The following is a 60,948-nucleotide window of genomic DNA, read 5'->3' on the forward strand; positions in this document are numbered from 1 at the left end:
CTTTCTTTCTTTCTTTCTTACTGTTCAGCTCTTTCTTTCTTTCTTTCTTTCTTTCTTTCTTTCTTTCTTTCTTTCTTTCTTTCTTTTTTTCTTTCTTACTGTTCAGCTCTTTCTTTCTTTCTTTCTTTCTTTCTTTTCAGCTCTCACTCTCTTTCTGTCTTTCTTTCTTTTTTCTTTCTTTCTTTTCAGCTCTCTCTCAGCTCTTTCTTTCTTTCTTTCTTTCTTTCTTTCTTTCTTTCTTTCTTTCTTTCTTTCTTTCTTTCCAGCTCTTTCTTTCTTTCTTACTGTTCAGTTCTTTCTTTCTTTCTTTCTTTCTTTCTTTCTTTCTTTCTTTCTTTCTTTCTTTCTTTCTTTCTTTCTCCTCCATAGATGCCTGGTCTGTAGGTGTGTACAGCATGTTGTTGTCATGTTTTTTTTTTTATAGTTTTCCCCTCCAGCTCATCTGTGAACAGTCTTCTCTGTATTTTCGGGAACACGTGTATTATATTAGAACCGAGAAAAGCGCCGCTCTCACTTCTGTCAGTAATTGCAATTTGATTATGTACGATCTAACGTAATTAAAGGGGAGTGACTGGGAGGTGAAACGCTGTCCTGCGATGTGGCCTTCACCGTACAACAATTCCTGTGCTTTTTCTTTTTCTACAAACCAGAAATCTTGTATGCTTTTAGTCAGCGGATTCTTAAACCCGTGCTCTTGTCGTGCTCTTGTCTGGCAGAGCTACTTTCACTTTACCTAAAAAAAACAAAAAAAAAAAAAAACAAGCTCACACGCTGACCCTGAACAACCTCCGGACATCCTTTGGCGTGAACGAGGCTTCAGATGGCATCCAGCTGATCTCATTCCTTCCACAAATAGAGCGCGGTAAGAAATGAGAAACACGAATCGGAGCACGCGTTAACCAATTAACCCAATTATGGCTTGTTCTTTATCAAGGACAAGCAGTGTGTTGCTGGAAGTGTTGCTCAGATACAATTCCAGACGGATTTCTCCAGTGCATACTGAGGTTTGTTCTTTATTATCTCAGAGGCACATGGTCTTAGATGCACAGGCATTCCAAGAGAGCCAAGAAGTCACTTGTTGTTCATGTGACTGTTACTGTGTCAGAAAGACACAGAGTTTGTGTAACAGGAAACTTGGGACGTCTCAAAACTCCTATTGAGCTGTTGAATCGCTTACGTCTTTTTCCTGCTGTCTTTCTTTTATCTTTGCATCTGCAGCAGATTATTATTGAACTTTATTAGTATAGAAGTCAGTGTCTGTTATTGTGCTGTACCTTTGGTCTTGCACATGTCTGCTCACATGCACTATTGGTGCTACTGTTACACGTAGTTCTGTCTTCACACATAACATGATGAAATGCAGTGACATTTCAAAGGTTACACGTGCAATTGTCTTACATTACATAATCCGGTTAAATGCCATGCACAGTGTTTGATTTATTACTTGTTTTTCACATCATTTTTTCCACATCGTTTCCACATTATAGTGCACACACACCATGGGCATAACATGACAAACTGCATCTTCATTTTGCAGTTTCTTCCCATTTTTTTATCACTGACATCATCATATGTGAAATGCAGAAGGAAACTAGCTCATCATGAACATTTTGGATATCCGTGTTCTTCCTCTGTGTGCAACAGTTGAAAAGTTGTAAAGAACAAGATAACAAGAGGTAAAATTTACGGAGCAGCGCAGTCCTGGAGGAACGTCGTTTCCTGTCGGTTTGTACTGCGCCAGCTGTATGCGGTTGAAATGACGATAAATTTATGATGATTATGATTGTTTCTATAGTAACAGCTGCTTCGCAGGGATTCGTCGCTCCATGTAAACTGAGCCTGGTAAATAATAAATGGATAAAAAAAAACAATATTCTGTTTATAGCCAGGAGTTAGTTCCTGTTTTTTTAACAGAGGACTTAGTTCCTGTTGTCGATTAGCTTCTAGAAGATATAAACAGACATTAACAGTCTCTCAATTTATTTCTCTTCAAACAGGGTATGTGCACTCAGACTAAAGCTACCAGACCACCACTTTTGGAGACACGTCGACGCTCCAAGTCGTCGAGTCATCAGAATTTGGCAACTTCAAGTACTGACTATATCTCACAACGCTACCGTTATAACACTGTATATGTTCAGAGTGCTGCAGTGAGCAGGGATTTCTCTAGACCGACCCGGAAGCGATCATTACTCTGATTTCTTTCGACCATAAACACCTAGTGTTTCTCCACTGGCATTTTGTATTACCACAGAAAATAAGCTGTGTGTCCAACAAAAGTTGATGGTTCTTATACAATGGTCAAGACGAGCAGAACTTTTATGAATGTTGAAGCTTGAATACAATCAGCAGATGTAAAAACACACACACACACACTGTGCTGTTCTGGCGGATGAGTCTGAATGAATGAAAAGTCGAAGTAGTAGTAGATGTTTAGCCACTTGTTCACATCACAACAACTTTTTTTCAAACCATGAAAAAAATAAAATCAGGTTTGGGGTTTTACTGATGTGTTTTATGTTCTAGAATAAAATGTGGAAATATTTGGAGCTAGGGGGCACGGTGGCTTAGTGGTTAGCATGTTCGCCTCACACCTCCAGGGTTGGGGTTCGATTCCCGCCTCCGCCTTGTGTGTGTGGAGTTTGCATGTTCTCCCCGTGCCTCGGGGGTTTCCTCCGGGTACTCCGGTTTCCTCCCCCGGTCCAAAGACATGCATGGTAGGTTGATTGGCATCTCTGGAAAATTGTCCGTAGTGTGTGAGTGTGTGAGTGAATGAGAGTGTGTGTGTGTGCCCTGTGATGGGTTGGCACTCCATCCAGGGTGTATCCTGCCTTGATTCCCGATGACGCCTGAGATAGGCACAGGCTCCCCGTGACCCGAGGTACTTCGGATAAGCGGTAGAAGATGAATGAATGAATGAATATTTGGAGCTCGTGTTAACCACAGAGCCTATTTCAGTTTTCAGGCATTTCACCAAAAGCCCCAATAAAACAAAAACCCATTTGCTTTGTGACTGTGGGATGGAACCAGAAATGCAAACATTACATAGTATAACATTTATTTCCTGTATTTTTTTATTCATTCCTGCAGCACTTTATATTGATCAGCCTTTCGGTTTGCTAACAGAAGATCGTTTGTGTACTTTAAGAGCGAAACAAAGATCGAATTATCACAAAAGCATGTGTTTGTGTTTTTATTCCTGACGACTGCCAAAGCACAAACTCTTTTCCGAAGTTCAGTTGGCTTCCCCTCAATCTCCCGAGTCCCTACGGAGTGGCCTTCACAATCAGAGTTGTTCCGTTTGGTCACACTTTCCTTCCACAAGAGTTTCCTCACACTCTCTCGTTGCGTACTTCTCAGTAAAGGTTTTCTGTTGCGTTCGTGCTAATGTGGAAGTGGGAATTTGTCTCAATAACGCTGTTTTGGACGTATTATCTCTTCAAACTACAAATTTAATAATAAAAAAAAAAAAAAAAAAAAAAAAAAATTGAAGTGAACTTTTAACGGTGTACTTTATAGTCAATGTTATTATTTAGCAAGTGAATATATTTGTTTTTGGCTCTAAAACAAATAAGCAGCCATGTTGATTTGATGTCTTGGGCTGTTTTGGTTCAGGTAGTCTTCTGTAACCAGGACCATCCAAGAGGGCATTTGACTGACAGGTAAAGCAACCAATCAACGTTTGTTTTGTTCAGAGTCGTGTTTTTGGTGTGAAAATGTAAAATAAAAAAAAAAAATACCAGTTTGCGACCATAGATTTTAAGAGTTGTGTGAATTAATAATTCCGTGAACTTCTGATCCTTGAAAGCTCTAATTGTCACAGGTGTATACATGATGTTTTCATTGACGATTTCCTTCTTGTATGACGGGAAGCAGAGCATCACAACGGCATTGTTTCCAGGAGGACCGTTAAAAAACAAAACGCTACCTTTCTTTCTTTCTTTTCAGCTCTCTCTCTCTCAGCTCTTTCTTTCTTTCTTTTCAGCTCTCACTGTCTTTTTTTCTGTCTTTTTTCTTTCTTTCTTTCTTTTCAGCTCTCTCTCTCTCAGCTCTTTCTTTCTTTCTTTTCAGCTCTCTCTCTCTCAGCTGTTTCTTTCTTTCTTTTCAGCTCTCACTGTCTTTTTTTCTGTCTTTGAAAAAAAGCATGTTGTTGTCATGTTTTTTTTTATAGTTAACTTTCAGCGTTTAGCAGACACCCTTATACAGAGTGACTTATAATTTCTTTTAATTTATACAACCGAGGGTTAAGGGCCTTGCTCTGGGGCTCAGTAGTGGCAGCTTGGTGGACCTGGGATTCGAACTTATGACCTTCTGATTTGTAGTCCAACACCTTAACCACTAGGCTACTAGAGTACTGTACATCCCCACATTTACTTCTCCTGGAAATCCTGTAGAATCCAACTAATCAGATAAAGGCTTCAAGACTCCTGAAGCGTTTCCAGTTTTGTGCGCTGTATGCATTAGACGCTCAGATGACGATTCATTGACATGAATTCTGAGGCTGGGACTTTTTTAAACTGAGTTTCCAAGTAGGAATTTTGAGTTGTGTGGGTGTTTTCTTTGGTTTGTCCAAGTTTGGGAATTTCTGAACTTGAATTTATGTGTGACTTACACTATGTGCGCTCACAGTATTACTGATCATTTATACCAATATATATATAAATATAATCAAATATACCAAAAAATGTATTACAGCATCTGCTGAAAAAGTTATTTTTTGGCATTTTGAGATCTTGTTGCTGTTGCTCCAAACGGTAGAAATTTTTCCAAGACTGCCGTCATGTATTGTGTGTGGAATTTCTTTCGAATGTTGTCCTCCTCTGTGTGGCTCTTTAGGCAGGTGAGAACACAACCATCACGTTTATGAGGTACTCTGGTTCTGCTTTCATGAGATCTCTAGCGCCGTTCTGAATCCACTCGAATCGAACCAAATGCGAGAATCGATTCGATCATCTTGTGATTTGGGCTCCAGCGGTTGTTTTGCTGATGTGAGCTTTTCAACTGCCCCAAAGGACAGAGCTGTAGTGCTGCCCAAATGACGTGCGTTCTGAAGATATGAAATGCACGAAGTAGTCAAAATAGTAAACAGTAGTAAAATTCTATTGCATCGTTATGTAATCGGTAAACAATTCTTCCCTCAGATGTTACGTCGCAGTATTTCTGAGCTGCTTTATAAATACATTTCCAGTCCGAATCCCAAACCGAATACTACCTAAGACTAAAATCTGAATCTCACACTGATTGTGACTTAGCGAAATGACTAATTGGTGTGAAATGACGTGTAAACCTAAAGCCCTGCTTTTAATCCCGAGTTTGACCAAACACATTCCAGCTGTATTCCTGTAATGACCAAACTGTCCCATGAGGCCACAGCAGGTGTGAAGTCCGCCATTAGCTCATGCTGCCTTTCATATAGGCTTTTGGCACGTCCACATGCAACATGTAGATCTTATAAAAAAATACAGAACTGAATGTGAATGTAGGTATCTTTTGATAAATATCTACAAGAGCTTGGCTGGGAACCAAAACCAACAAAACTTTCTGGGCCACAATAGAATCTCTCAGGCTGTGATAAAGGTGCATTTGTGTGTGTGTGTGTGTGTAGAGGGGTTGACACCGTTTGCTCATACACTCCCTGAACGTTAAGATCAAAAGTTTCATGCAAAAGTTTTCGCGCATTGTGTCAAAACTGAAACAACATTCTCGTTTTCTCATGCTAAGGCATCATAAGTATGCTGAGGTCAAGTTGCGGGAGATAACTCGTTACAAAATGGCATTGAGAACGCAGGTGCTTTTAGTTACACACATTGCCTTTGAAACGATGCTGAGACACAGTATGCTTTCTCTCCTTCTGTCTACATGTATTCACTTCGAACTGATGCTTTACCCTGGTGCAGATTATCTACTGAGCATGATCAGAATTTGGGCAGTGTACATTATATGAATGCAGCTGAATAATCTGTTGCGAACGAAATGACTCAGAGCTCTGATATGTTTTGTCGAGTTGCCTGGCAACCGCAGGAAACATTCTCTGCCTTAATTTAACTAGCAATCAATTTTATATCTATCTCTACTTTTGGGTTAGGGTTAAGATTAGGGTTAGGGTTATATATTGCTGTGAGTGTTTGTGTGTGTTTTTGTGTGTGTGTGTGGGGATGGAGAGGATATGTGTTTGACTTTGATGTCGCAGTATTCTTTCACCATCCTGAAATTCTCCTGAACTCATGGCATCTCTGTCTATTTTTAGACTGGGCTACTACTCGAAGAATGCATCGCTTCACTTTTCTTCTCAAGTGCTTGAGTTCCATAAGCAGACAAACATGATCTCATTCGTGCAGAGGAACTAAAGGTGACACCGTTTTCAGCCGGTCATGAGTCGAGTCCGTTGAAATGAGACGAGAGTACTGCGTGACCAAGTGAAATCGGGCGAAGTGTGGGTGTGGTAGTCTAGTGGTTAAAGTGTTGGAAGGTTGTGAGTTCAAACCACAGGTCCACCGATCTACCACACTGCTGGGACCCTGAGCAAAGCCCTTAAACCTCAATTCCTCACTTGTGTAAAATGACATAAAATAGATAAGGCTGTCTGCTAAATTGCCATAAACGTAAACGGACGAGACACACGGGCTCGTGTCGCTTCGTGTCACCTTTCTTTTTTTTTTTCTTTCTCACACCATGTGACGTTTCCTCCTTCCTGTTGTGTCTGAGGATAAAAGAAGAAATTGCTGAGAGCTTTCACCAGATTTATGCTCATAACAACAGCATTCCAGCCAAGATGTCCTCCACCTCCCTAAATAAACCCAAACAAAGTCATAGTCACGGGAGAGTCCTGAGCAGAGGCAATGCTCAGTCCTTATCGACGTCATAACCTCGTCGATTTACTACTTCTTCTTTTTCTTCTTTGGTCAAGAGTTTTAGCAATTCCTCTGAGCGAGTATCCAAATTCAAGTAACTCTTGTTTACAAAACAGCTACTATTACATTTTTTTTCTATTTAATTATTTATTTATTTTGGTCTCACCTCCTCCTTTCTTCTCTCCCTCTCCTCGTCTATCTGTCCCAGCTGTTCCTCAGTGGGCTGTCTGCCTGCTCCGCAGCACTGTTATGGGTTCATTGAGCTGGTATGCGCCAGGAATCTTTGGATCAAGGTAATTTCACACTGTTTGAGATTTTCCCAGGATGTTAAGCTTCCCTTTACCTTTGTGAGCCAGATAGCGTGCAACACATGTTCCAGACCCGCACAGCAGATTCCGGCATAGGAGGCTCTATAGGAAGAGGCAGGGAGAACAAACTTGAAAGATACACATCGTAAATTACACCCCGACACTCAAGTTGGCCCAAAAGGATCAGATTATTGTAGCCTGATCCAGGCGCTGGTACTCGCCCTGTGAATTCATGCGTGCCGGTGTAATCGGGATGAAGTGGAGGAGTTGATTTCTCCGATACTCAGGTTTTAGTTTTGAGGCCTGAATTGCGGGTCCTTTCATTAAGTCTTTTACAACACGAATAAAACTCACGCCGCAATAATCGAGTTCAAATATCTCCGAAAATCCATGGAATATTTTCTAGTGTTCGACAATTTAAGCTTTAAATTTTTCTTATTCTGTTGCTATTTTATGATGCTTCCGTCTTTGAAATAAATGCTTGAAAACATGCCGCTTTTAGACGATTTCATGCTTGAAAGGAGTAAAAAGAGTCCAACAGGTTTAACTGAGCATCTTTTTGCTTTATTAAAATTATATCTTCTCTGTTCAAGATTTTTTCACTTGCTAATGCTGTCATTATTTTTGCAATGACCACTTTAAAAAATGCCTTATATGCTTTGTTTTATCTGCAGTATCATTACATCATTTCCTTCTGCTTATCTACTGTAGTTTTCTCTCTATCTCACTCTCTTCATCCATCCATCCATCCATCCATCCATCCATCCATTTAATCTAATATATCTATCATTATGATCAAATATTGTTTCATTCAAACCTATTACACAGGCCATAATAACAGTTCAAATGAATGAACACTGGAACCGATTCACTTATACACATCTTCTGATTTATTAATTAATTAATTAATTTATTTATTTGCATGCGAAGCATATAGTCTTGTCTTGTCTGCAAAACTGTTGTAAGGAAGGTGAAATTGTAAGTAAAAGAATGGAAGTGCAGGGGTTAGGTGCCTAGCGGCGTTTTCAGGACGTTCACACTGCATGTGTCTATTCCAAGCTTCACATCACCTCGTTAAGTTCAGAAATCCTACAATAGTGTAATGAGTCATTTAAAACAAAACCGGATGTCTCGTGACCATGTCTACAGAAGATGGTGCGACATGGACATCCGATGTGAACAACCTTTTTGTTGTGAGGTAATAGTTGGAAGATACCAACTTATATAGAGGGGGTGGGGGGGGGGGATTTTATCTATGAAATAGAAGCCTTTATTTTTGCCTCATCTACATTCCAGTACAGTGAAATTCTTTCTTTGCATATCCCAACTTTGGAGGCTGAGGTCAGAGCACAGGGTCAGCAATGATACAGTGCCACTGGAGCAGAAGGGGTTAAGGGCCTTGTTTAAGGGTCCAACAGTGGCAGCTTGGCAGTGCTGGGGCTTGAACCCTGATCTTCCAATCAACAACCACCAACAGAGCCACCACTGCCTGCATTATGGCAAACTCACAATTGATTTGTCACATCATTAATGTGACCAAATAAATGACTTCTACATATGTTTTAGTTAATCGTGGTGTCAATATTGAGGAGGTTAGAATTCGTCGCTGTCAGACGGAATCCTCGTATCTCCAAAACCGTTATTTTTCAGGAAATTAAAAAACGCCGTACCTTATCTGCAGTACACAGGGTTTAGTCCGCGTTGCAGTGGATTGTCTTGCGCTAAATTCCTGTCCTCAGACGAGCACCAGAACTAGCGGGGGTCAAGATTTTTTTTTCTTTGAGCCCAGTGTTTTGAAGACATTTACCTCAGAAGACGTGTTGATTCGTTGCGACTCTTCTTGAGGAGAAATATGCCGTGAAGCTCTCCCACGGAGTGAGGAAGAGGTGGACAGTTGAAGTGTCCAATGGAGTTATGAGATTTGCGCTCAAGCTATTTTCAAGACTTTAGATTGGTTAATAACTTGTAAAAATAACAGACCCACGTGGGGACTGACCAATAGCATCGATATGTGAATAAATATGAAATTGACAAAATTTGGACATACAAGGTTTCCGCCCGACAGCGACGAATTGCTAGTTCTGGCTGTTGCTGGGGTTACGCTCCTGTCTGAATACTCACTCACTCTCTCTCACTCATTTTCTACCACTTATACGAACTACCTCGGGTCACGGAGAGCCTGTGCTCTGTGATCTCAGGCGTCATCGGGCATCAAGGCAGCATTCTGAATGCTATAACTAAAAATGACACTGACGTATAAACATGTCACATTCTGTTAGGCTTTGTTAGGAAGTTTACAATTTGATGAGATGTTAGATCTTAGATTAGATTGTCATTTCCTTGCATCTTGAGGCCTCGCTTGATAACAGCTATATCTGGCAATGACTACAGAAGATCTGAAATTCTGAAGACCTTTGAGCGGTTACGACACTTTCTTAATGCAGGTCCATCATTTTCAGGTCTATATTTGGACATTTGTATAGAATGTGGCACCAGAAGGTTATTTTAGTAGTTATTAAATACGTGTTAGATCTTTTTTGGTCCGTGTGTTGGTTGAGAGCTTTTTTGAAGAAAAAATAAAGTAAGACGTACGAGCACCTGATGCATGTAGAACGTGAGAAAGCTGAAATTGTTATAGTAATCTTATGGGCTCATCTCTGCTGAAAGGCCCATCTGCTCCCGTGGGTTCCCCACAGACTATAAAGCAACAACACAATGGGGTAAGCAGCTCAGTCAAGATGCTAACCAAGTGAGATGAAAAAAAAAACGTTCATTTGTGTGTTTAGCAGGTGTAAATGTGGGATTTTTAATCTACAGAGAGGAAGAGAGAGAGAGTGCAAGAGCGAGAGAGGTAGTGGTGATAGTACTGAAGTACAATATAATATTAGCACAGTTTGTTTTTGGCTTACAATAAATGAATTAAATGAATTATCTCCAGATTGCTTGATTGCAACTTCCTTTATTTCACAACCTATTAACCAGTTTATAAAAATAGCGGCTTTATTATGCTCTTGGTGGGCATTTATTTATTGTACAGCTCTAGTTTTGGGTCTGTTTGTACTCTTAAGAAGAAGCGTCATAGCCAAATTGATCAAAAAGCCATACTTCTCACTGGCTACCTTTATTAAACGATGAAAGGTTTACAACCCTGGTGGGCGTGGGCATGGGCGTGTCCAGCATGACCCCGCCCCTTCCCATTCACAGATCTCGAGTGCTCACCGAGTGGTTTAATGAAGATAATAATGTTTATTACATCTGCTGGTTGCTTTTTTCTTCTTCTTCTTCTTCTTCTTCTTCTTCTTCTTCTTCTTCTTTCTTCTTCTTCTTCTTCTTCTTCTTCATCTAATTCTAGTTTAGTTGGTCAATGGAGCTATTTAATATCTCAAATGTGTCACCAATTTTTTTACCTTTACTTTCAAGGAAGCCGCAACTTATATCGTTTCAAAAATTACTTGAGCGCTTGAATCACTGTGATGAGCGACTTCATGTTGATCTTCATAATCTTCTTGGCTCTTAATGAACTTATGATCTTATTAGCACCTTGGACCAAAAAAGCAAGAAACGTCTCAACTGTGAGTCGTGGTATTTCTCTGATAACCTAATTTCCCCTTCAGTCACCAATGTAAAAACCCAAGTATCTCAAAGGATTATTTATATCTTATATTCATGTGTTAGCTTGAGAGAGAGTGAGTCATTAAAATGTTCCTGACTACTGAACTAGAGATCTGATTGAGATGCGGCTTTTTAATCGAGTCACCTTTGTTTTCTTCAGGAAGTTGTGTTTAAATTCCAGCAGACGAGAAGATCGTATGCTCTATTGGCATTAGACTTTTTTTTTTAATTTGCTGTAGTGTACAGTTTATTCTGGATCGATTGACTAACATCCGTTTAAGCTAACTGATATGCCTAGCAGAAACAGTTCCTATAAACAGACAGAACACGTCCTCGCTGCTGAAGGTTGTGGGATTCGGGAAAGATTAGCTGAACCGTGAAAAATATCTGAACTAATTTGCATTTTAACAATCATGAAATGGAAGGTTTTCCATTTCGAAAGTCAGATTGAATTTGTGTTCTTTTTCTTTCCCTGGTCAATGTTATCATGGACTCAAAATCTGCTCATCTTTGCTTATTTGTCCAAACTTGTACTTTTAGGAGGATGATATGAGACGTGATATATCTTAGATGTGATATATCTAAGACGTGATATATCTGAGACGTGATATATCTGAGACGTGATATATCTTAGACGTGATATATCTGAGACGTGATATATCTGAGACGTGATATATCTGAGACGTGATATATCTGAGACGTGATATATCTGAGACGTGATATATCTAAGACGTGATATATCTGAGATGTGATATATCTGAGACGTGATATATCTGAGACGTGATATATCTGAGACGTGATATATCTGAGACGTGATATATCTTAGACGTGATATATCTTAGACGTGATATATCTGAGACGTGATATATCTGAGACGTGATATATCTGAGACGTGATATATCTTAGACGTGATATATCTGAGATGTGATGTATCTGAGACGTGATATGTCTTAGACGTGATATATCTGAGACGTGATATATCTGAGACGTGATATATCTGAGACGTGATATATCTGAGACGTGATATATCTGAGACGTGATATATCTTAGACGTGATATATCTGAGACGTGATATATCTGAGACTTGATATATCTGAGACGTGATATATCTTAGACGTGATATATCTGAGACGTGATATATCTTAGATGTGATATATCTAAGACGTGATATATCTGAGACGTGATATATCTGAGACGTGTTATATCTTAGACGTGATATATCTGAGACGTGATATATCTGAGACGTGATATATCTGAGACGTGATATATCTGAGACGTGATATATCTGAGATGTGATATATCTTAGACGTGATATATCTTAGACGTGATATATCTGAGACGTGATATATCTGAGACGTGATATATCTGAGACGTGATATATCTGAGACGTGATATATCTGAGACGTGATATATCTGAGACGTGATATATCTTAGACGTGATATATCTGAGACGTGATATATCTTAGACGTGATATATCTGAGACGTGATATATCTGAGACGTGATATATCTGAGACGTGATATATCTTAGATGTGATATATCTTAGACGTGATATATCTGAGACGTGATATATCTTAGACGTGATATATCTTAGACGTGATATATCTTAGACGTGATATATCTGAGACGTGATATATCTTAGACGTGATATATCTTAGACGTGATATATCTGAGACGTGATATATCTGAGACGTGATATATCTGAGACGTGATATATCTGAGACGTGATATATCTGAGACGTGATATATCTGAGACGTGATATATCTTAGATGTGATATATCTTAGACGTGATATATCTTAGACGTGATATATCTTAGACGTGATATATCTGAGACGTGATATATCTGAGACGTGATATATCTTAGATGTGATATATCTGAGACGTGATATATCTGAGACGTGATATATCTGAGACGTGATATATCTTAGACGTGATATATCTGAGATGTGATATATCTGAGATGTGATATATCTGAGATGTGATATATCTGAGATGTGATATATCTGAGATGTGATATATCTTAGACGTGATATATCTGAGCAAACTTTACTTCACATTACTAGGAGAAGATGAGTAAACGAGTGTCGTGCTTCAGGTATTCGCTGAATTCGTTCGTCCTTGCTTGGATACAGAGCTTTTAAAAACACTTTCTAAAGACAATCTTCCTGTAAATACAAGTTTGGACAAATCACTCAGATTTTAGTAGATTTTAATTCTGGGATTTTGTGTTCAGGCAACAAGGTAAAGAAATAAATTCAGTATCTGCTGATATAAGATTTATTCATCTTCTCAATAAAATTACTGATTGATTTACTGTCAATAAATGAATTTCCTCCAGGATCAATAAAGTATCTATCTATCTATCTATCTATCTATCTATCTATCTATCTATCTATCTATCTATCTATCTATCTATCTATCTATCTATCTCCCTCTTCCCTCTATCTATCTATCTATCTATCTATCTATCTATCTATCTATCTATCTATCTATCTATCTATCTCACTCTTTCTCTCTGTCTGTCTGTCTGTCTAAATGTCTGTCTGTCTATTTATTTATCTAAAGTTCTTGAAATAAGATTGAGGGTATTTTTCCTCCCATGATGCTGGATAATGAAATCAATATCATTACCATGAATACACAGAACACAATTGCACACACACATCATATTCTCCAGGGACTTTTTTGATATATATTTGATATTTATTACGTGATGTATAGTGTATGTAAAATATAAATATTGCAGGGATCAAACACTTTTGTTATTGTAATTTTAATTATTCTTAATGATTGTCATGAAATTGTTTGAAGGTCATAATCATCTGACACCCGGTGTTATTATGGGATGGTGTTATTATGGGATGGATTAAACTGTTGGTTCTGGTTGAATCAACCTTGAGAATAATAATACAGCGTAACCGGTCAGGCTCAGATCCCCTTGAATTATTGTCTCTTGTTTTCGTGTTTCTGCTCAGATGGCAGCTGCGTCTCAACTGACACTGTTTCTGTTATGACTTTTAACAGAAGTTTATAAAGCTGTTTAAGTGTCATCAGGATGAACCCAAGCGACCCAGCATAAAAACGGAGAGACAAAAATGATCAGTGTTGATGCTCAAAGTGTGTTTGAACTCACTTCCATGTTCAGGTGGAAGTCTTCAGGATTTTCTCTTTCTTTATTTCTTTCTTTCTTTCTTTCTTTCTTTCTTTTTTCTTCCTTCCTTCCTTCCTTCCTTCCTTCCTTCCTTCCTTCCTTCCTTCCTTCCTTCCTTCCTTTCTTTCCTTCCTTCCTTCTCGATCTGTGCCAGGGATCGAGTCAGATCTTTCACACTGACAGATTCCTGAGGGACGCAACCAACCTGTCCCCGAGAAGTCCTTGCATTCTCCAGCAAGGTTCCCTCCCAACAGTGCTTTTGTTTCTCTCCGGGTTTCTTTCGGCACACAAGGATCCCAGACAAGGAGGGAAGGAGGAAAAAGCCACGGATGCTTGGATAGTTGTTGTATCAGACAGCAGCTGTTGTATGAGTGACAAACTCAAGGGCTTGAGATATGAACATGGGAAAAGGAACTGTTCTGGGGTGGTGGTGGTGGGGGGCATGTATAAAGTATCTTCTTCACATGCATTAAATGTTCTACAGAATCCCATATGGTGGTGAGAGGAGTGCAACAGAGAGGCTGATCACACCACTGGACCGAGTCTGAAGAAAACATCCGTCAACATCACACACTGCTACGATTTTAACCAATAAATTTCATCTTCTTAAGACACGTCTTTTGAAGGCAGGGTGAGGGGGTAAATCCATGATGGTTTTTATGTCACGTTTTTGGTAGCATTCCCAAATTCTGCTGTTTGAGGATCATTTTCTACCTCACTGCTTGCTTTTGTTCTCTATTTTCTCCACCTGAACATCTCCAGCATGATTACTATAAGGGTCTCGTCTCTGTGACGTGAGTAAAAACAGGCTTAAATAATAAATAATAAAGATTTGCCTTTTTTTTCTGTAATAAATTTATACAGGTTTTCAGAATGCACTACGTTATTATTTGTCGTAGTAGTAACATGAGGATAAACCTATAAAATAAAATTGTCTTGACACTTAATATAATATAAGAATAAGTATAAAGTAAGAATAAATCTTTTCTGGTACCATGTCAATCACTTGATCCCATGTTTTATATAAAAATAAATGTATTTATTTATTTATTTATTTAATTTTTAAATGTAGTTTTGTTTTTTGCTTTTATCATAATTTAAAAAAAAAAAAAAAAAAATTGTAGATGATATTCTGATTGATACGGGATTAATTTTTGATGCTCATGAGAGAACACATGATGGATGTTTATGTATCTGGAAAGTGTAGCTTGCTGCTCTGCTTACTGTGATAAAACTGGGAGAACTTCATCGCTGAGTTGGTAAGGAAACATCTGCACACCTGAGATTTGATGTGCAAGTAGATGAGGGACAAAACTGCTGAGGTAAACTATTGAAGCATATCACACATTTTTGTTTTGTAAAGGATGGATAAGCTCTTGCTCTTGTTTTTTTTTCTTTAGGAACATCTGCGGCCGAAAAAAAGAAAAAAAAGAAAAAATATATGAGAAAATTGTCTTTGAGTTTTTGAAGAGAACTAAGTGCCTGAAACAGTGGGATTATAAATTTGATGGGTTGTGGATTAGTGTTGTTTTTGAATAAAAAGGATTATTTATGTATTATGATTATGTATTTTTTTGTTTTTATACATTTTTATATTTTTGCAGTGACATTTCAAACAACAAATGATTTTATTTGTTTGATTTGCTCCATTTTATTGCTCCAAAACAATATATACAAAATATACATGAATATATTATTTAATAAAATTCTGGCCAAACGTTTAATTTAAATAACTGTAACAAGGTTTACAATTACAAATCTTTATATAATTGTATTAATATATAATTAATTAAACATCAAACAACATTTTTATTAATAGGAACAACAACAACAACAATAATAATAATGATGATGGTGATAATAATAATAATAATAATAATAATAATAATAATAATAATAATAATAACAATAATAATAATAATAATAATAATAATAATAATAATAATAATAATAATGTATTTATGATCAATGACTGATTAATAATATCAAGAGAAAATGATAATATTTTCAAATCAAAAAAGTTTTGTCCATTACCTTTTTGTCATGTTATTTTTGTCAAGACATCTAGTATGTGTGTGTGTTGTGTGTGTGTGTGTGTTTATCTCATTTCTTTGGCAGCACATTTGTGTACAGACGTGTGTGCAGGTGCTCTTTTGTTTTTATTTTTTATCTCTATTTATAACAGAAAATGATTCTATTTCATTAGTATTTCAGAGGAAATGCCACATCTGTAAGCTGCCAGAACATGTGCTGAATACAATGGCTTGAAAATGAAAGGGGTTATTTTTCTTTTATAAAAATGATCTTAAAAATGTAAACCACAGTTATAAATGATCAACAACAACAACAACAACAATAATAATAGTAATAATAATAATAATAATAATAATAATAATAATAATAATAATAATAATAATAGATGTTTGAGCTCTAACGCACATCTTTACAAACCCAAGAAGAACTTGCGTGTAGTCAGTTGAGGAGTTGTGTGGAGTCAGGTGTGTTAGAGCCCTTCAACACTTCCAGTTTTGCTTTCCAAGGATTCAAACTGAACCCAAATTGCACTTAGTGATGAGTGTTCAGTAGAGCTGCTGAAACGTCAGTGATGTCACTTATGTGCGAGTGTGGGGGTGCGAAAGAGGAGAAGAAGAAGAAGAAGAAGAAGGAGAAGAAAAAACCGCCAACCCATCTGCACGCGCTGCTCTTCCGTCTTGTTCCGTTCTCCTTTTATGGTAACTATACTGTAGTAATCTGTAGTTTGGTGTATATTGGCCACACGTTTCAGAAGGATAGGGCACGCAGTTTGAGGGATACTCAGGGTTTTTTTTTATATGGCTATAAGCAACTTTGAATTTTAAGTCCCGTTTTTTTTTTTTTTTTTTTTTTGGTCATGTCGGGAAGTTCTGATTTTATTTGATCATTTCTTATGCAGCATTTTATCAGTATATTTGATCATTTCCGCAGTGTAGTAATTTAACTAAAATTAATTTTCAGTAGCTACTCATATGCGCATCCTCCAGTCAACGCATCATTATTTCCCCCTGTCCAAGGAGCACATTTTTACGCGACTTGCTTTGACCTACTTATAATTATGATCCTGTGAAGCCAATTGTATGTCCGAGTCGATCCGGAAACTCCACTATTCTGGAGAAAAACCCCTCACTATTCTGACCTTAAATGTTAACATCACTGACAGTTACAGAGTGTCTTATACACAAGATGCTTCAGTGGAGGAAAAAACCCGACTTTCAGCGAATGAGGTTTATTGCGCAATATGCAGCATTTATTAGGGCACATTATGATTAATAACACTCTATTATTTATGCCTTCTTTCTTTTTTAAACCAGTCGAACTTTAGTCTCTTAACAAGAAATTATAATCTCTCTCTCTCTCTCTCTCTCTCTCTCTCTGTATGTGTGTATATCATATCCTTGCTCATATAAAGAATAAAAAGCACAGGCACACTTTTATTTGTGTACTTCTTTTACTGTTATTATTTATTTTGCATGCTTGTTCATTAAATAATGATAATATCTAATGGAATAATTAATGGAGTAATAATGGATTGAGTAGTAATTCAGTACCGAGTGGCTACTACCAGTACTACTACTACTACTACTACTACTACTACTAATAATAATAATAATAATAATAATAATAATAATAATAATAATAATGTACAGAAGGTATTTTATAAAACATTTCCTCTGCGAGTTTTTCTGCTTCTTCTTGAACACTCAGAGGGGTTTTTTAGGGTTGCAGTTGTCTGATTACAAATAAACACAACAAAAAAAAGACACATCATAATCATCATCAAGATCATCATCATCATCATCATCATCATCATCATCATCTTTTTCTTCTTCCTCCACCACTTACTCGTCTTCTTTTTCTTCTTCTTCCTCATTTTCTCTTTCTTCATCGTCGTCAGGTGAAGAGGAATGGAGTGCTGAAAAGTCTGCCCAGTAACACAACGTCGGATTCTATTGGCTGGTTAAATTAAGACAAATAAAAAGGAAGCGAGCTGGCCTCGAAAAGAAAAGCGCTTAAAGAGAAATTCCTGTTGCTCTTAAATATGTGATGCTGATATTCCTCCTGACAAAAAACACCTTGTTTAAAGTGTGTTAGTGGAAGACAAACATGTTTTCATCGTTCTCTTAATTCAGTGAGCACACTCAGTGTTTAATTAAGATCTGCACTGTTGATTTAACTCTTGTTGAATTAGCACGTGTGTGTGTGTGTGTGTGTGTATGTGTGTGTGTGTGTGTGTGTGTGCGGGGGGGGGGGGGGGGGTAATCACACAGCTTGAGTTTATTTAAGACCATGGTGTTAAATACAGTGACTGTGGGTGTTAAAACTCTTGGGGGGTGACGTGGGGTGAGGAGGCGGGGTGACGTGGGGTTTTTCCTATTTCCATGTTAAGTAATGTAAATGTACCACTGGTTTCACTCCATTGTCTGGTAACGCCTTTGTGGAGTAAAGAGACGTGTTATATTTGCTATATAAGTTGTGCTTATCGCCAGTCAGAGAAAATACCCTAAACGACGGAGTGCAGTGGCATCACACATTTATCTGAAGTAACAACCCTCTTACACCCATTTCCTCGAAAGCTATCTCACCACAAGACTAGCAGTAGTCCACTTAAAAGCAAAAAAAGAAAGACAGCTTAAGTTAGACGTTAACTAAAAAAAAAAATAAAAAAATATTCATTTTGATATGAAAGACGTCCTAGCCCTCATTTTGGTCTTATGAGTACTAATATAACTTTTCCTCTTTTGTGCAGTCATGGGACTTACTACTGATGTTTAAACCTTTATTCATTAACTCAATATTAGACGTTATCATATTGCATGTTGTGTATCTTGCGCATGATCAATACAACAATTATTCACACCCAAACTGTCATCTTGCAGTATTATTATATTATTAAAGGGGTCGCTTGTTGCGTCACAGGTAGTCGGAGTAATGCGGAGTATTGCAAACTCATGAATTGTAGTTTCCTATCTTGCTTTTAAACATATGTAGGCTGTAAAAATGGTAGTAAGTTTTGCTATCATAATTTTTCGTGTTTTAATGGTCCAGCAGTCATTTGGCAAGCTGCACTCGGGGTTGGGTCAAAATAAAATGTGGGAGGGTTTGAAATCTGGCAACCCTGGAAGTGAGAAAAGAGCAGAGCAGAGCAGAGCAGTGCAGAGCAACCACCAGGGAAGGAAAAGCCTGAAAGATCTCCAAAGAAGCTGGACATAAGCACAGGATATAGACCCGCACACTCGCTTTACATGCCCTTCGACGAATTGTCCTTCTGCGGCTCCAGTTTTCTGGTGTTTTAGGGTTCCGTGTTTTTAAGATCGGAAAGCACTGTGAACACAGAGAGTAATGGAGCTGTATTGTCTGGAAGTGGACACCGTGGTGCGAGCTCGTCCCGACCCGAACCTTCTCGGCGATGAGAGGGTGCTTCAGAGCCTTCTGACCATCGAAGAGAGGTTTCTGCCTCAGTGCTCCTATTTTAAATGCGTACAGAAAGATATCCAGCCTTTCATGCGCAGGATGGTGGCCACTTGGATGCTGGAGGTTTGTGTGTGTGAACTTCACAGTATTTCCTCAGCACTGAAAAACAGCGTTATATCACCCCCGGTTCACTGTCAACCTGTAGGTCTGACGCCGTGAAAGGAAATAAAAAAAGCCATTTTAACGTTTCCGAATGGACAAGGCCGATTTTAAGGGCGTTTATTTTAAGAGACCGTTTTGGATCGGGTTCACGGTTGTGTCGTAGATTTTTGGAGAGAGCGACATGATTGCAAAGAAGTACGAAAAACGAGTTTGTCTAAGATAATAAAATAGATATAACATATCGTCTGTGCAGAAGAGAGTGTCCTGCATCATCATGCTATTTATTTATTTATTTTTTTGCGATAAATATTTCCATGCACACGTATGCAGTTCAGTGCTTTCCCCTGGTAGCTAGAATCTAAAAACGCCATGTTGTTTTTTTTCCACATTCGGTCCGCTTGTCTTTTTTGTATTTCATGTCTTCAGACGTCACAAAACTTTTTTAATGTCACTGGACAGACGGATGGACGTTTAAAGTGCATGTTTAAATCATGCGAATTATGTTGTGAATAATCTGTATATTTTTTTTCAAATATGTGTTCGCGGAAGGGCGAGGGCCCAATGCTGCTCCCTAAACCCAACACTAATCGAAATCGGTGTAGCATAGGAATTAAGTTAAATTATCCCCAAAATCTGTGGTAAATGTCGCCGATTTTTATCGGAAACGTTAGGCGAAGAGTTGGGCTTTATTTTCATGTATTGAATGTTAACATGAAGCTAACTGGATAATTTATACAATTTTTTCAGTACAATAGTTGGGTGCAAAGGCGACACTCTCGTCAAGCGCTGTCGGATACTTCTGTTAGGAAATTGCGTTTTTCTGACATAAAACATATTTCAGAGTGTTTGACAATTGTCGGGAATAATGTAAAACGCATTGCTGATCATTTATATGCATAAATCGTGTTCGTAGACAATTTATTTATATTTTTAATTATTTAATGAAAATATGACGAATTAAAAAAAAGCAAAAGCTGTTCCGTAGCCTACTGTGCTGCATGGCTGTTTTTTTGGCTCGGGTGATTGTGACTTGAATTCATTTCTTACTGAATGGACCGAAGGAATTCAGTTCTGTTTACAGAGATGTTAGAAAACCATTTTTAGTCTTCATAAAAAATGCATTTATTATTTTTATATTACACTACGTGATCAAGTGTTGTAGACGATCAATTATGTTACTGTAGCCTGCATTTTTAATGATTTCTTTTTACCAAAGAGCAAGATATATTTCCTTCCCACCCCAAAAACACACACACTTGTTTAATTTGTGATCAGATTCTATTTCCTGAGTTATTTCAATTAAGCAAGATGAACCACGTGTTTCTTCGTCCGGTGAACTCATACTCGTCGCTGTCCTGCCTTTTGCAGGTCTGCGAGGAACAAAAGTGCGAGGAGGAAGTTTTCCCACTGGCTATGAACTACTTGGACAGGTTTTTAGCGGTTGTACCCACCAGAAAGTGTAACCTGCAGTTGCTCGGCGCAGTGTGCATGTTTCTGGCGTCCAAACTGAAAGAGACGCGTCCTCTAACTGCAGAAAAGCTATGTATCTACACTGATAACTCCATCCGACCGCAAGAACTCCTGGTAAGCACCTAAATATGCAGTGTAGATATTTGCCTCAGATGGTGATTGAGGGGGAAAAACAAGAATTTATATATATATGTGTGTATATATATATATATATATATATATATATATATATATATATATATATATATATATATATATATATATACACACATATATATATATAAATGATTTCAGATATTTTGTTTAGTATTTTTTAAGGTTTAAGATAAGTCATTTTTAAGTTTATGAAAACATTACGACTTATGAAGGTAGAGTCTAGCTGCTAAGCCTTAATGGTTGTCTCTGTAAAGTGTGTGTGTAGTGATGGAGGGCCGCTGCAGTTTAATTATCCATAGATCTCGATCTCCATCTAGTGGCAAATATGTGAGTCCACTCCATCACTGTGTTGAGATGAAAATTCTCTCTCTCTCTCTCTCTCTCTCTCTCTCTCTCTCTCTCTCTCTCTCACACACACACACACACACACACACACACACACACACACAGATGAACAAATTAGATTAAGCTTCTGCATACTGCACTTATCATCATCATGATCATGATCATCATGATCATCAAAATCTTTAGTTTAAATCCAAATGATCCTGCTGTATCTGTATTTCTGTACAAGTCAGTATGCTTCTACACAAAGCCAAGCATCTGAGAGCAACTATGGCAACTCGAGCAACACAAGCTGGCTAAATCCAAATTTCATAATTCCAGAAACATTCCACAGTGATGTGCCATTCTCCCACAGTGTGGTCAAAAAAATGCAAAATCTAAACAAGACAAGAGTCCTTCTGCTCCAATGGAGGTCGATACAGTGCGTTCGCTGTGTCATCAGAAGTATTTGGATTGGGTTGTTGAAGTGTTGAAGATGTATGCATGCATGCTTCTCACCACAGGCTCATCAGTTTGTTTCTTTTGCAGTGGAAATCAACTGAACTCATTTTATTCTGGTCAAGGATAACACCATTATGCTATGGTCGGCGTAATTATTCTAAGGACCTCTTTTCTTTTTTTTAAACATTTGACACTGGTCTGAAAAGATGCAGGAAACTGGAGCTCGTCTGTAACAGTCACATCTTTAAGTTTTGTCTTTGCTAACTTGTGGCAGCAGCATAAAAAAGAGGAAGTGGGCATGTAAAGTGTGTTGCAAGCATAGTCCGCTTTCAGTTTTGCCTTAGTGCAGTGGCATAAGAAGTTATAGTCGCGAACTCTACTCCTTCTGTTCAGTCAAATGTATTTACTTATTCTAACTTGTTTCGTGTCATTTTACAGGTTAGTAAATGAATTTAACATGACTGTTGGGATACTATATGAATAAAATTACGTTGTTTCTTCTGAAAAATTCTGATCACGAAAGAGAAAGAAAAGAAACAAATTATCCATTTGTTTTGCATTGACACCTTCACTCTGACACAGTATACATCTCTACCTTGATGTGTCTATGTGGCATGTTGTCAGTTTTAATCTTTTTAGTTTAGTTTTATCAAAAGCATAACATCTTAGTATTTACCTAGATCGATTACAGAAATCCAAATGATCTGAATGATTATATAAATAGAAGCTATGGTTTGGATTCAATCCAAAAAAAATTCTGCTTCCTCTCTAAAAAATGTTGAAAAACAAACAAAAAATTAATGTTCGAAAAAAGCAGTGACTAGCAGCCTCTCAGTTCTGTTATCTTGTGTAGCATTTACTTCTTAGCTGTTTGTCAGCCCCTAAAGATCTTAGCTGTTTATTCTTGTGGGTAAGTCGTTCTAGTGCTGAAACCAAGTATGCGGAGATGGCAAGGAAATCATGCATCAGTGATGGCTGGCTGTGATCTCGATGTGTTTGTTCTGAATCCTTCTTCAGTCTGTGTTGTTGTTCATAGTGCAGCATTTTGTTCAACTGCACAGAAACATCACCAGTACTTTGCTGGTCAGGGGATTAAATGGCTAACAGTGCATGACTAAGTGCATGTGGTTCACCAATGAAGAGAAAGCATCTCCGTCAGAATAAGTGCACAGACAGTTTTACCCAATTACTCATTACTTTTCCCACTTTAGACAACAAACTCACTGTTTCCTAGACCAGGTAAAAACTGCCGCTGCTGACATCATTTCAGTGTGAATGAACGAATATTTTAGGATCAGGAATTTTAGTTCAAGTGTTAACTTTGAAATGATGTATTAGTGGTAGTGCCTGTTTGGCATTTGCTTAAATCTGTTGATGCAAAATAGGTCTTTTCTGGCAGTTATTGCCCTGAAGTTATGGATTAATTCATTCATGTTTCCTAAAGGTAATATCTTTTACATGTATGTCGTCTAATAAAAGCTACTAAAGAAGACAAATGATTAGTATGACAATACATTTCAGTTTAGTAGTTTAACTTTGGATATTTTAGGATTAGTAGTTTAGGATTTGAATTTTTTTTTGCATTAACTCACAATTAGGAAGAAAATTAAGTGCTGTGTGTGTGTGTGTGTGTGTGTGTGTGTGTGTGTGTGTGTGTGTGAGAAATAGACAGACTTGCATTCTCAGGAGGAAAGTACCTGATGCTGAACAGACACTGAGGTCACTGCTGTTGCAATTTTCTAATAGAGCTGAGTAGCTTAGATAATTTATTATTAGCTAGGGAGAGTAATGTAGCTGTAGCCTGCCACTACTCTGCTTATGTCTCTCTTGAGTGTAAATACCAGTATGTAGTCCATGGATCATACAAGGTATCCAGACTTAATGCCTGCTAGTGAAGTCCAGAAGCCATGATGAGGCAATAAGTATGAAGCAAATCAATCAGGAGATCAGAAACACACACACACATAATAAAATACAATATACCGGTTTCTCTTTACCTAGAAACTCAAACATGTTTTTCTTCATAAAAGCAGTAGAATGACTAACCATATATTTAAATTTATGTAAAAAGAATGGTTCTGTCCTCTATGCCCTCACTGGGAATAAGATTTAAGGTTGTTCACATTCACTCACAGTGGAAAGGAAAATAGCAGAAATGAAATATGAACCAACTTTGACATTTCCAGAATCCCTTGGGCCAACAGGCTAGAAAGCCAACCAGCATTTCATCAATTCATATTCCACTTCCAGCAGAACTCAAAATACCAAAGATACTTTAGATAGATTCTACATTCAGTCAATACCCCACATGACACTGTTCAAACATACAGAACGTAGGTCATACCTACTTTTACTTAAACATTATGTCAGTATCCAGAACAAATGCTTTCTGTTTTGTAATTGTTTAGATAATACTTTCTCTTCCATGCATCTTTGTGTCCTTTCAGGAATGGGAATTGGTGGTTCTCGGTAAATTGAAGTGGAACCTGGCTGCTGTTACGCCTAACGACTTCATTGAGCACATTGTGAAGAGGCTGCCTCTGCCTGAGGATAAGCTGGACCTGATCCGCAAGCATGTGCAGACTTTCATCGCCCTGTGCGCAACAGGTAATGGGGTTTCCAACGCCCAGAACCCTGCACGAATATGACTGTCTCTGTAGAATGTACTGTCTCTGTAGAATCTGTAGACTAATACTATGCCCTCAAAACAGTTTCACAACTCCCTACTTCATATCATTCCTTTTTATTAAAGTTGATTTCCTTTGGTCAGCATTTTTATTCTCTGTTTCAACATGTCCCAGCTCTTTTCAGTATTTGCTGCCGTAAATCACAGTTGATGGAAGTGCAGGCCCGTTTCATACCTTAGGTATTTTACTCTTTAATTACAAGTTTCTCCAGATGTCACAAGACTTAAAGATTAGAAATCTGAATTGGTGTTTAAAACCAGCAAACAAGTAGGTAAATGATATGGTACTTGGCACATGCTTTGTATTTGTATTCGATTTGTTGTGAAAGTGAGAATGGTAAAAGATCAACTGTCAAGTCTTGTAGGTACTGATATCCTGTGTCAACATGTCCACGACATGTCCATGTTGAAAAATACACTCATCTGCTAATCTCCAAAAAACCTGAAATGGAATTTCATTGGAACAGTAATGATGAAGATAGCATTTGTGTTGTTTTGGCAGGCACGGCACTACAAATTGCCTCATCGTTATATCATCACATGGAAATATGTAGGTTGAAATCATTGTGTCTGATGTCCTGGAAACAGTGGTATGATAAAGGGTGGAGGATGAGTTGAAGGGAATTTCGCTTCAAAGGACAGCTATCTGGTCCAGTCTGTTTCTGTATGCTGGCTACTCTGTGTGAGGACGACTTAAAGTCTTTGTTATTGGCAGGATCAAACATAGAGAAGAGACTGAGGGTGAGAAAAAAGTTAGTGGGAGGGCATTGTCCCAGCGGATCCAAACAGCAAAGCATGTCATGTTTTCATATCTCATCCCCACTTCTCACGCCTCCTAGCTGCTCCAGGGCATGACTGTTTTCCCATGTTCAGGAGTCTTTGTGAGGCTGGTTCTCCCAGCCGACTTTACGCTCCCGCTGCCAAGAGAAGTAATGGGACGTACTCATATTTCCCCTGGGCTCCCATGTCCCTCCCTGGGGTTGCTCATCTCGCCAGGAGAATCCCCCCACACCTCTTCACTGAACGCAGCATAGGAAAGGGCGTAAGAACAGTGGGAGTAACAGGACGAGAAGACAGGTCTTTAAAAATGCCATGTTTGATGTGGGCTCTCTTTTAACTGATTGTGCAATGGATATTGTAGGTATGTTGTGCAACTACTCTGACAGGAGGTATTGATGATATCCTTGGGAACTGGCTTAAATACCATTAAACACCCTTGCTGTTATCCATCACAGTCTCACCTTCCCTTCCTGAGCCACAAGTTTTAAATCCTTTTCTCAATCCTGTTCTGCTGTAATTATCAGACAGGGGTGCACTAGATGATTACTTCTATTTTTCTCTATATCTCTTGACTATTCTTTTGGCAATTTTTTATTCAAGTTCTTCAAAAAGACAGGCAGCATTGGTTTCTTCCATGAAACTTGCTATAATTCTAGGCAAATGTTGGCCTAGTTGCCCACACCCAAAAAAATGGGCATGTGCTTGAAAAGACTTAAGGCTATTGACTAAATTGTGGTATCTTCACACTTTTGATACTCTAGCATGATTCATATCCTTTGTATCTGAACAAGAATAAATACAAGCATTGTATTTGTTAACAGTTCAACTTTAGGATTTGGTTAATATAGTCTATTGTTGGGAAAGGATATAGGGATAATACTCTATCAAACATCCCATAGAGGCCATTTGTACCCGGTAAACTAGTAAAATTTCCTACAGTAAATATGTAAACCAAGAAGGCATGATTCCACTCTCCACTGATTGCCATTTCTTCAGTCAGTTCTGAAAAACGACTGAAAGAACAATAATAATTTTTGACCAATTAGTCATGGCTTCCTATGAGTCTTCTTCCTTTCTATGCTTTGGATAATTTCTTGCGTCCATACAGCAGGAAGAACTTAAAAAAATAAACAAGAAAAAGTGAGTATTCGCTTAAGAATTTCCTTTTCTCTGTGTCATACAAGTTGTCATATATTTAACAATTTTCTGACGCTAATAAAAACCACAGTATCCTGTCTGAGCGCTATTATTAATGCAAAATGTTAATGCAAAGTTCATGTTATTCTAAATGTCCCACCCATGCTTGAATATTTTAACCGTATAGGTGGTGATTTTCTTGTCTGGTCTCATGAGCATTTAATCATAAGGGTATTGAACATGGTTCTTCTTCACTGAAGATGTGTGCTTGTCTTATAGGAGAGGTTCAGCAAAAAATAAAAAGTGTTTTGTGTAGTAAATGGTGCTAGCCTAGAGTGTGTGTGGGTGTGTGTGTGTATGTAGGGAGAGGTCATCATGGTTAAAACATGATTCTGCCAATTTTGTCATTCCTGTTTTTAGAGGCCCTGCTACCTCCCTCGCTGGCCTGTGTACTGTTGCTCAAGCATCTCAGCAATGGTGCAAGACTGAAGCAAGTTATTACAGGATTTCAAAAGTTGACAAGGAATCCTGTTTTCATTTTGTTTGAGTTATGGTATCTTGGCTGCTGAGAAAGTGTAGACGTTTCCTGAGATGCAAAAAATACCAGGACAGTTTGGAGATTTGGTTTGGAGAGTTCCAAATTAGTCTTATTGTTTTGCCCTATCGATTTAGTAAAGACGGTGAACAGGACATGGCGAATTTCACGGTAAGAGTGAGGATGTTCTGAGGCCCTTTGCAATTAGCAGACCCGCTGATTTAACATTCAACAGATGGTGGTAGTGTTATAGAAACATTGGCGTTTAAGTGCCACCAGTGAATCTTAACAGAGACAGACATACAGTAGCAGGTTTAGAACCTACCACATTTTACAAACCCACAAGAGCCCAAGAATTTACTGTCTGTAAGCTCCCTCACCTACACACATAAGTGGCTTATTCCATTTGACTGCAGGCTGTGTTGGGTAAGGAACTGTGATGCCAAATCCAAAAAAGTTGTTTACATTTAACCTTTATCAATCAGGGGAGCCTGGCTGCTCACAATGGGACTTTCTGTAAACGGAGCAGCTAATAAGGTATGCATTTGAATGTAATCCTGGCAGATGATTTATTACCTTTAAAGAAAAAACATCCCTCTATGGCTGTTTCTCAATTTTCCAGATGTTTAATTAATTTGAATTTAAATGCATATGCAGTGCAATGCACCCACCCAAGAGTTGGCTGTGCTGGTATGATACTGGATACACTGTTTGGGCAGGGCAAGAACATGGCTCATTGAGGGAGGTAAGAGGCTGGCAGAGCAGGCCAACCACCTCTTACAAAGAGCCTTCCTTAGCAAGCGCCACTGCTACATAGACTGTGTTTCTCCAAAATATCTATTAGGGTGTGTAAAATACAGTCATTTTTAGTCTGTCTCCCTTTCAGAAACACAGGTAGTTTTCTTTGCTCCTGATTGCTACATCACGTGTGTAAATAAACTACAAGCATACTTATATAGTCATCTCTTTTTCTGTCACTTTTGCAAAAGGACAAGAAACACTGGTTTTTCAAATACAACCCAAAGGAAATTGGAAATATGTAATCCAAATTTCTTTCCTCTTTTCTCTTGGAGCTGGAGCTAAAAATCCGTCACTGTCCCAGAAAGACAAGTGCATTTATTTGTCAATACATCCACAAGATCTGTGGATGGTTCTGAATGTTAAAATGGTAATAAAAGGATAGTTGCCATCAGCCATCAAAGGCCCACCTCATTGAATTTTCTCAAAAAGAATGAAAAAGGAAAAAAAAACACCATCAGTGCCATATTGAGGTTTGCTTTGAATACGGTAACATGGTAATGCAATGGCTGCTGGAGTCCACTTCATGAGCCCAGAGGTGGCCCAGCATCAGAGGAATGGCAGTGGGAGAGAGGGGGGTAGGGTCTTTTCTCCTGCCAAAAACCTCATGAGGGTCTGGAAACAGACTAAAGAATGACGTTCAGCAAAATGCACCAATCCACCCCCCCTCAATTCTCCAGTTAATTCTGGTGGCTCAAATCTGTCACTCCTTCCCCTCCCACCCAACCTCTCCTTCTCACCATCCAACCTTTGTGCAAGCTGTCATTTTGAATTGAAGTCCACAGAGGGGGCTGTATTTTGCGTGTCTGAGGATGAGATGAGGTGTTAACTTTGTTTGGCGAATCCGCACTCACTTACTTGCTGAACTTTGCTCATCTAATAAGTTTAAAGACAGAAGCCTTGAAAGAAACTTACACACACAAAACAAAAAAAAACCCCTAAAAAAACCATCACAAACCTGTGTGACATGGAGTCTGGTAAAACTTGAGAAATTAAAACTGAAAAGTATGAGCAGAGACAAGACTGTAAAAAGTCTGAAGACTGAAAAGGCATAAATCAACTAAGGCTCTTTTATCATTTCATACAATCCTGTTTTTTCTCCCTTGTCCTCGCATTTATTACCCACTTTTGGGTTGCAGCCGCTTTGCAAGCTGTCTTATTTGCATTATGAACGACAGCAAGAGAGCTAACAAGGTTATTGGTCTTTGTTGCACACGCCTATAATCACATGTGGAAGAAGGACCTACAGCTGAGCGCATTTGCAGATCAACGTTGGCTCTTTATTCCTTCCTTTTCAAGGGCTAAGGGGCTTTTTTAAGGGAGCCCGTGATTTACTTAGGAGCTGTTAAAAAAAGGCTGGATTGTGGGGGGTGGGAAGACTAGTTTTGGAGGAGAGGAGGGTGCTTTTCAACTTCTTTTCAAGTCAAACGAACCTTCAAAGTTATTGTGGACAGTCGGAATGCATTCGGTACGATGTAATTTTCCACCTCCATGTGTTTGTGATACAAAGTGAGTGGTAAATCATGGACGCCTCCAAGTTTGACTTTTGTAACAAACAACAAAAGCTTACTCGTAGACTATCCTGCTTTTTGAGTAGTGGAATTCCAACTTGAGAGCACGCTTTTTTGTTTTTCCTAGTCTGGTCAGAATGTCCATGGTTACACATGTTATTAGAATGCAGGAGTAGAAAACTGGAATTGTCTTCCATGGTTATTGATTCATCCCATCCTCTCTAATGCCTTGAAGTGTGTAGTGGTTTTGCATCAGTAGCTAGATGGCTGTTCGAGGTTCTTTTTCATGAAATGAAAGCTGTTAGTTCAATATACATCATAATTTTTTTTTCACAGAATTCAACTTTGCCATGTATCCTCCATCCATGATTGCCACAGGCAGCGTGGGAGCTGCAATCTGTGGACTGCAGCTCAACAACACAAACCATGCACTGTGGGGGGACAACCTTACAGAACTGCTCGCTAAGATCACAAACACAGAAGTCGTGAGTATTGCAACTTTTATCTAAATGTGTAGATATAAATTTATTATCTATAAACACTGGGTCATCTAATGGGATGTGTACCAAATTTACAACACAGTTAAAGGGAGTTTAAGGAATAGTACTGATTTAAATATAATTTATTTTTATAATTTAAGTATTCCATTGTATTATAGTTATATAGAAAGTTTTTCTCTTCTTCTTCTTATTATTATTAAAAGTATGTCATTGTTCCAATCTGGACATGGAGAAGCACAACAATTCTTCTCTATGATCACCCTGAGCTACATATTTGTATCATGTGAAAATTAAGCCACTGGCAAAGCATTAAGCGCTTTTCCCTTCGTTTTTTTTTTTTCTTTTCACAGCTGTCCCCTAATTCCTTCTCTGCCTCTGGCACTCACTTATTTGCCCAAAGAGGTCACATGTGAAATGTGTGTGAAGCTCTGTTAATATGGTGGAACATACACTTGAATAACACAGTTGGTTTTGCAGCAGGAAGGCATCAGTTAGTTTAGCGTTTGCGAGTTCAATGCAGGCAGAACATTACATGCCACACGGAGAGACAGGCCTGCAGTTGCAGGCAGAGAGCTATGTGGCCCCATGGCAGGGTGTACAGTCCAAACACAGCCCAAGCTTCAGCTGCAGCAGCCAGGAGGGGGGCAGGGGTGGACTGGCTTTTGTCAGGGTGGTAACCTGCTTCAAACCAGGCAGGGAGGCTTTTGAAGGGGGCACATTTGGAAGGGTGATCACAGTGTGGTAATATTGGTGTTATTTAAAACCAAGAGCTCTAAGATGAGAAGGTCTGTCTTTTGATTGCTAGCACTGTCCTTGAAAAACATCAATGTGGTTCTGTCGTGTATGCGTGTGGATGAGTTTTAAACCATGGATCTGAGCGAGGAGATTGCGTTTTCCTCCTTATTGGGCTTGCCTCCAACTTCAATTCAATCTGACATTCAGACACTGAATTACTGGAAGTAAAATGAGATTGACCCCAACTGAGAGACTCTGAGGAAAGACTCCAGAGAGCTGGGGTGCAGTGGTAGGGCTTATGTGGCTTCATGCAAATGACTAATAAAGCTTCATGCATACATTGCCATATGAAGGTCACCTTAATGATATCCATTTTCGGGGCACTGAAGTAAAATTTGGTGGAGAGGAGTAGCAAGGAAAAGAAACAGAGAAAGAAGTAAATACGGAATGTAAGATCACCGCACAGATGGACACCTATCTCAAGTCTGCAGTATTCATCACCAGTGGGCAAATGCTTGCTGCGCCAGTGTGTCAAGACGTACCCCAAAGCAGAGGAAAAACAAACAGCCTGTCTGAACAGTGAACGTTCTCAGTGTATGAGGAGTGTGAGGTCTCTGCCAGAAGAAATGACCTGCCCAGTCCATGATCAACTCTTCACATTCCCAGATGCCAGTAAGCCATACATTTGAAAAACAAGCTGGCAAGCTGAAATCCGTCTGGATCTGATGGTGTTTTATGGCCAGGGAGTTTTAAAATGTAACTTGTTGTTATTTTTTTAAAGTGCATTCTTTCAATGTTATTCGGCCATAACAAAGACTTCATCCTGAGTGATGCAGACGACAAGTTCCCACATGTGATGGCTGCCAATCCAGTAGCATGCGTAAACCTGTGAATTTCTAAAGAAAGACTGAGAATACTAGGATTGCTTTTGGCAATTAGATTAGACCTTATCATTTTGCCTGAATTTCCTTTAGGACCTGGTGGTTTTCTTCGGGGTGAGATTACTGTGAATGTTCACCAGCTGCATGACTCTGCCAGCCATCCAGTCAATCGTCCTGCTGATACTTGTGGTGTCCGATGCCTGTGGTTTTCATCCAGACATGTGACACAGCCAACTAGCCCCTTTTAGTCGCTACTGTAGTGTTTGTGTGTGTGCAGCCTGAAGCACATCTGGTACGGTGTGTACAGCAGTGGGCTCCATGTGGCAGGCCAAACCAGGGTGGATGAAATTTGGCTTCAGCAACTCATGCAAACTGTATAGCCTCTCAGAAAGAAGTTAAAACTTTGAATACTCCAGCTGACATTTAGTGTTTACTGTAAATGGTGTTATTGTAGCTAATGTAAACTGTAAATGATGCTTTTTGGCTTGTTGTATATCTCCAGAGACTCACCGGGAGTTTTCATCTAACCAGTAATGTTGATTCCACTGGAATTGAATTAGAGTTTGCATTCAGATATGAATTAGTGGTGTTTCCTGTATGAATTGGTTCAGGGGCATGGCCCCCCACACTGAACACCTTTGCCTGTTTTAAGTGCTGAATGTTGGCTAAATGGACAAGAAGGGGTCACTGGTGAACTTTTCTAGACCTTTTGTAAAATAGATAACATCATAACTATAAAAAAAGAAACAAAAAAGAAAAAAATAGTAATGTGAAATGTCAGTCAAATTGAAGTTTGGCAAGTTCAAGAATGCACATCTGCTTGAAGCCATAACAGCAAATGATGCTAATATGAGTAAAGGTTTTTCGAGGGAGGTGATAACTGCTCATTTTTAGGATATTTTTGGTACGTACAATCATGTGGTAGGACCCTTGGCCTGTTGCACCAAATGTCTGGGACAACATATTAATCCCTTTCATTTCTCAATCCTCTGTTGGCCCTGTTTTGAACCCAGCAGTCGTTTCAATATTCCACAATAAAAAAAAAAATTCTTTCTTTCTCTAATGCTGCCAGTAATGCTGCTTTCTACTATCCATGGTGCTTCTCTTTTTCTGTTGTTTCTACTGTCCTGACTTTGTCATGGTCACATGGTAAACGAGTGAGTTCACCATGACTGCTGATGGTTTTACCGTATAGTAAAACTTAAATTATCACGTTTTTAATTGCTTTTTACCTTTTCTAAATTTGCCCCTCTTTTGACAAGATCACTGCAGTAAAAGAGCATTTTTGAAGCCATTTGGGTCAGCTTCATCCATCTGAGTAGCAACTGAGACTAATTCTATTAACCAGACAGGTGAACAGGTGGTCCACTATGTATCTTTCATTTTTTTATAATCTATCTTGGCCTTCGATTTCAACCCAAAACAATAGCCAACAGTGTAAATTTGGTAGCTAGTAAACTAAATTATTCTATATCGTCGGTTAGCATTCTTTAGCTAGCATCTTCTTTTTCTGCATGCTGTTTCTGTGGGTGCTTTTATGTATGTAAATATAACCGACAATTACACTGCTTTTAAAATATCCCCACTGAAGCCCATTAGCTGTAGTTTGTATATATTTTACTTTACTTTAACTTTAACTACTACCCAACATGCTGTGGTTTACAAAAATATATATCTGCCTCGCTCTCGTGTTTTTAGAATATGCACCAGACCCACCCTCACTTATGATAAAGTAGTTACTGAAGATTTATGAATGAATGAATGAATGAATGAATGAATGAATGAATGTTTGAATACTTGAATACACTTGAGTACACTTGGTACTTAGACGGAAACAATATTTGCTCTGGACTACTTGGTCCAGATAAACTTTCTTTTTTTTTAACCAAGAAACTGTGAGCTGTTAAAAAAATGTGTCAAATGTCAGTACCAAATATTCCAGATGCAAAAAAAAGAAGAATGTACAAAATCTGAGAAATGAAAGACACAGGAGAGAAAGAAAGAAAGAAAGAAAGAGAGAGAGAGAGAGAGAGAGAGAAAGAGAGAGTATTCTTATATACAAAAAAATATTCTTCAATATAATACATCTGCATAGAATAATTGTTTTTTTTTTTAATTTAGTATTTATTTTGTCTGAAACATGAACCAACTGACAAATGTAAAACAAACATTCAATACAATTTTAAACCCTAAAACCCACCACAATGCACAGGCATTCAAACTGCCAACACAGGGATCCACCTCAACACCTAAGATGAAGCCCATATGATGGATGCTACCTCTTTTTAGAACGAGTCACAATCCTACCAGTAGTCACACACTGAAGTCATTAAAGTTGCTTGAATTTAGCCTGTGGGGCTTGGCTCAGGCTTGCCTATGCCTCTATAAAGAGCAGCGGCGCACAGGGGAATTTCTTTTAAGAAGTCTGGCCTGGCATTTTTGCGGTAAGATACAGGCAGTTCCTGTGCATGTTTTATGCCTTAGTTTATTTTCTCAGTGGAATTTATTTCTTATGACTAATAGCAGTATGTCGCAGTGGGAAGCCAGAGAGACATCTTTAGCAGGGTGGCGGTTGCTTTTCTCTAGAGTGATGCAGACACTTCTATGTGCCATCAGGCAGTTCTCTTACCAGAAAAAAAAACTTTTGGACATGTACTTTCTCCCTGACTAGTGTTTTCTCTCATGAAGAAGCTAAAGTGAATTATCAGTTTTTTTTAATAATAGCCATTCGCTCTGATGCTTGGACTAGCTTGAGCTAGTAAAAAATGTGTTTCAGACACGCACTTATATGAATATATATATATATACATACGTGCTTACCTTGTCAGGGAGCCGTAGCTAACACTTTCAAACTTCAGCCCATCAGTTTTTAATTAATAGTCAGTGTCAAAAGAATGCAGTTTTTTCACAATCAACACATTCTCCACAGGCCCTGCCTCTAGGGCTTCTCACAGAAGAACTCCCACAGATGCCTGGTGTGCCTCAGACCCACAGAAAAGCAAAACAGGAAGCTGTAAACAGAACTTTGGCTCCACTAGAGAGTGCTGTTTTTCATCTTTAGTTTAAAAGAAAAAGAAAAAATATGTATTCAGCATTTACAGTTTGAATGCCGTTAGGTGCTCTTGGCATCATTCAGTTTTAACACCTCCCTCTTTTTTAATGTATTTTTAGATTTTTTTTTTTTTTTTGTCAGGGCGAAATTTGCATTTTCTGTGATTTGGTTCTGGACGAATAAGAAACAGGAAACCCGGGTCAACTGTTTGTACTGTATCTGGTGTAAACATATCTCACACACGTCATGCATTTATCATCCCTGATGACTGGGAGCCATATTCATGTCTTATGAATGTGTAGTTCTTTGAAGCTGCAAGGTGGGCTTGGTGGGACCCCCTTGGGCTGCTTACCCTCTTGTTAAAGAAAGAAAAGAAGAAAAGACGCAGTGTCTTTCCACAGGACATGGATGCAATTAACATAGCTTTTGTACAGCCTTTGTTTTCACTGTTGTTGTGGCAACCGGTTCAGTGGGTATGTCAGTGTGTGTGGGTGGGTACACGTGTATGGTTCCCCACCTGGCGCAGTGACATGGTTTAGGTCATCGTATCTTACATATGAGAGGCCTTATTTTTTTTTTTTATGCTTATGGAGAGAGACAAAATAAATGTAAACGGTTGGCTCTTCAAAATATTAACTTGCATACTCACTGTCTAAAAACTACTGCTAGTCAAATTTATAGAGACTTGAATGCTTGTAGGCATCTATTTCATTCTACAATCCTTTTTAAATTATTCTTATTATTTATCTGTTATGTGTATACCAGTACAAGTTATGTGTATACCAGTAGTCATGGGGCTGTTGTCAGAGGATATAGTGAAGTAAAATGAACTAATGTACTAACCTTTAGTCTGTTCATTCTTAAAAAAACAGTCAAATATATCGGAGTGTATTAACCCATAATCTGTCTGTTGCTGTGGTTGCAGGACCTGTTGAAGGCATGTCAGGAGCAGATTGAGCGTGTGCTGACGAACAGCCTAAGGGAGGGACGCAGGCAGCAGCACAAGCAGCAGCAGCAGGACCAGAACAACCCACGCAACAAAGCCTTGGATGACCAGGACCAGTCCAGCACCCCGACCGATGTACGAGACATCAACTTGTGAGCTCGCAGGAACGGTGCCTGTATCTAAACGAGAAAAAAAAAACAACAAAAAACAAAAATGACAAAAAAAAAAAAACAAAAAAAAACAGCCCATCAAAAAGTGCTTGCTAGTCTTTGTAGGTTTTTATTCTATTTTCAAAGGAAGAAAAAAATACACTTCATAAGAAATCAAAGATATTTTAGAAATAAATATAGGTATTTTTTAAATGAATTGATACTGATGCAAAAATTTCTATGGTGCTTCAGACGAGTAGAAGGGAAGCCAATAGTATTTTGCAAACTATTTTTCATTGTATAAAAAAATATATATATATATATATTCATTTAAAATGAATATTGAGTTATATTATTTTTTTTTCCTCAGTAGAAAAAAAGCTCGAGTTTAAAGAGCCTGAAATAGTCAACTTTATAAGACTAAAGGTACACAAATGGGGCTTTGTTTTTTTCCTGTTTTGTTGTGTTTCAGTTCATGTTCGGAAAGTCTGAGCATGAACGCACACAAGGGGTGTCATGATACTTGTTAGTTGAGTCCCCGTTTGGCTGTGTGGTAAAGATGTTAAAGGCCCAAGAATGTTAGGTGGAATAGGTTTTGGTAAAAGCCTTACAGTAAGAATGTGATTGATTTTTCTGTCTCAACAAAAGGTCCTCTGGGTAAAATTTGGTTAAAGACATTTAAATCGATTTTCCAATTTGTTATATTGTGCCATCAATGTTAAAATGATTTAAAAATTGCTTGCATTAACCAAATCGAAACATCTTAAAAGTCACAACGCAAATTTCATAATAATTCACCCAGTCAAGGGTCATGTCTTGAGAACAGTCAATTATTATTATTATTATTATTATTATTATTATTGTTATTATTATTATTATTATTCAATCAGCAACTTATTGTCTCTCGATTCTCAAAGCATAGAGATGTCAATAAGCTTTTGACAGGCTGCTTGTGTGTGTATGCATACGTGTTTCTGTATGTGGGTACATGTATGTGTGTGCGTGTGTGTGTTTGAGAGGGAGACAGTGAGATGTGTGTTTGCTTTGTTGTTGGTGAACTATCAAGATTGTGGTTCAAGTTGAGACCACACAGTCAGAGGAGTAGACAGGGGACAGAGAATAAGTCTACAGTGCTTTTTTTTTGTTTTGAAGGGTCACGGGCTACCTGTATCACTGCCTTCTATTAATGCGCTTTTATTTTTGGGCCTGGGACAAGAGGTTGAACCCAGTCCAGTGCACGGGATGTCGAGGAGGCTAGAAAGAGAGGAGACAGAAGACTACCTTCTTCGATATGCTTTTATGGGTAAAGGTAATTTCTTTCGACAAAGAAGGGTGTGAAGGAGAAGTTTGTATGTCATTACGACCTCCTTTGGAGTTTAACAGTTGCATTGTATACAGGCAGTCGATTTTGTAAGACGCATTTATTCGGCTCATCGCCGTTATGAGTTGAAGGAACCCAGGGCTACTTGAGTGTAGATTAAAGAGGCGCTAAAACAGAATTTCACACGGAGAGCATGGAGTCTGCATGCAGTCAATGAAAGTGCACGGTGGCATGAGATTCGTGCGCAGAGGAGGAGCATGGTGGTCATTAAGCTGTGTGAGTTTAAGGAGAGATGTATGCTGCTGCTGAGATAGACATACATTGGCATACAGGAGAGGAGGCCAAAGGCGAGGATTAGATATTGTTCCATAGATCACATGGTAATTTAAGTTCTTTTATATATTTGCTTGTTTGACTGTTAAGTTTGTGTATTTCCTTTTTTGTTTTGTTTGTTTTTTTTTGGATTACAGACCAGTATCTAAACCAGTTTGATTGACACTGCCAGCTAATTGGTGGGGAAGGTAATACACAGGGAAGCTTAATTGATTAGGGGAAAATTTGTTGATCTGTGCATCTGTATTTCCTCAGTTTCAACAACGAAGCACTTTGAGCACATATTTCCCTTAGGTCACAGAGAGAAAAAAATGGGCCATTATTTACGTGTCATGTGTATCCCTCCCAAAAGAAAGAAAGGGAGCTGATGCGATGTACATTGTCACACCAATGCCAACATTCCTACAGAAATGACAATATTCAAATTTCCAAATGTTCGAGTTAAGGAAAATGCATGTTTCCCCCTCAAGGCCTCTCTCTTCTTTACTTGAAATTTTGTTTGCTGTTCATTGAAATGTTAATTGGTTTTTATACAGTTGTAAATGGTAAAAATAAAACCTTGTAACATCAGTAAGTTGCCCGCTCCAGGGCATTCATTTAATTTATACAAAGTAAACTGGTGAAGCTGCTCTATCGGAGAGAAAAAAATGCCTTGTTTCATATGGTGCCTTAATTCCTTAATTTAGGGAGTGTTGTCCTGTGCCATTGTGCCTTGATCAGACTGCTGAAGTAGCCTTCAGTGTCCACTATCTTGTCATCTCCTACAAAAAGTGCTGCTTCCAAAGGATGGACTGGCATATGATTTAGCAAAGAGTCACAATTCTCTGACTATGATTAAGGCAGTGTGTGTTAACAGCACAACACAAACACTTGTGCACAAGTCGCTTAGCTTGCGTTACGAAGATGGTTAGGGGCGGTTTAGCTTTGTTTTGATAAGCATAGTATATGTTTTTCTGTGGGTAAAGGAGACTTCATTGTTAGATTGTTTTTTCATGGATAGCATATTTCCTAGAGGCAATTGGATTCCATAATTCAGGTTCCTCCCACTCTTTCACTTAAATAGCCCATAATCAAGCAATTATTTTATCTTATCCTGTTTTATCACTCACCCCAGTGCTCTGAAAATTAGTTGTAGTACTGTTTTTTAGAATTTATGGGTGGGCTTGGGCTTGGATATGGACCGAAATTTGCTTTGTACGGTTTGATACTGTATTCCAAAGTGAAGAGGGGTAGAAGTGGTTGTGAAGACATCAATCAAGTGTCAATATTTTTTGAGTTATTGTTTTTTTTTCTCCGCTGCTAAAAAGCTATGATTTTTGTTTCATCTTATACACAAAAATAACATAGTTGTGATGTCACTTGAGTGTGCTGCTATTTTATAAACAATTGTATTATAATTATTTTACTGCTTACAGAATACTTTGAGAATGCAGAAGTAGATGGTAAATAGAAGATCAAGAAATGTAATGAGTATTCGACTGGAAATGCTCTTTGTACAGTATGCTCTGAAAGCATGATTTCTTTCTTTTTTTTTATCTTTGTTTTCCTGCTCTGTTACCTTTTCCTCTCACAGTCTGTAAGTATGGTATGTCTATACCTCAGGTTTACTGGACAAAAGAAAACAAGTCTCTCAGTACCTCAAAACTCATCACAGTTTTCTGGGAGCCAATGAAAGACCGCATACAGTGGAGATTCTGATGGGGGGACTTTGTATAGTCTTCATTTAATGAAGCGTGAACAGCTTAAGGCTCCCACATGGACTTCAACCAACTATAGTGGATGGAGGGGGAAGAAAGTTGACCAATGTTTTAATTTTGGGTCTAAGAGCTGAGATATACAAATATTGAAACAGTTGTACATAAATCTTTGCATAAATTTGGAATCTTATTTCTCCAAACACCTTAACACACATGAACGTCCTATACAAAGTGACAAAATGTTGATGGACTTTGACATGTAACTGAGTTGCACTTTGCCTTGGCCTTAATAACACATTTTTTCAGATGTGCTGAAGGTATTTTCATCAACTGGTGTAGTATGAACTGTGACACCCTGCCAATAGGACAGCTCTCATCAATATATAACTGTGTGTGACAAATTTAACCATTTGATTGTCAACATTTACAGTACATGGATTCTGTTGCCTCCCTCCACTATGACCTTGTCATGTACCTCAATAATGTCTGTTGCACAGCCTCTCTCCAATAAATATCTGCTTCAATGTGTGTAGTGCCATATTTCTTTATTACTGTTCTCTTTAGAACATTTCAATACACATTATTTACTGACTCTCCTGGGAAATTAGGAGCTGTTAAGGAGCAACAATGTATGATAGTCGGCAATAATCAGATAGCTATTTATTTTGCAACAACAGGGGCTACTAGTTTTAATAGTTAATAAAAGTATAATAAATAGATAGTAGGCTTTCAAGAAATCAATTACCAGGGCATTTTTCCACTGACCAACAAAAGAAAAACATTCTATTTAACAAATATCAATACTTTACTTGAAATGATTGTTTAAACACAGACACTCCTTGCTACCTACTTGTGAAGTTTCTCTTCACGTTCTCCCCGTTGTTGGAATAATTTCCTTAGCACAACTGAGCAATTAAGCAGCAGTGAGTTATCACTTCAGCTATAAGTATTCCAAGTATTCAGACATTTTAAGAGGAGATGCCAACTACAATGTGGTCTTTGAGTACAACAACCTCCTCATCAATACACAATTGTAAGACTGTATATATATAATTACACCATTTTCCGTCACCCAAATGAGGATGAGGTTCCCTTTTGAGTCACAGTCTCCTCAGACTTGCTCAATGGTGATAAATACAAACACATTTAAATATAATACTAATCTTGAATTTTTGTATTATATTAATCATCGTATAATATTAAAATTTACGTATTATGTTTCTTGTTAATTCAATTGTGAATTAAATTGAACTATACCACAGAAATGAGTGTCTGATCAAAAGAGCCATAGCTCTTTTACAGTTAGGTATAAAACCATTCAATTTCTTATAGGTTACAAAATAATATATCTGTAATTATAAATAAATTAATACAGTTTTAAATTGTAAGAATACCCAGACTGTACAATGAAACTATTTCTTACCACTAAACTAATTGGCATCAGTCTTGTTATGGTATTTATTTATTTCCTGACAGATGTTCTTTAATCCTGACCAATTTCATTTTTAAAAACGTTCTATGCTAAATTTTCTACGCTAATTAATTACGTCATACTCTTTAGCTAATCAGTTTTTCTCCATTCATATAAACTAGAAGACCATTTAACGTTAGTTAGCAGCCCTGGTTGAAAAATATGATTATTTATGATCTAATATATCATCATATAACTAGACTTATACCTTAATCTTGATGAAGCAAACAAAAAACACGAATAAACGCACCACAGAGAATCTCCATATATTGTGTCAGATGCCATTAGCTCCTGAGGCGACTTGGAGCTCGCGCCAAAATCAGAAAGAAAAAAAAAAAGGCGCGCGAGGGCGTTTGTTTCTCATTTTGGCGCGAGTTCTAAGTCGGAGACCGCCACGCACCAATCAAACGCTAGAACGAAAACTTCGTCACGGCTGACTAGCACGTGCGGATGGATCTCAGCCAATCAAGAGATCTGCTGCGGAATCCGTCGTCATGGTTCTCGCCGGCAAATTGTAGCCAATCAAAAGTAAAGACTGAACGTTTAGCGCCTGGCACGCGCACGCTTGGCAGCCAATCAGCTTCCAGAGCAGAAACACTAAAGCAACCGAGTTGGGTGGATTTAATTTAACCGTTATTTTTTTTTATTACCTCAGAAACTTACTTTCTCTTTATAGGATCTCTTTATTTAATACTAGTCTAATGCTCTCGTTCGGTTTAACAATAATCCGTCAGTAAGTCGGATATTTATTTTTATTATAATTACTATCGATATTTTGTCTACGGAATTAACATTAGCATACAATTAAATGTTGTATATTAGTTTTAAAACGGTTTAACCTGTTCTCCTGACGCTTCTTGGATATTTAAACAGGATAAAATAGCCACGATCTGCATTTAAAACGGTTTAAAACGCTTTATGACTTTACATGCAGGAATGTAAGCTGCTAACACACTGTCCAGTTTCTTATAATAGCTGCTTAGCATTTATTTAAAGGTCAGTTCAACTGGCAGTGAGAGTTGTGTAACATTTAAAGCTTTAAGGGTGGTACTGATCCCTAAATACGAAACAAAATGTTGTTTACTCTCATTTATATTATAATTTATGTTTCTATTTATTATAATTACTGACTAATCTGGGTTTAATCTAATTCTATGCTGTATGAAGGCAAAACATTTGTATGTTTATTACTGGAAAATGCTCTCAGAGTTCTTTCAGTATATACAGTGTATATATATATATATATATATATATATATATATATATATATATATATATATATATATATATCTTAGTATCTCATCCATTTTGGTTGTATTTTTTAATATAAGAACTTATAAATCTAAAATTGGATAATATAACGAATATTGTGTGGCATTTCGGTGCACATTTGCACATTTCCACAGGAAGCCTTGGTGGTATGTTAAAAGAAACAGAAAAAGAAAAGAATGAGAACAATATGTATGAACTCTCAAAACTCTATTTTGTTTCCAGACAGGAAAGTCGTTTAAAGTTTGTTTAAACTTTGATAATTACCTTATTTATTTATTTATTCGTTCATTTATTTATTTATTTATTTATTTAAACCAGTGGTGAGACACAATACAACAAGAATGGACTGCTTCAAGGTAACTTTAATGGTGCTGTTTGGTGTTTCCCAATTCATACTGCTTTGAACAATACTGGCAATATTATTCTCTGTATAATTTTCTAATCAACAAACATTTAAATAAACTTGAATAAAAAAAATAATTCTATCTTTACATTGATTCTCTACATTGATTTCCCTTTTTCAGGTCAGGGAATAGACACTCCTCTGTCTGAAATTGGTGTGCAGCAAGCTGAAGCTGCCGGCGAGTACCTGCAAGATGTTCACTTTACTAATGTTTTTGCCAGTGACATGAAACGTGCCAAGCAGGTGAGCTGTTGTTGCAAGGCAGGATTACAACAGACGGGGGGTGACCTTTAGCTAGATTAGTCTGGGCTGATATGGTGAATCATTTCCAGTGATGAATGGAGTGCAGAATTTTAGATCTACACAGTTCAATTAAATGATAGGTGTACATAATAAATTGTAAATTATACTACCAGTACAGAGCTTGTGTAAAATCTTCAACATTCTCTATCGACTGAAAGGTTTCTGGATTACGCTGAAGTTTGTCGTGTCCATGCCACCCTTTCCTTTATCTGCTATCTTTTTGTCCTTGGGCAAAGAACATAACCACAACTTTCTAGAAGGGTGTTGCAACAAAAAACACTTGTCACTCTCTTTCAACTTTCCCCTCAGATTTCCGAAGTCAGAAATCTTTCTAAATGAAAAATAATGAAAAAGTAACTCTAAATATACAATTTTCTAGGTGATCCACATGAACTGGCCAAAGTTTGAGGGCCCATGTGAAGAGATTTCTTCTATTACTATATGCATATCTTGTATATTCCAGACTGCTGAAATTATTGTAAGGAAAAATAAGACATGCAGCCACGTAGACCTTGTGACAGTTCCAGCTCTTAAAGAGAGGGTAAGTGTTCTGGGTCTTGGAAACTAAAAAAATCCCTAAGACTGTATTCATTCATTTATTACATAGGAGTTAAAAATGGTAGAACTACCAAAGAACTACCAAAAATAAAAGTAATAGCAGCAAAAATATATATATATAAATATAAAATAAATAATAAATAATAAAAATAATAATCTAGATATTGATTGACAACAGGAACAATGCTAACAGCAATTGCAATAACAATATGAGGTACAACAACAGTAATAATACATGGCTAAAGTTCTGATCTGTAGTGTCTTTCAGAGCTTTGGTATTGCTGAGGGAGGCCTAGTGGAGGACATGAAGAACATGGCTAAGGCAGCAGGCCAGCCTATCCCAGAGTACACACCTCCGGATGGAGAGACAATGGATCAGGTGTGTGTGTGTGTATATATATATATATATATATATATATATATATATATATATGTGTGTGAGAATCTCTTGTTACATTAGAACGGTTTACAGATGTTTTTTTATCAGCTTTTTTAAGTATAAAAATGTACTTAATGATAAAATTACGTATAAAATAAAATAAATGAAATATCTTATCACAACCAAGAGTCCTTGTATTGAAGGTTTTACTCTACTGACTGGAGCCTCTAATCTCAGTTAATCAGTTTAAATAAAAAAAATTGCAGACCAGTTTTTTGCTTCTAATTTTTCTTATCGTGCCAGTACTAGTGTCAAACATTACTGTTTTCATTACTGTCATTATCTGAAACATGCTTTATAAAACACTTATATATAATATGATCGTAGGTTAAAGAGAAATATGCTGGGCTATAAATATAATCATGTCATTTTCTGTAACAGACAATAGTAACAGCTGCATATCACAGGTTTATATGACTTTAGGATGTTTATATGACTGTATAACTGGAATACACAGATATTAAACAGTTACTTTCTACAGCTGATGAAAAATAAATAAAAATGGAATTCATTCATTCATTCTTTCCTTTTTGCTGACAATGTAAACTATTCCGGATGAAAGACGTAAGAGTTTAGCTGAAGAGTTTTTTTTTTTTTTTATTAAATTCAGGAAAGATTAAAAGAGAGTCTCAGGTAGAAACAACTGTTTAGAGCTGCTTAACAGGTGGTACGTGATAACAGGAATCTGTCTCAGACATTGCATAGTATTAAATTGAACTAAAATTGGATAAAATGTGCAAAAACAAATCTGGTTTTACAGACATTCCATAACATTAAATAGAAATGTAAACAGATGATGAAAACTCTGATGATTCAGATTTCTGTAGCATAAGATAAAACAATTTTGAACATGTTCCTTCAGGGTGTTATCTGCTTCCTTGGTTCTTGGTTGCACACAGTTGAGGGTTAACAAACTTCAGGTGTAGTAGGACCAGTCATTGATTTCATCACCTGTCATCATATTATAAACTCTTTCCTCCTCTTAGGTGAAGAACCGGATCAGCTCGTTCCTTAAATCTTTGTTCCAGCAGATGGCGGAGGAGCATCACGACAAAATACATCAAGGTGATACAATTCAGAAAGATGGGCCTCTTGCGGGTTACCCGGATGACGGAGTCCAGAATGTGTTTCCTCATGCTCTTGTGGTGAGCCATGGTGCCTACATGCGGGTGGCGATGCGCTATTTCATTGAGGACTTGGCGTGCACTGTGCCTCCTGGAGCAAACATGGCTCAGGTATTTTCAGCCTGCCCAAACACAGGAATGTGCCGATTCATAGTGACTTTAAAGTGCTGCAATCCAAACATTCAAATGTCTGCCATGAAGTGTGTATTTGTCAATCGCAGAGACCACATCGTGACTGAAAACAACTAAAGCAAAGTCATTCATGTATAATTAAATTTGCAAATGCACTGTGGACCACTTTTGTTTGAAGAAAACAGAACATACCCATTGCAATTATTTGTATTCACTGAATTCAGTGCTTTCTGATGATCCTCTGAATCATAGCTTATGAAGAAAATGGGATATTTTTGGCAATGGACAGAAAAGAGCTGTTTTCATGGGTGGAATACTACTTTCTGATCCATATGTGAAATACATTAATTGTCAAAAAAAAAGTATATTTTAATTCAGATAAAATTAATGAAGAAAAAAAAAAAATGAATACAAGTCCAGCTTCATTGCAGCAATGCTAAATTTTGCACAGAAGAAAAAACAGTGCCGCATCCCGTGACAGTAAGTGCATGACGGAAGTCATAAAGCTAATGATGCACAGCTTTTGTTGTTACTGGTTAATGGGGCTTTAAATAAAGCTCATTTCCCCGCTTTTTCCAGAGACAAGTTTATGCCAGAAAGCACTAAACCTCTGGATGATAAAAAAAAAAAAAACTTGTACTCTGTGTTATACCTTTATGAATTCCCACGCCAACACCTCTCCAGATTTATAACATCCTCGATTAGAGGGTTTTTTTTTTTTTTTTTTACACAAAGCTACTATTCTCTTGTGTAACTCACTCTCAGTACGTGCACTTGTCAGATTCTATAAATGTTCACAATTTTTACTGACCTCAATAAACAATATTTTGTGCAATAAAAGCTATAACGTTTCAAGAATAAGGTTATTACAATTGTCCATGCAATTTAGTTAAAATAAAAATACTGGATTTCCTTTTAAACTTTCAATTATAAAAAAAAAAAAAGAATCATAGTAAAGTGTTCATTCAGGACAACAGAACAGCTTGCAAGACAACATGCAAGACAACAGAACATCTTCAGTGCACATCGGCATTAATACTCTGGGACCTGTACTGTTGTGAAGAACAGCCTTCTTTTAAAGAATACGCTCTTATTTGGTTTTACGATGATGGTGATGGAGAAGGTAACACTTCACCTTTCCAAAATATCGCATATTGTAGATGTTCAATAGTTTTTAGATCCTTAAAATGTAATGCTTAACCGTAATTTTCATAATTTTCTTCTTGTTCAAGCCATTCAGTCAGCCCTTATGCCTTGTGAATGGGGTGGAGTGGAGTTATCCTGAAACAGGTAAGAAATGTTTCATCATACAGATAATCCGGATGGGTGTGGAGTCAAATCGAACACTCCCAAATGAAATGAAATGTGTCACTGTAATTAAAAAAAAAAAAACGTAATGGGGTGGAGTCATCAACGAACATGATGTGGGGGAGCAATCCACGAAGGGACCACTTGCTTTAGAACAGAATTGTTTCATCATAGAATGAACATTCTGAAGGACTTTGTATTGATTTAAGGGTTTGACTGAACTCAAATTCCATGTAAATAAATAAATGCCCCCACAACATTATAGAACTATAGTTTTCTCCTTTAATTTGTCACCAGATATCATGATTAAAATATGAATAATCAGTACCATCAGGTGAGTATGTACAGTATATGTGGAAAAAAAAATGGACTAAAAACAGTGCATTTCAATCCCCTGTAAAATGATATCTTACAAAATTGGGGTGGCATTTTCTTCTGTTACATAGTGATACTACAAATTTATCAGCAGCCACATGTGAATAATTCTTTTACATCAGTTACTTTTTTTTTTTTTTTTTTTTTTTTTGGTTAAACTTTTGCTAAACAGCTAACTACATGCACAAACCTGAGATCAAGCTTCATTCATGTCAGTGTACCCAATGCTGAAAAGTGCACAGCTCGGTTTGATTAGGTAGAATGCCAGATCTTTGATTGGAACGTTCTCATATTATCAGCGTTATCAGTTCACTTCTGTACAGTTAGATGTCTTGTTTTGGTTTTTTTTCTGGCTGAATCTACATATCAGCATGGGTGCTTTTTAAGAACAGGTCAACTGGAGTTATCAGAATATACTTGATTTTTGTGCTCAAAGGAACATGAAAATGTGTTGTGAATATGATATAATGTAATGGGTACAATATCAATACTATACACAAAAAGTAATAGATGAGATTTTTTTATTAGGTATTTATTATTATAAATACAATCACGAATAGAATTAGTGTCATTTAAAAAAAACAAAGGTCAAATACATACATTAAATGCTGACAGACATACTGTAAATCATATGACTTATAAGACGTTAAGTTAAGTATAAAATATTATATAAACACAAAAATAAATAAGTATGCAGAAGTGTCCAGCACCATTTGACTAATTTATAATAAAACAGAAATATTAGTAGAAATATCAATACACAAAAACAATTTATGGTTAAAATAAACCATACATATCTCACAAGAGTCAGAAACAAAACTAAAAAATCCATAAATTGAGTACAAATAATATCTATAATTCTCAGAAAAATCGATTTTCACTTTCAGTGATGTAGCCCATGACCATTACTCTAGAATCGTCATAAATGACCTGCACTCTGATAACATGAAACTTTGATGCTGTTTAACTGTTAACTTATTAAATTAGGTGAAAGGACACGTGCTGACTTTCTTAGGAAAAGACTTGTCATGTCACGTCACATCTTATGCAGCAGTTGTACAGCAGATAACTAAGAAATAAAAGACTGTTACTGGGAGATGATCAATAACAGAATGGTGTGATGCGGCCTGACGTGTAGCTGAGTTAGTTTTACAACCCTGAGGTTGATTATTGTCCTGACCAACACCAACAAACTAACACTAACTCTTGCTTTTTTAGTTATTAAAGAACATGTACATTTTATCCAGTTGTAGTTATCTATAATATTGTTGAATGTCCATAAAACAAGTTATATTAGCTATAAATAGTTATTTCATTACCAGTCTCTCTTTTGCTCTCATCATGTGAGAAACCACAAAGCTCTCTGTTATAAAGCCTTTCCCAGGTTATAAAACAGTACATACAATACAGCGTAATGTTATAATTACTGACACCGGAGGCTCCAGCTGATAAAATATAAATGATCATGAACAAACCTGTGCTTTGTTTTGCAGTTAAAACATCACGGTGGGCTAAAATGATCAGTACACCGTGGTACAACCCACAATAGATTCAATACACAGTGAAATGCAATCCCTTGAAGGTAGGGAAAGATGGTGATACTTCACCTAGAACCTGACTTTTTTGTTTTCTCCATGTTTTTCCAGAGTAGGAGTTCGTGCACTATGTGACAGCAACACCTGTAAAGGATCATCTACTGAAGTAATGGTCTCCTTCGATACATTACCGCCGTGCCCCGGGTCACTTCTCCAGTTTTTCGTGGCGCTTAAATGCGGATACTCGGATCCTAAAGGGTCGGACGGATCAGTGTGCCAACTGCGTCTCTTTCTATGGTGCGTTCGTTTTTTGTGTCGCTTTGAGAAGACAAAGTTGGACAGCTTCGGTAAATTATGCGCGTATGCATTGACGTGGCGATGTTTGACCATCAGCACATCACCCCTGCAGGACTGAAACACATCGTAGTATTTATGTCTTTTGACACGGAGAAACCGACAGGCCTCTTTGCTGACGAATACCTGTGGATAGACATGCACACACTCGTCACTTTAACTGTTAAAATGTAGACTGTAAGCGCTGTACTGTATGTGATGAGCTGGAGAGCAGCATAAGCTACCAGTCGACCTCTTAAACAGCTAATAATTATAATTATCATCATCATCATCTTCACTTATATAGTATTATAACTAATAAATAAGAATGAAATATTTTGAAAAAAAAAAAAAATGGAAAGCATTAAAAAAAAACTTAAAATGAAAATGAGGAATATGTCATTGTCACCTGAGAATTTGATCAACTTTAATTAGAAACTTAGTCTCTAGAAATGTTAGTCTAATTGGAAATGATTTACTTTAATTAGTGAAACATACAGCATATTTAAATTAGACACCAGCATTGTATATGGGCAAGTCATTTATCCTCCAAATGCAGCCCATACATGGTATGTGACATTAATAAATCCTTACATCAGATCTTCAAGATCTAACATTTGAAAAATTGCTTTTCGTGTTTAAACTGTTGCACTAAAAGCAATGAATAAAAACGTCATAAACACATATTCATAAACACAAAAATTGTAATTATTCATGCAAATTATTTAAGAAGTGATTTGTGATTTTAGCTTAAGATTACTCACCGAGGTATATAATTTTCCTTTGGGGTCCAAGCATAAGAAAGCATGATTTTTCATGTTGAAGCCTGAGAAACAGTTTTTATTCTGGTCCTTCCTGTAGTTAAAGTTGCCTATGTGATTTCAGAGAAACATGAACAATCAGTACACGTCCCAGCAATACTAGTGAAATCTAACGAAACTGCTAACGTACCTTCCGAACCTCGAAGAACAGGTTTCTGAGCTCTTTTGTTGCCTTTCTTCCTGATGAAATAGGTTTTTACTTCAAGCCACTGGTGCATTTCAGGGTCCATGGCATTGACACCAGAGGGTGAGGAGGATGTCTGCTGTAGATGGTAACATGTGGCTGTAGTGTGGAGTGTGAGAACTGCCCAGCAGAAGAGAAGGACTGAGAGCATGGTCAGTCCGGGTAAAAGATTGCACATGGAAATCCCTGTGTGTCTGTATTTATTTGGGTTAAAAAAAAAGTCCAAAGTTCTTATTTGCATACTGAAGTGGCCTGTAATTGGCCATCTCGTGTTTGGAGGCTGCAACTAGAGCTGACGTAACTCTGCTCAACCTGATGCAATGTTATCATATTATGTCATGTGAAAATGTGGTGGATTCACTGGTGAGGTTTGTAGCTAATACTCCTGACTGTTAGACCAGACATTAGTCCTCTGGAAGACTTAAATTCTCTGTCATTTTAAGCATTGCTTTAATTTGGTAAGTCTGGAATGGAAATGTTAGAATGTCTTTCATAATGTTAAAAGGGTTCTTTAAAGGTTTATCAGATAACTAAGAGTTCATAAAAGTTCACACCATTTCTGATTTCTGACAGAACTTCACCAATGTAGCGATCTACGTTAAAAAGTATAAAACTTTCTTCACGCAAATCAATAAGGTGCTTTCACATGTTTTTCCTCAAGAATAAAAAGCATTAGCTTTATCATACTGTAACCATAACAACATTCTTACCTAACCTGGATGTTAAACGCGTTTTATTATTAGTCATTCTTTTTCCTAGTCAAGATTGCAATGTGTCTGGAGCCTGTTCCGTGGAAATGGGACCCTGATTGGGACACCAGCCGGTTGCAACACACACTCTCCCACACACTCATTCAAACAATTTAAATTCTCCAATCCACCTACCTGCATGTTTTGGGGATTTTTTTTTTTTTTTGGTGGTGGTGGTGGTGGTGGATGGAAACCAGAGTGTGAAACTCCACGCAGCCATTAACCCAGCTTGACTGGTCTCACCAACTCTCTGGGTACATTAAGGTACATCAAAACTCTTTTCTGTTCTTCACCAAGGTGGTGGAATGAACTTCCCTTAGATGTCCGAACTGGTGAGTCACTGGCTGTCTTTAAAGACAGGTGAAGTGACCTACCTGTTCCTGAAATACTTAAAATTATTGCTTATATTTTAGTGCTTATGAATTTAAAAAAAAAAAAAATTGTTCTATATTTCATCCCAACAGAGTTTTAGGCTGATTGTATTCTTATTCTCTGACCTAGTGATCCAGTGTTGATGTATTCGTTGATAGAGACGGCAAAGCACTTTTGTGCATTACTTTAGATAAGGGTGTCTGCCAAATGGCATAAATACACGAACATTGGTATGAACATTATAACTAGAATGAATCTCCTGGTTACTTTTTGACCATATAGTACAGTAATAGAAGGGAAATTTTTACATCTCTCTGGATAAGGGCCTGTAATGTTACACACACTATGGACCAAGGTAAGCAAAGCAGAGTGAGGTTTATTGAACTCTGAACATGTATATCTGAAATGAACAGTACAAAGCACCACAACGTAGCAGCACACACAAACACACAAACGGGATATCACAGGAATCCGAGTCAATGAATCCTTAACTTGAGGAAGTAGGTATAGGAGCGAATCCTGTCGCTCCCATATCGAGGATGAAGGAAGGGTAGCCGATTGCTGGAAGACAAACGGGAGTCTGGAGCTTGAATGACTGCAGAGAAAATCACATTAGTAAATACGAGACCAGACAATGAGTGAGTGACTGAGAGTGGCTTATATAGTGTGTGTTGATTCGTGAAATGAGGAACAGGTGGTGCTGATTAGTACTCAGGCGAATGTGAACACTGGTGAGTGAGGGAAGGACCTGGTGACTCTGTGACAGGGCCTCTGCCAAATGGTGTCAATGGAAATGTTTTTTTTTAAATCATACTGTCACAGAATATGGATGGGTTCCTCTCATGGTTTCTTCCTCGTATTGTCTCTGGGAGTTTTCCCTCACCCCCAGTGCCTCTGGCTTGTTTATTAGGGTAATAAAAATTTATTATTTGTATATTGAATGTATATATTCCCATAAAGTTGCCCTTTGAAAAAGTCCATTGTTAAAAAACAAATAGACAAAAGCTATACAAATAAATCGGACTGAACCCGAGCTCAGGATCCAACTGTAGGATGGCACTGATACCTGCTGCCATACTGCGGTCATTGCTACCTGCTGCTGTACTGAGGTCATTGCTACCTGCTGCTGTACTGAGGTCATTGCTACCTGCTGCTGTACTGAGGTCATTGCTACTTGCTGCCATTCTGCGGTCATTGCTACCTGCTGCCGTACTGAGGTCATTGTTACCTGCTGCTGTACTGCGGTCATTGATACCTGCTGCTGTACTGAGGTCATTGTTACCTGCTGCCGTACTGAGGTCATTGCTACCTGCTGCCGTACTGAGGTCACTGTTACCTGCTGCTGTACTGCGGTCATTGCTACCTGCTGCCGTACTGAGGTCATTGTTACCTGCTGCTGTACAGCGGTCATTACTACCTGCTGCCATACTGCAGTGATTGTTTATATAATGTACTATATTATTATGTAAATGAAAGCTCCTTACTTGTAGGCAAATCGGTAATAATCATTTCCCTCAAAGTGCATGTGATCCTCATGAATATGTACACATTGACCAGCAGATGGTGGTCAAACATCACTATCGTCATCGTTGACTACCGAGAATCTTGTATCGAATATCGAGAAGTATTGAGAAAGCACAAGACACCTTTAAAAAAAAAACTTTTATTATCATCTCAGTAATACAGTTGACTGCTGTGCACAGCACATACGTACAAAAATAAAAGTAAAACATATTTCTTATATATTTTTTTTCTCTCTCCAGAAACTAAATGATTGGCGAAAAAAGGCTGTCTTCTTACAATCTTTTCAACAAATCAGAACTAAGGCAGGAGGTGAGGTATATGTTAAAAAAGAGGAGGGGGATTTAGAGGAAGCACAGTCCCCTCAGTGCAGGAATACAAAAGCCGGAGAAAATGCTACAAGAGGCTTCACACACACATGCACGACCCATCACTCACTATCTCTCACACTGCTCAGGTCACTAGCGAGTACAGAACAAGAAATCCAGTAAAACTTGCAAAAGACACCCATTTCCATTGCTCAGTGGTTCTTTTGTTGCCTTTTTAATGTTTATGTTTTTTTTGGTCGATGTAATACTTTTCTTCATGTCATCCATGCTAGATGCTTTTCACGCCTCTTAAAGGTGCAGTCTGTAATGTATAAATGTGTTTAAAAATCTATTATAATCCTAATTCCTAAGATGTCTTAGAAATACACGTGATCCACAAATTACCATGCATTTGTTTATATTTTAGAAGTTAACCCTGCCCCCTGCTGGACATCCCGAGGCATGTATAATTTTAACGGAGGGGTTAAATAAGGGTAACGTTTAAACATGACCTTTTTTTAACTACGTTTATAATTCACCTCAGTGTCACCAGAGGGCTCTAAACATTACACAGTGCTCCTTTAATGAAACATCTTTGTCCCCTTTGTCCTTTGTTCTTCAGCTTAAAATGAACCACATCGATGAAAATGCAGTAGCTGTGATTTATTTTTAATCAATATTTATCATATTGCATGCCTATACTCGGGTACAAAGATAAAAAAAAGAAGCATATATATATATATATATATATATATATATATATATATATATATATATATAATTGTATTTTTATAACATGACTAAAACCTAAGTTTAAATTTTCTTCTTTTTCTCCTATGGTATCTGCCACATTGTTGTTGTTGTTGTTGTTGTTGTTGTTGTTGTAGTTTTGCTGCCACTATCACCATCATGATATACTGCCACTCCATCTCAAAATATACTTTAAATGTTATGATATGATATTTTTGCTACATCGCCCACCCCTAAAGCTACACCATTCCTGCACCCCAGTGCCAGAGAGGGCAAAATGAGACAAAGCCATCTGGTTCCTTATGCCATGTAAGACGATCTGTTCTCAGTAGAAGAACCCAACAATCTCAAACACACTGCAGATGCCACGCAGATCAGAAAGCCCTTTCTGGCTTGTGCAGACTTATCTTACATGCTACATTAATGAGTCACAATCATAGAATTTAAACCGGTACCATAGATGTTTGTCTTTTCCCACCGAACTTTTGCCTTAGTTTTATTTATGCAGCGTATTTCAGAGGAGGTGGAGGGCTACTATTTTAAATCGGATTGCGTAACGTGTGTGTGTGTGTGTGTGTATGAGACCGCTTGGGGGGAGGGGGTTCTAAAAATATATTCCAAGTTTAACTACTCTAATACCCTCAACGAACTTCAACTCGGAAGCCATTAGAATGATTGGATTCAGTGAAGCATGAATTGTGCTGACCAAATTTCTTAAGCTGTGTCAGCACTCTTCTTCGCTCTTTGTGTAAGTGCCTAGTGTTGAAACAGATAAGCAGATAGGAAATAAAATCTTAAAGTGACATCCCGACTAGTTTTACAGTTTCAGAATAGATTTCGGTTAAGCTTGGCATTTCGCTGGCAACTCAAAAAATAGTTTTGGAAGAAAACCTGCCTCAGGGGTGGACAAATCACTAGCAGACAACAGATCCACAATATCAGTGTTTCATTCCCAGTTGGCAGCCAGACAAGCAGCCTCTATATTCTATATATTCTATAGCACATGTAATACTGATGAACAACTCTTAAAAACATTATAAACATTTACAGTGTCATCGACTATTAATAGCTAATAGTTATAAGCACTTTAATAATCATTTATGCAGGTTTTTCCAGTTAAATATCTACTCCCTTTTAACGTTCTCTAAGAGAAAACTATGAGAAAAACCTCAGTGTTGGGGATGTGTGATTCTTTTCTGAATCCTAATACCTGCTGCATTATACAGACAGTCAGGGCCCCAGGTGGGAAAATTAACGTGGCTCTCTTGGAATTCTTTCTTCTTTATTGCCACATTGTTACCCCAGATGCCTTTATTAATAATCAAACCAATGAGAGAACTAGATAACATCTGTGTGGAAGTGTTAATGTTGTATTATGCATGCTAAATATAGTGCTAGATCATATAGCTAGGCAATAATGTACAGTACGCCGGCTGCAACAGTCATCTTTGGTAAAATCTTGGGTTTTATATTCTGGATATTCTTTAAATAATCAAAGCAACCAAACTGATTTGAGCAACATAAAAAATTCAACCAAAAAGCTAGTCAAATAAATAAAATTGTATTTTCCAAACCGAGCACCATCTCTTAGCTAGCTGTCTAATGTTTGCCCTGACATTACATTATTGTAGCCTACAGCTTTCAAGCTTAATAATTCTTGCTAGCTTAATAATTCTTGCTTCCTCTTATTTGCTTCTTGTTTGTTGTTTGTTTACTGGCTTCCAAGCTTTCCTCATTCTGATAAGCACAATAAAATAAAAGTAAGGGTTTCAATTTAGCCAGCTGAGGTTTTGCTGCAGAATGTCAGCCTTCATGGAGACTCAATGAAAACAGGAGGTCCCAAAGCAATTGTCTGCTTTAACTGTCCTGCAGCTGTGCTTCTGGGACGTACAAAGGCTAGACAGATATTCAAGGGTGCAGATTAAAAAACTGTTAGATACCTCTAGTATTAGTAAACTAATGTGCACTTGTTTCACAAAAACAAGGATGCCTGACATTTTGCCAGACAATGACAGAACACTACAAGTAATAGCTGAACTGTGCAAGCAATATGGTTGGTCATAAGATACAGAGTTACCTAGAATCATTCGAATTCTCGCTTAGTTCCAAAGTCTGTATTCATTCACATAATTATCTCTTCATACTCTCAAATTAAATGACATTGCGTGATACTTTGTAGCCTAGCTTAGAGTTGCCCGTAGGCTAGCCTAACGATGTATGATTTGTCCACCCTTGAGCTCCGGCCTGCTGTCTTAAAGTGATACACATTCAAAATTGACAACAAGGAGCCAAAATAATAAAAGAATCAATGGCAAAACTGCTCAAATTTTGTAGCCTGAGATATTCGCTCTGGATAATGGTGTCTACCTTATACTGTAAATGTATTCGCTTTTCACATACTTGTTAAATGAGCAAAGTATCCAAACAAACTAAAAAATAAATTCCAAATCCTAAGATCGACCCATTTTTCTTTTTACTCTATATTTCATAAACAGATGATGAGTTGTTCTGAGGTTGTCTGGCCATGCTACGGTTCAAGTTCAAATAAAAAAGCCTCCAGTGACAAGAAGGATTAAAGGATCTTCCTCAGCTTGAGTCTCCAATACAAATGCATGCAAGCTGCTCTTATTTCTGGCAAGTCCCAGATTCTCTGATATCTAGCTGATCTAAGTAAGGAAACAGAATGAAATAAAGCTACTCACAGCCCTCTAGGAATTGGGCTGAAGCCCCCAGAGTGGCTCGACTCTGTTACAGCAGGATGCAAACATGCAAAATTTGAAAACAATGCCACAGTTTAGGACGCAAAAGGCACCACCATGCAAGAAAGCCAGCGATCTCGTAGGCCGTTTTCTTTCTTGCAAAATGGTGGAACAGAATAAAATCAACATCAAACAGTTAAAACATTTCTCTATCCCATGTGTGACACGCTCACACCTTTCCAAGCCGGACGTAGCTCTTTGAGGTAATAAAACGTATCTGTTTCACTTCTGAAAGCTGGAGATGTTAGTCATACCAATGACAGGGTAAGGTTTACACACCAGTTATGGCAAGCACCCATAAAAAGTGAGAGGGGGCAAAAAAAAAGCTCCTTGTCCCTCGTATAATCTTAATAGAAATGATAAGCAGCAAAGAATGGCATGTACACAAAGATCAGACACACAGCTACCCATATATACATATATTTCATTAACGAGAATAAATACTATAATTACGTGTTTTATATCTTTTGATTGCAGTTCATTTTCCGTGCCTTGTACGTATATATAAGTTACCTGCGAGAATGTCCAACATGTGCAAAAAGAGTGAGTTATTGCCAGTCTCGCTCATAATCGAGGGAGGAAGTGCGTGACAGTCATAGCCGGCGTGGCCTTGGAGCCTCTCTTCAGGCGGCCATGTTTGCTCAGGGCAAGGTAGAAGCCCTTATAAATGGAAGACTCATAGGCGTTGTAGTTGTTGGGAAGCAATGTCTCTTTGAACTTGCACTCATCCCGGAAGACTCTCTGAAATAAAGTTAGGAAGTAGATGGTTAGTGGATCGAAATCCCAATTTAATATAACTAAAGACTTCATGCAGAATGTATAGCCTAAAACCATGGCTTCCACTAAAAAAGATGACCTATGATTAAGCCACCATTATCAAGGTTATATTTATTATTATTGGCTGGTCATTTGAATTGAGTGACCTTAAAACAAACATTAATAACTTTTTTATTTAAATACAGGTTGGTTCTGAGTGACAAATGAAGGTATTAAAAGCTCTATGGGTCCAGTACATGGTACAGGTTTAAATTTGATTTGTTGATTTAAAATGGAACAATCGACAGAGCGATCACAAATCGATTATTCTCTAATATAATTGATAATAAATCAATTATAAAAACAAAAAACAATTCAAGCTTTGAAGTGTATAAGTAAATAGGCTAGCAAAGTAATTTGCCCTGACTTAGACTCTGACTCTAACTCTGACATTCACAAATTAATGTTGGTTGTATCTTACAGAGGCTACTAAATAAAAATTGAACAGCAGATGTGTCGTAAAATATTAAACCGTTGCCAAAAATATTGTATTGTTGCAGATTCAGTGATATCAAAATACCAGATCCATGCCTTATGAATCAAAATGATATCCCATACAAGCCTGAGATTTACATCTCAGAAAAAGATAAAACTATTATTGAACACATTAAAATATTCCGTCTAAATTTTGAATCATTGAACGATTGTGCTCGTCTGTATTCAGGTGGTCTGTGTAATTTTTGACCATGAGTCATTTGAGAAATCCTGTCCTAGAATGAGTCTTAAATGTCAGCTTTTGGGGTTAAAAACCAACCTGATTACTTTTTATAATTCCTTTTATTCTCTCTCAAAAAAGGTATGCTTCACTGTACCTTTTGTTGTCACTGAGGTTGTATCTTAAAGTCTACCTTAGTGTGTATATATTTTATCTGAAAACAGCTAATTAAAGCAGCATGTAATGCTGCACTCACTTTAGTACCTAAATAATACAAAAGCAAAATAAGATGCATGACCCCAGTAACAAGGAAATGTACAGTTTAATAACAGGTTTTGTACAGTTTTTTTGTATTAATTCAAATATATATAACATATATGAATTAATGCAAACATATACTCAATATTTGAGTACATATACCGCAATACATCACAATAATACGCCGCAGCTGATCTAATTATGTCATAACCATAAAAGATGAGTGACATAACTAATGTTATCAAGCCTCTTGATAGTAATAATCATTAAAGCCTGACCACAAGCCCATGCAGATACACTGTAGTGCTGAAATGCAGGATATTGGAAAACCATTTGTTCAAGAGAAGCCATTGAATTATGGGCAAGGAATAATGTGCATACCTACCGTTGCGTATAACCTTCCCCGGTGGTTCATTGCGACAAACAGCTCACTTTTCAGCCCATACAGACTCACCACTCCTCTCTCCACCGCTGAGATCTCTATTAGACCTAATTAACCACAACATGGACAGTTACGCATGATGACACGCACAGAGCCTGAGCGGCTAAAATGATTTATTCAGCATATATTGCATGCTTCCTACTACAAACTGCTCGTATGCAAAAGACTATTGTTCTGCATTCTTCATGCTGCTTATTATTATTATTATTCAACTCATTGTGTTATACGGAGAGAGGAAAAAAAAAAAGCTGTCAACACTGCAGATGTGGATGTGCACGACTGGTTGAGTCGTTTTTCTGAGCCGCAAATGGACGCAGTGTAAAATTAGTTAGCGTCTAATTTCGTCCCAGCATCCGTGTCACGCTGGAAGCTTTGGAAACATTCAGCGACGATTGACATTATGGCTTTTTTTTTTTTAAAATAGATTATCTATTGCCTTTGGACATATTTATGGTACGTGCACGCAAATCAGGATCATGCAGAAATGTAGGGATGTAGATTCATCTTGACAATGATTTGCGTCCCCGGTAGCGTTTGCATTTCTCTTTATTTCTCTAAATATGTGGGATTCACATGCATTCATTATTATAATAGTTATTATTTATCTTACATTTTGGGTTGCAATAGGTTTCTGAATGCAAATCCTGCTACAAAAATGGGACGCAGATGCATTTTCGAAATTTTACTTTATTTTATTCATTTATTTATTGCACCCCGCTTCTGTTTGTATGCGCTCGGTTTGCATTAGGAGGCATTTCGGGATGCAACTCACTGTACTGGTTCTCGTCATGTACACCGTTTATCCTTCCGTCTGGCAGCACCTGCAGGTGAAACCCGATGCCCACGTTGCAGTACAGCCTCCGCACTCTCTTGACACCCATCAAATAGTCGTTGTCCCCCGAGATCCCGAGCACGGAGCGCGCGAACAGCCTTTCCCACCTTGCCTCGAGCGTCGTGGCGTGGGTCCTGCGCGAGGACGCGACCCCGAGCAGAAAGCCCAGCAGAACGATCGCCGTCCGCGCCGTCGCCGTGCTCGTGTGGCGCGCGCTGCTCTCGCGCCGGGGCATGCCGTCGAGGCGCTGCTTCTGCGCAACGGCAACGGCCGTCCGGTTTACCGTTGGCGCACGTGGTCAACGCGAACGGCCCTAAAAATACCGCTCGCCTCGTTTCGCTTCCGTCGCGCGCATGGCGGCAGGGGCTTATTTTTGGAAGGCGGGTCGGGGGCTTCGGGTGCGGCGGAGATCAAGCTGCTCGTGCTGCTGCTGTTGCTGCTGCCGGTGATGATGATGATGATGACCATGTTTTGCTTCTCCGTCGTGCCTCTGTCGACGGAAAACGCCGGTGTGGGGGGAGAGTAGACCAACGGGCTACGTCCTAAACGGCACACAGCTATATTAAACACTCAGGTTTAAAAGAGATAGGCTAAAGGGGTCTACAGGTGGGCTGTATTCACATGAAGACACACCTTACTGAGCGTATAGGCTACTACACTCTCTGAAAAACTAAACTGTACCATGACTGTACCATCGCTGCTGTGATACCCTCAGAAATATCTTGGATGGCACCTGGTGTGTATGTTTAAACCTAGAAAGTGCCTGTAGTGTCCACTTAGTCAGTTATCAATTGCTGGAGAGGTAGAAACATTCATTTAGAACATAGAATGTGTCATTAGATGTCCTGTGGTCACCATGATTATGAGAAGATTTTTGTGAAATGACTTCAAAAGTCAACTTATTTTGTCAGTGTTTATTAGGTCTGGATGTTTCTTAATCAGGGGGCACGGTGGCTTAGTGGTTAGCACGTTCGCCTCACACCTCCAGGGTTGGGGGTTCGATTCCCGCCTCTGCCTTGTGTGTGTGGAGTTTGCATGTTCTCCCCGTGCCTCGGGGGTTTCCTCCGGGTACTCCGGTTTCCTCCCCCGGTCCAAAGACATGCATGGTAGGTTGATTGGCATCCCTGGAAAATTGTCCGTAGTGTATGAGAGTCTGTGTGTGTGCCCTGCGATGGGTCGGCACTCCATCCAGGGTGTATCCTGCCTTGATGCCCAATGAAGCCTGAGATAGGCACAGGGTCCCCGTGACCCGAGAATAGTTCGGATAAGCGGTAGAAAATGAGCGAGTGAGTGAGTGTTTCTTAATCACATAATTACAGTGTAATCAGCTGTTTTCCGTCACTATGTACTGCCACTAGCAAGACACAAAGTGACAGGTGATCATTTTTCATGTAGTCGTACGACACTGGGTTGCCATTTCTGCAACATTTCTTATGACAATGTAAAGCGATAAATCCAGTCATTTTGAAGGACTCCTCAGAGAAGTCCTATGGCATGTATAATCCCATATCTCCTCAATTCTCTACTCACAATTTTAGTTCCTAACTGCAAATACTTCCCTCTTGTTGATGTACAGAAAGTGAAGAAAAACGTAACCCTTGTTTCATCTTATACTGTCATATACGAAGTCTAATTAAGCTTAGCTGGAAAACTTTTTCTTTGTTTTGAATATCATTAACTTGTCCTGGCGTGCTCGAATGGAACCTCTGATTTCACTGTTTGACCTTCAAGTAGTTAAAGCTGTGAAAGCACTTTTACTAGTGAACTGCAGGATCTGGATTGTGAGTATGAACTGGATAAAGAGGTTGCTAGTCATTAGGCACTTTATATGGGCATGTAATGTGACGGTGATAGAGGAACTTATACAACACTGTCAGAAATATGAACCTTTCACTCAGATATGGTAAGAAATGACTAAGAAAATGTCTGTACAACAAAAATGAAACAAATTACACATGGCATCAACAGCAAGCTAAACTTGCACTGTTTAACCCTAGGGCTGCAGTTATATATTACTGGAGTAACAATGTAAAATTTTGATTGTTTATCTATCCTTAAAAAGTGTATTAGCATAAAGACATTCATAAAACAGTAATGTCAAAGTCTTCTTCAAAGATAGCTAGAAAACTTGTAAAGTGTCACCTGGTCTCGCTTTGACCAATCAGAAAACAAAGCTAACCTGGAGTCATTTATAGAGTTCTAAAAATAGTATATTGCTACA

At 38.0% G+C, this 60,948-nt stretch overlaps 4 protein-coding genes across 6 annotated transcripts; 2 read left to right on the forward strand and 2 right to left on the reverse strand.

The window, feature by feature from the left end:
* The first annotated feature begins 19,080 nt into the window (after window positions 1-19,080).
* ccnd2a (cyclin D2, a) lies at window positions 19,081-39,535 on the forward strand. The gene is made up of 5 exons (XM_060884569.1): window positions 19,081-19,495; window positions 20,903-21,118; window positions 24,394-24,553; window positions 29,730-29,878; window positions 35,487-39,535. Exons 1-5 carry the CDS (start codon window positions 19,301-19,303, stop codon window positions 35,661-35,663), a joined length of 897 nt encoding a protein of 298 aa, XP_060740552.1. The 5' UTR covers window positions 19,081-19,300; the 3' UTR covers window positions 35,664-39,535.
* Window positions 39,536-41,090: 1,555 nt separating this feature from the next.
* Window positions 41,091-45,536, forward strand: tigara (TP53 induced glycolysis regulatory phosphatase a). The gene is made up of 6 exons (XM_060885235.1): window positions 41,091-41,211; window positions 42,069-42,106; window positions 42,275-42,396; window positions 42,920-42,997; window positions 43,283-43,393; window positions 44,440-45,536. The coding sequence occupies exons 1-6, from the start codon at window positions 41,180-41,182 to the stop codon at window positions 44,824-44,826; spliced, it is 768 nt and encodes a 255-aa protein (XP_060741218.1). The 5' UTR covers window positions 41,091-41,179; the 3' UTR covers window positions 44,827-45,536.
* Window positions 45,537-46,963: 1,427 nt separating this feature from the next.
* On the reverse strand, window positions 46,964-49,441 carry LOC132855898 (uncharacterized). 2 transcript variants are annotated; one of them, XM_060885177.1, is made up of 3 exons: window positions 49,221-49,441; window positions 49,025-49,131; window positions 46,964-48,407 (listed from the first exon to the last, which is right to left on the reverse strand). In XM_060885177.1, exons 1-3 carry the CDS (start codon window positions 49,414-49,416, stop codon window positions 48,000-48,002), a joined length of 711 nt encoding a protein of 236 aa, XP_060741160.1. In that variant the 5' UTR covers window positions 49,417-49,441; the 3' UTR covers window positions 46,964-47,999. The 2 variants fall into 2 exon arrangements, with proteins under 2 accessions (XP_060741160.1, XP_060741159.1); XM_060885176.1 differs by having other exon boundaries at window positions 49,212-49,441.
* Window positions 49,442-50,913: 1,472 nt separating this feature from the next.
* On the reverse strand, window positions 50,914-59,392 carry fgf6a (fibroblast growth factor 6a). 2 transcript variants are annotated; one of them, XR_009649363.1, is made up of 4 exons: window positions 58,668-59,392; window positions 57,839-57,942; window positions 56,238-56,465; window positions 50,914-50,981 (listed from the first exon to the last, which is right to left on the reverse strand). XR_009649363.1 is itself a non-coding variant. In XM_060884864.1 (3 exons), the coding sequence occupies exons 1-3, from the start codon at window positions 58,960-58,962 to the stop codon at window positions 56,289-56,291; spliced, it is 576 nt and encodes a 191-aa protein (XP_060740847.1). In that variant the 5' UTR covers window positions 58,963-59,392; the 3' UTR covers window positions 53,067-56,288. The 2 variants fall into 2 exon arrangements, 1 of the variants encoding a protein (XP_060740847.1); XM_060884864.1 differs by lacking the exon at window positions 50,914-50,981 and having other exon boundaries at window positions 53,067-56,465.
* Window positions 59,393-60,948: the final 1,556 nt, after the last annotated feature.

The sequence above is a fragment of the Tachysurus vachellii genome, chromosome 13 (genome assembly GCF_030014155.1).
Source record: "Tachysurus vachellii isolate PV-2020 chromosome 13, HZAU_Pvac_v1, whole genome shotgun sequence".
Lineage (NCBI taxonomy): Eukaryota > Metazoa > Chordata > Actinopteri > Siluriformes > Bagridae > Tachysurus > Tachysurus vachellii.

What these genes read in the sequence shown, in the direction of transcription:
- ccnd2a (XM_060884569.1), top strand. Translation starts at nt 19,301, where the DNA reads ATGGAGCTGTATTGTCTGGAAGTGGACACCGTGGTGCGAGCTCGTCCC. An exon ending in TCCGACCGCAAGAACTCCTG is followed by an intron (nt 21,119 to 24,393) that starts GTAAGCACCTAA and finishes GTGTCCTTTCAG; the next exon opens with GAATGGGAATTGGTGGTTCT. An exon ending in AGATCACAAACACAGAAGTC is followed by an intron (nt 29,879 to 35,486) that starts GTGAGTATTGCA and finishes CTGTGGTTGCAG; the next exon opens with GACCTGTTGAAGGCATGTCA.
- tigara (XM_060885235.1), top strand. Translation starts at nt 41,180, where the DNA reads ATGCTCTCGTTCGGTTTAACAATAATCCGTCA. An exon ending in GGTTTAACAATAATCCGTCA is followed by an intron (nt 41,212 to 42,068) that starts GTAAGTCGGATA and finishes TATTTAAACCAG; the next exon opens with TGGTGAGACACAATACAACA. An exon ending in TTCCAGCTCTTAAAGAGAGG is followed by an intron (nt 42,998 to 43,282) that starts GTAAGTGTTCTG and finishes AGTGTCTTTCAG; the next exon opens with AGCTTTGGTATTGCTGAGGG.
- LOC132855898 (XM_060885176.1), bottom strand. Translation starts at nt 49,416, where the DNA reads ATGCTCTCAGTCCTTCTCTTCTGCTGGGCAGTTCTCACACTCCACACT. An exon ending in TGTTCTTCGAGGTTCGGAAG is followed by an intron (nt 49,132 to 49,211) that starts GTACGTTAGCAG and finishes GAAATCACATAG; the next exon opens with GCAACTTTAACTACAGGAAG. An exon ending in AAGGAAAATTATATACCTCG is followed by an intron (nt 48,408 to 49,024) that starts GTGAGTAATCTT and finishes GTCTATCCACAG; the next exon opens with GTATTCGTCAGCAAAGAGGC.
- fgf6a (XM_060884864.1), bottom strand. Translation starts at nt 58,962, where the DNA reads ATGCCCCGGCGCGAGAGCAGCGCGCGCCACACGAGCACGGCGACGGCG. An exon ending in ACATGACGAGAACCAGTACA is followed by an intron (nt 57,943 to 58,667) that starts GTGAGTTGCATC and finishes GTGGTTAATTAG; the next exon opens with GTCTAATAGAGATCTCAGCG. An exon ending in GGGGAAGGTTATACGCAACG is followed by an intron (nt 56,466 to 57,838) that starts GTAGGTATGCAC and finishes ACTTTATTTCAG; the next exon opens with AGAGTCTTCCGGGATGAGTG.